Raw genomic sequence first — 72089 nt, 5'->3', positions numbered from 1 at the left:
CGGCATGCAGAATGGAATTTACTGCAGTAGATTTTCTAAATGTGCATGTAATGATATTGCCGGTATCACTGTCACCCCGCAATGTAAGATCCAAGAAATTAACCACGTTACTCCCCAGGCCGATTGTAAAATGGAGGTTGAGCTCATTGGAATTCATGAACTCTTCAAACCCCTGTATGGCCGCCACATCGGACCCCCAAATAAACAGGAGGTCATCGATGTAGCGGCCATACCACAACAAACCAGGAGAGAAGGGGTTAGTGGGGGCGAAGAGAATCCCCCTCTCCCACCAACACATATAAATGTTAGCGAGAGAGGGGTAGAACTTCGCCCCCATAGACGCTCCTGTCACCTGCAAGAAAAACTTAAAATCAAACATAAAAAAATTATGACCAAGGAGATATTCAACGGCCAAAATTATGAATTCACGTAGGTTAACTGGATATTGTGAATAAGTATTTAGAAACCATGTGAGTGCACTGATGGCTAATCTATGTGGAATGACCGAGTACAGGGAGGTCACATCAGCTGTGATCCATCTGCACTCAGGTCGCCACTGTATAGAATTCATCAAGCTTAAGAGATGTTTCGTATCCTTGATATGGCCAGGTATCATGGGTATAAGGGGCTGTAACAGAGAATCAACCCATTCACATAATCTTTCGTTCAATGACGAGATGCCTGCCACAATTGGCCTAAGCGGGGGAGGAAAAGTGTCCTTGTGCACCTTGGGGAGGGAGTGGAATATAGGTATGACCGGATCTTGAATAATAATATAATCTGCAATCTTTTCAGTCATACATCCACTCTCAACCCCAAGGCGCACCAGAGACATAAGGTGATTTTTGAACTGGGCTGTGGGATTACTGGACAGGGGTCTGTATGTATCAATATCTTCCAACATTTGCATGTTCAATTTATGATACAGACCGCTGTCCAAAATCACAACAGCCCTCCCCTTATCGGCCTGCCTAATCACAATCTGGTCTAATTTGTGCAGTTCGGTTAAAGCCAGGCGTTCTTGTGCGGTTAGGTTGTGGTGGATGTTTTTATTGTCAGATAGTACCAACAGTATATCACGCTCCACGGACTCCTGGAACAAGTCCAATGCCGGGGAGCGTGAGGCAATGGGGTAGAAGCCAGGGTTGGAGGTATGGAATTCAGGAACCCTATGTTCAGTATTATCATCACATAACTCCTGTAGCTGCGTCCTGACTACTAGATCCCTGAACTCCGACCCACATCACCTGTTGGAGTATAAGTATAATCAACACCCTCATGCAAAGCTTGTTGCTGCAAATCATTTATCATTGGTGTAGACACATCCAACACATTATCCGAAGTACAATTACTCTCTATGCATGAAAAGTGTTTACGTATAGTAATATTTCTAACAAAACGATTCACGTCCAGCATAGTTTGAAAAAAGTCCAATCTGTGGGTAGGTGAAAATGATAGTCCCCGAGAAAGCAAAGATAACTGAGTCTGAGTAATAACGGTAGCTGATAAATTGAATATAGGGATACAGGTTACCTCTTGTTCTGGCGTGTGAGTCTTTTTTCCGGTGCAGTGTTTCCTCCCCGCACGTCGTTTTTTGACTGCTGTTTGTTCTGCACTCTGGGGTTTCTGGGAGTCAGCAGGGGTGAAGATGCGGCATTCGGAATCGTGGAATGGAGGTTGGTATCACACTCGCCCGAATCTAATTCACTGGCTTCAGGAGAGGAAAAGCTGACCCTGAAGTCCTTTCTTTCAGGACGCTTGCCTTTCTTACCCCGGTTGTATCTCTTCTTCTTCAATATAGACTTGGGAGTTTGTGTGCCGGGTTTCTGATTGGGCCATAGAAAAACGGACTGGGTCTGGTAATCCTCCAAATCACGTAAGAATTTTTGTTGTTTAGTCTCCACAATTATAGTCTCTAACTTTGAGATGTTATCTGTTATTTGTTCTTCCAAATTTTTATAGTTTGGAGTGTCTTTATACTGTTCCAACGATGTGCGTATTGTGGAGATTTTTTCATTCACCTCGGTTAGGGCCTTTTCTTCATATTGAATGATTAAATTCACAAATCTCTGTGAAGAATCGGCCAGTAAAAACTCCCAGTCCGCCTTAAACTCTGGTGAGAAAATGGTCGTAGGAAATTTCCTGAGGCGTAAGCCTCGTGGGATCATGGATTGTCCAGTATACTTCTTTAACGTGGACATATCCCACCAAATCTTTGTTTCCTTGACCATGGCGTTCTCCAGTTCTCGCATCATAATCTTTAGATCCAAAGAGTCCTTAGTGGTGTTATCCTTGGCATTAAACATATATTGTATGCGCTCTTCAAGTGTGAGGCTCTTGCCTGTGTTAAGCATATCAGCACTACTCACAGTAGTCATTCATGTGGATCTAGAAAGTGTGTTTGCTGTAACTACATGAACAATCCAGTGTCATTTACATCTACAAGCAATAACAAAATATTTAACATCAGACAATACATCAATTGCAACACAGCTGGAGTTGTGTATCTATTTACGTGCCGTGCCTGCAATGTGCAATATGTGGGTTGCACTATCAACCCACCGGTAATGGCGGACATCCGCGATCGCGCGGATGTCTGCCTTTAACACCTCAGATTCTGCGATCAATACAGATCACGGCATCTGCAGCATTGCGGTCACTAAAATGGATGATCGGATCGCCCGCAGTGCTGCCGTGGTGATCCGCTCCCCTCACCTGCCTCCGCTGCCTTCCACGGGTCTTCTGCTCTGGTCGGCGATCGAGCAGACCAGAGCAGAAGATGAACGATAATACTGATCAGTGCTATGTCCTGTGCATAGCACTGAACAGTATTAGCAATGGAATGATTGCTATATATAGTGCCCTATAGGGACTATTAAAGTTTAAAAATAAAAGTAAAAAAAAGTTTTTAAAAAAGTAAAAAAAAATTGAAAAACTCCCTCCCCCAATAAAAACGTCAATTGTGCCATTTTCCCTATATACATATTTGGTATCGCCGTGTGTGTAAATATCCTAACTATTAAAATAAAATGTTAATGATACCGTCTTTTAACATTTTATTCCCCAAAAAATTATTAAAAAATGTATTAAAAGTTTTATATAAGCAAATATGGTATCAATAAAAAGTAAAGATCACTGTGCAAATAATGAGCCCTCATACCGCCGCTTATACGGAATATTGTAAGTGTTATAGGTCTTCAAAATAGGGGGATTTTAAACGTACTTATTTGGTTAAAAAGTTTGCGATTTTTTTTAGGTGCAACAGTAATAGAAAAGTATGTCATCATGGGTATCATTTTAATCGTATTGACCCAAAGAATAAAGAACACATGTCATTTGTACTGTAAATTGTATGACGTGAAAACAAAACCTTTAAAAATTTGCAAAATTGCGGTTTTCTTTTTAATTTCCCCACACAAATAGTATTTTTTTTGTTGGGCCATAGATTTTATGGTAAAGTGAGTGATGTCATTACAATGGACAACTGGTCACGCACAAAACAAGCACTCATACTAGTCTGTGGATGAAAATATAAAGAGTTGTGATTTTTTGAAGGAGAGGAGGAGAAAACGAAAACGTAAAAATAAAATTGTCTGAGTCCTTAAGGCCCAAATGGAATGAGTCCTTAAGGGATTAAACTCTCTGTGTTGCAATCACCAGTAAGTGAGAAGTGCTGTGGACTGATGATCAACATTGAGCTCCCTCTAATATGGCTATATAACTATTTGTGGACTGTGCGCCCTTATGCCACTCATTTACATGCACATCCTGCTAATTGCCACTGGAGGGTGCCAGAGTTCCACTTGTGATTGGAGTATTGCTCATCATTACTTTATTATTGGGACTCTAACTGCACACTTTGTCTCTTAAGGCAGAAAACCTGTCCCAGCGCCTGCATCAATTTCATAATTAATGCCTAATTGAAGATTAAACTTTTTTGCCACATTTCCTGCCCTGACACATAAGGGAAATTGTTGCCATTATTCAAACCCAAAAAAACTAACACACACTTCTCCTGCAGGACACATGATCCTACGCATATGTTTTTCCTGTATACGGCAAACTACTGCATTGTCAGGACTGCCTCCCTTAAAATAAATGTTTTGCTGCGCCTTTTGTATGCTTTTCAAACAATACCTATTGCTGTACCAGTCTCTGCTCTTAACTGCTTACAAAGGGACATTTAAAACTTTGGGGCAGGATGATTGGATTCTACTACTCTTTATGCATTACAACATCAAGAGGAATTTGGCATGTCATATATCAAAATATTATCAAGTGTCCCAATTTACTCAGCTAGAGCATGATACATCATACATACAGCTACATCAGGGCAAACAGGCTCCTCAATGGGTACATATTAAAGCTGAGTCCTCTCCCTCTTGCCCCATTGACTTGGCCCCATGAGTCATTCCACTGTTCTCTCCCCTTCTTTTTTGCATTCTCTGACATTAAAGGGAACCTATCATCAGTTTTATGCTGGCCGAACCGCGGGCAGCATAAAAATGGTGAAAGCATTGCAAGTCTGTGTCACCATATGCCTCTCTCCTTTGACGCATCTCATTGATGCATCTCTCCGTACTTCTTAGGGGGGCACTATAAATATATATATGTATAGTTTTCCCTATACATATGGGTATGGTGAAATATCTTTTTATAATAATATTCACTGCTGTTTAGGATATTTGCCTAAGAGGTTTTCCAGGCAATAAGTCCTGTTTTATCAAGGTTACAAAGTAGGCGGGCTGATACTGGTTCATATGCACTCCTGAACACAACCTCCAAGAGGATTTCAGGGGGCCACCAATGAGAATTGTCAACTGGACCAACGTTTAAAACAAACATTTATTGATAAAAAACGTACTACATGTTTTGAAGCCAGTCCGGCTTCTTTCTCAGGTACCTGAGGAAGAAGCTGTACCTGCTTCAAAACACGTAGTATGTTTTTTTAATTTTTTATCAATAAATGTTTTTTTTTGTTTTCGTTTTTTTTAAACATTGGTCCATTTGACCATTTTTATTGACAGCAGTCTGGAATCCTCTAGGAGGTTGTGTTCGGGAGTTCTATCTTTGCATTTAATGCCTTGGAGTATTTGAGGAGGGTACAGAAGCCTGGTGTTTCACGTTTTATTATAACTTGTTCCGGAATTGGCACAACTTGTATAGGTGAGTCGAGTGACTTTTGCCTGCATTTGGGCTCATTGGAAAGGATTCACACATTTTAGTTTTTTGTGTTTTTTGTATTTTGCACCTTGTATTTTGTTTTTGTCTTAAGATAGACAAAGGGGAACCTTAGTAAATATATTGTTGAATTCTATGCACTAAAAGTGACTTGTATATGGATCAGTGTTTATGCACTTTACTACTTTGTTTACAGTACATGGTATTAAATGCTTATAATCTGATCCACAGTACTCCATAGATATTGCACTTTATGTGGCTGGACATAGTCGTACTACCGTGTGATATACAGTACAGACCCAAAGTTTGGACACACCTTCTCATTCAGAGTTTTTATTTTCATATTCTAGGTTCTAGCCACCTTTTGCTTTGATTACTGCTTTGCACACTATTGGCATTCTCTTGATGAGCTTCAAGAGGTAGTCACCTGAAATGGTCTTCCAACAGTCTTGAAGGAGTTCCCAGAGATGCTTAGCACATGTTGGCCCTTTTTGCCTTCACTCTGCGGTCCAGCTCACCCCAAACCATCTCGATTGGGTTCAGGTCCGGTGACTGTGGAGGCCAGGTCATCTGGCGCAGCAACCCATCACTCTCCTTCTTGGTCAAATAGCCCTTACACAGCCTGGAGGTGTGTTTGGAGTCATTGTCCTGTTGAAAAATAAATGATGGTCCAACTAAACGCAAACCGGATGGAACAGCATGCCGCTGCAAGATGCTGTGGTAGCCATGCTGGTTCAGTATGCCTTCAATTTTGAATAAATCCCCAACAGTGTCACCAGCAAAGCACCCCCACACCATCACACCTCCTCCTCCACACCAGCACACATGTGAAGTGAAAACCATTTCAGGTGACTACCTATTGAAGCTCATCAAGAGAATGCCAAGAGTGTGCAAAGCAGTAATCAAAGCAAAAGGTGGCTAGAACCTAGAATATGACATATTTTCAGTTGTTTCACACTTTTTTGTTATGTCTATAATTCCACGTGTGGTCTGTACTGTATATATCTATTGGTTATTACATTCAATACATACATACATACATATGATGTTTTTTTCCAGAGACTTTTTGGTCTCTTTTTATGTATTAGTCTGGGTGTATTGTAATTTTAAAGAAATTAGCATTTGTTTTTATTTTTTTTAATTATTACTTTGAAGTGGATCAATAAATGATATAACTTTTAGATTGTGCTTTGGAAATTTTTGTGTGTGTACCCAAGGTAGTAAGGGTTTTATCTCAGCGATTTACAGCAAACTCATGGTTTCCCCTGGAAAGCTTCTGTATTTGAGCAACTGGAAGATGGACCTAGGAAAACCCTTTAAACATTCCATATGGGCTAAGATTACACATATGACAGCTAAGATTTCTATTAATGTTTCCCTATTGAATGCAAGCTAGAGGTGGTTCTCAGATGTTATCAGGATTTTTCTTCCTGTTTTGTTGTTTTTCTTCAAAGAACTGTAATAATAAACATGCGATGCTCCATTTCTGGTGGAAATGTTCACATGCCCACAGATTCTGCATCAGAATCTGTCATCTTAACTACATGCACTTTTGAATGCTCAGATCCTAGAGATCTGATGAGGAAACTAATCTTTTTTATGTTTCTGGTGGCCAAGTTGGCCATTGCTAGTAGCTGAAAGACCCAATCTGTACGGTTGTGGTTGGTAAAGAATAAGCTTAATTAGATTGTGGCCAATGATAGATTGACCAGTCTTCTAAAAGATGATCAGACACACATGTAAGAGTGGAATGAATTAAAGTAATCCATTCCTCTTTCACATGTGTGCCACTTTACACTTTGGGTAGTGTGTTTACAGTAACCTCAGTATAGTTCTCTGTCATTGTAAACTGAACATCATTTCTTAGTTACATATTTTTGTAATTCCTGCTCAGACACAATTTGACACAACTTGGTAACCATACATTTTCTACTTGGAGGACCCTTTTTGATATTTAATGTCCATGCACTTAACATGTATGTTCTCTGCTTTGTTTTTCTTTTCCCCTTATCTCTTTCTCCAAGTTTGTCTTGTCTGTCTTTACCTTTTGTCCCCGTTTTCCCCTGTGAGCTTGTGGCAAGGGTTGTTCTAGTGTACCATTTCCCTTTCTGACCTTTTAGGTGGGTCTGATCTGATCTTTGCAATGACATTTTGAGTTTTTGGCAATCATCAGCTTACACATTTCATGTTGTTTTACTGCTTATTGATCATTTTGTGTGACTGCAACAGCAGATGTTTTTGTAATTTCCCATTTTCTGGATTTAGAATTTGAATAAAAACTTAAAAAGATATAAGTACAAAGGGTAGGAAGTTGCATTTCTAAAAAGTAAAAAAAAAATGTACAGTCATGTTTAGCACATCATCCCCAAAGCATTTGTGAGTGGATCAGACAAAAAAAGTTAATTCGAGATCTTCAGCTGGAATTTCCGGCTGGATACTCAGTTTATATGAAACCGGCCTTGCAGGACAGATAAGCTTCAGTAAACATGTTTTACGTTGACATGTTTTCAGATATCCAGCAGGTGGCAGTCTAAATGTAATTTTTCTAATTGTAAAAGATTTCTACACTTTTTCCTTCAGTTAATGTATGTCTAAGGCTCTGAAGAAGAAAAAGTTTGATATTGTTTTTAAAAAAAAAAGTCCTATAATTACGATAACCAGTATAATAGGATTGCAGTTGTGGTACTTTTTAATGGTTACTTACTGTTTCTCCTTCTACTTGATGCATCTGGAGTATAATATCTCTGACAAAAGGCTGTGACCTAGGGGCATATTGACTCTCATAGTAAAAGAACATATTTTTTATGTATCTACAGGTACAAGTGCAGCAGGACACATTTTTCTTTACAGCTACAGAGTCCATGTTGTTTACCAAACTTCTGACAAGTCACAGAGATATGTCAAAAGTCTTGATCGACCAGGAGTTTTCAGACACCCACTTAGGCTCCTTTCACATTATGAGTATTCATCCGTTATTAAACATCCGTTTTTTTGTTTAAAAACGGATGTATAATAATGGATGAAATAACGGGTGCTAACGGCTGAATAACGGCTGTCAAAATAACAGGCATATTCATCCGTTAAGACCCGTTATAACATCTGTCATGTATGGCCGTTTTAACACCTCTGCTTACAGACTCCCACAGCCAGGACTCCTACACCCATCATAGAACAGACTTGTTTTCATGATGGGAGTAGTAATCCCCCGGCTGCGGGAGGCTACATTAGTGTCTGTACTACAACCCCCATCATGGAACAGACTCTCTTCCATGATGGGGGTTGTAGTACAGGGGCTGAGGGAATGATCACACCGGATCTCACTTCTAAGACCTGATGCGATTAGAAGTCATTAAACAGGGGCGCGGGCGGCAAGCTCCACTCCCCTGCAATGTACAATGTATTTTACTTTCAATTTTAAATTCCCCGCTGGCTGGTACGCTGGCTGGTACTGAGGAGCCATTCAGTGCTCCCGGAGGGGTCTTTAAACTTCAGCGCGTCCCTTTACTACTATATATCAGACCCCTGCAGCGCATCTATGTACAGATGCCGCCGCAGCACTATGAATGACAAGTATTTTTTCAGTAGCGCATCAGGCCAGCCGGCTTTCCGGCCTGATGCGCTGCTAATAGAATACTTTTCATTCATAGCGCTGCCGGGGGCTTATGATAGCGCTGTGGGGGGAATACATATATATATATGTATATATATATATATATAAACACACACGTGCTGCGGGGGTAATATATATATATATATATATATATACATGTTCTGCGGGGGACGATATATATATGCGCTGCGGGGGGAAATATATATGCGCTGCAGGGGGAGGAAATATATATGTGCTGCGTGGGGGGGGGGAATATATATATGCACTGTGGGGCACAATACCTATATAAATGCACTGCGGGGGGAAAGACTTATAGAGCGCTGCAGGGGCCAGACATATACCCCCCCAGCAATATATCTTTCCCCACCGCAGCGCTTCGATTTGAAAACCCCGGCAGGAGCCCTGAATGGCTACTCAGTACCGGCCATTCAGGGCTCATGGTGGGGTATTTAAAAATGAAAGTAAAATACATTGTACATCGCAGGAGAGCGGAGCATGCTGCCCGCTCCCCTGTTTAATAACTTCTAATCGCATTGGATCGCATTGAAGTGAGAAGTGGTGTGATCAATCCCTCAGCCCCTGTACTACAACCCCCATCATGGAACAGAATCTGTTCCATGATGGGGGTTGTAGTACAAACACTTGTGTAGCCTCCCCAGCCACCGGCAGACTCCCGCAGCTGGGGAATTACTACTCCCATCATGGAAGCAAGTCTGTTCCATAATGGGAGTAGTAGTAGTCCCTCAGCACTGCAGGAGTCTGCTGATGTCACCTCTTCTCAGCATGCTCAGAAGTAATAACAAATATTATTAACCAGGTGCAAACGGATGACATAAAGGCTGATCCGTTTTCCATAGACTTCAGTGTTAAAAATAACGTCTGTTAATTTACCCGTTTCTTGTGACGGAGGAAAAATTTGTGTATGTGCCGTTTTTTTCTTCCGTCGCAAATAACGTCCGTTATATAACGGGTCATAATGGATAATCAAAAAATCCCATAGACTTTAATGGGATTTTGTAACGGCCGTTTAACATCCATTTTTAAGGCTTTTCTAACGGAAGTTTATAACGGGTCTTTTAACGGAGCAACTTTATAGTGTGAAAGGGGCCTAACTGTTACAGTAACAATAATCTCTGTCTTGATCCACTTCTTCAAAAACATTTTGTTGTGTGGTGCATTTTATGTTTCTTGTAAATTGAAGGGTGGAGAAAAAAACATATTTAAAAAACTGCATTCGTTTTGTGGTGCAATGGTTTGGTTTTAGCCAGGTGAAACACATGTTATCCACTTGCAAAAACCATGCCGCCAATAGCCACCTCACAAAAGTGCAACAATTTACAGTGATAATGCTGGTGGTTTCTCAAATGAAGTTATCTTTCAGCCCTTTAAAATTCAACAAAAACGCACTGTGTAAATCCAACCTAATGGTTTATTGGTGGAATGCTACGGAAAACTATATGTGCCTAAATGCTAATTAGTGTTGCTCGCGAATATTCGCAATTCGAATTTTATTCGCGAATATCGCATATTCGTGAATTCGTGAATATTCGCGAATATAGCGCTATATATTCGTAATTACGAATATATATATATATTTTTTTTTTTACAGTACACATCACAGTGATCATCCCTCTCTGCTTCCAGCTTATGTGGTGTAAGAAGGCTCTAATACTACTGTGTGAGACTGGTGCGCGAATTTTCGCATATACGAAAATGTGCATATGCTCATTTTCGCATGTGCGAATTTTCGCTTATGCTAATTTTTGTATACGCTAATTTTCGCATATGTTAATTTTCGCACACGCGAATATTCGCATATGCGAAAATACAACGAGAATATTACGAATATGCGAATATTCGCGAATATGACGAATATTCGTCCATATATTCGCGAATATTCGCGTATTCGAATATGGCCTATGCCGCTCAACACTAATGCTAATAAACCAGTGCAGCCAAATATACTGCCCACATATGATAATGAGCAATAATTGCAATAAAATCAGGAGCTCCATAAACATCTTTTCTCCAAATGAAATACCCCAAACTTAATAACCTGTCTTTGTCTTGTAATCCTCCTATATCAATAATTACCTTAGTTGCCTTCCTCTGCTTATGCTCCAGTTTAGCCATATCCTATATATATATATATATATATATATATATATATATATATATATATATTTGTGTTTGGGGCTTCACACTCGTGCTCGTGGTTATAGTAATACATACATACCTTTATGGAAACATTACACTAAACCTAACGGTCAGATTTGTGCCCAATGACCGCGACGGGGGGCAGGCCTTTAGTGGGCAAAAATTAACCTGGTAGGAATAAAAAGGGGGCGATCTTGGGAGTGACGTCCCACTGTGATTTACCGATCCTTACATGGCCATCATGCCTGTAGACATGACGAGTCCCTGCGCAACCTACATGCCCATAGATGCTAGGGTTCTGTACATGAACCATCATGCCTGTGGACTAAACAGATCCCACGTACCATCGTGACTATGGACGTGTCAGATCCTACACAACCATTGTGGCTATGGACCTGAGGCTCTTTAATTTTATCTTATTTATTATATTTCCGTTCTTTGCAACCACCTGTGTGTCATGAAATTATTTCTGTGAGAACAAACGTGTTCGTGACTATACCTTTGCAGTGTATGCTCCTGCAGGCGTGGCAGGTATGAAGCGTGCACAAGCACCTACGTGTCGTGATGTAGTTGCTCGGAAGACATGTCAGTAATAACAATTGCACAGTGTCCTTCCCTGCAGTTGTGGCAGGTAGAACGGGTATACAACAGCCTGTGAAGCGTGATGTTGTTGCTCTGAAGATGTGTCAGTAGCAACCATTACGTGGTGCATCCTTCTGAAGATGTGGCAGGTATAATGGGTATACAACAGCCTATGACTCGAGATGTTATTGCTCTGAAGATGTGTCAGTAACAATAACCTGCGTGGTGCCTCTCCCTGCAGACGTGGCAGGCATAAAGAGTAAACAACCACCTGTGTGTCGTAATGTTATTGCTCTCAAGATGAGTCAGTAACAATAACCTACGTGGTGCCTCCCCCTGCAGATGTGGCAGGCATAACGGGTAAACAACCCCTATGTGTCGTATAGTTATTGCTCTGAATGCATGTCAGTAGCAATTATTTACGTCATAACGACCCCTGCAAACGTGGCAGGCATAACAGGTAACCAACCACCTATGTCGTATAGTTCTTGCTCTGAAGACGTGTCAGTAGCAACTAACTATGTGATACTGACCCCTGCAGACGTGGCAGGCATGACGGGTAAACAACCACCTATGTGTCGTATAGTTATTGCTCTGAAGACGTGTCAGTAGCAATTAACTGCGCCATACCGACCCCTGGAGACGTGGCAGGCATAACAGGTAAACAACCACCTGTGTGTCGTATACTTATTGCTCTGAAGACGTGTCAGTAGCAACTAACTGTGTGGTGCCACCCCCCACTGGACGTGGCAGGCATAATGGGTAAACAACCATCTGTCTGTCGAGATGATGTTGCTCTGAAGGTGTATCTTATGTTGAGAAACCGCTTATGTGTCATGATGTTATTTGCTTGAGACGTTTCTGCAACAACTTATTGAAGAGGCTGACTATCAGATGTCAACGTATAGTGCTAACATGTGATCGTGATACTGACTTGGTGACTACCAGGGTGCAACTACTCCAGTAACCTGTATGACCTATCAGCTGCGGGAAACCAGTATAACTGCGTCGTGGCGTATGCCCGTGATACTAACTGTGTGGTGGCAATGAGTGAGACTGACTTGGTGGCATACATCACACCATTAGAAAGTGGTTGTATTCGGAACTTCCGGTGAACTAACAGACGTGTGGAAGACACGTGTGTGGTTACAACGTCTAACACCCGCGCAGGGTGACGGCTATAGTAGTGAGAGTGTATTGTTGAATGTATCGATGTGACGGGACCGTCAGGAGTATGCCTGTAAATTCTAGCATTGACATCTGTGTGTAACCGAACTAAGCATTATGCGTGGTCGTGAACGTGCGACTGATGCAAGCCAATGACCTGTGTAACATGCTGCAATCGAACTTACATTATCGTATTATATCTAAAGTATGTATGCCCTGAGAGAATGCTGGGTGGTTACATAACATGAATACTACAAATGTATAACACAGCATGGTATGAGCGTATGTACCATGTAATGCTATGGACATGTGTACCGAGATGCGTGAAGTACCGTATAAGCTATGACCGTGTGTACCGTGTAAGTGCTTTAACGTGTGCATGGTATGACTATGAGTGTATGAGCCGTATTCAACGAGCACATTTACCTAATAATTATGTGAATGTATACAGAGCATAGATGCCGATCACTGTGCATAGTACTACTATGAGCGTGTATGAGCATCCGAACAGCACAGACGCCACAGGCACACAAACACAGGATGCCACAAGCACACATGCAGCACCACTGCCATGGGCATGAAACACAAAGCCAGGAGCGCACGAGTAGCACCAACCGCCAAGGATGCATATGCCACATAATGCTATGAACGTGTGAACAAAAGGGCGTATGAGCCGTGTGATGCCAAAAACGTGTGAACAGTGTACATGCTATGAGCGCGGGAATGGTATAATGTCAACGAATGCCCAGTATAAATGCCACGAGCGAATGGCAGTGTGAAGGCTATGAACGTACCACAGTATAAATACCATGGGCAAAGGACAGTATGAATGCCATGAGCGTGAAGACCGTAACGCCACAACGTATGAACCAGTATAAACTATGTGTGTGAACCGTCTGAAAGCCCCGAGCATGTGAAACCCGAACAGTATGAACACTATGAGCATGCGATCAGTATGAATGCCAGGAACTTATGAGCAGAATGAATGCCATGAGCCTATGCAGAGTATAACTGGCACGAGTGTAACAAAAGTATAACTACTATGTCTCACGACCAGTATGAATGCCACCATCATATCGACAGTATGTTCCTTGAGCGAATGAATACCATGAGCGCCTAACAACGTATAGCCATGACATACAGACTGTAAAAACCTTGAGCATACAAACAGCATGAATGCCATAAACGGAGCGAGCAATATCAGTGGCATAAGCGTAGAACAGCATGAATATTATGTGCGCCCGCCCAGTGGGTGTTCCACAGCCATGTATGAACAGCATGAATGCCATGTATGAACAGCATGAAACAGTGTAGTTGTCTTGAACATAAAACAGTATGGATGTCCGGTAAAACAGTATAGATGCGTGCGGTATAAATGACTTGATAGATAGAATGTCAAGAGCACGAAATGTTATGATTGTGTGTACAGTAAGCCAAGAGCGTATACACAGTATAAATGCCATAAACGTGAGGACGGTATAAGCAATGAGCGTGTGAATCGAGTGAAATGCTGTGAGCGTATGAACAGTATAGCGCCATGAGCGTATGGACACTATACAAGTCATGAGTGAAAAGAAAGCCATGAGCGTGTGAACAGTATAACTGCTGTGAGCGTACGGACAGTGTAAACGCTGTGAGTGCCTGTACAGTATGGAAAGCCATGAGCGTGTGAACAGTATGAATGCCATGAATGTATGAACAGTATGAATGCCATGAGCGTGTTAAACAATATGACACCATGCCACATGCTTGTAACGGTAATTCAATGAATTTGATTAGTTGTATCCTCTGTTTTTGGTATGAGTTTTTTTTTATGTGTGGTATAACTATATCGTGGTGTATGTATGTGGTATAACTATATCATGGTGCCTGTATGTGGTATAACTATATCATGGTGCATGTGTGCGATGATTTGTGTAATGTGTGCACAACAATTATGTTGAAGCACCCGCGTGGAACATCCGTATCTTGTCATATTTGTCACCGCTACATAAGATTTATGAAAGAACAACTATGTACTGGAGTATGGCGATACGTACGTCAGTTGCCCCCTACGCTCATCACGGAAATCAGTGAATGCACGGCAAATGCCAACAGTGAATAAATGGTGTAATACTGTGGAGGAACTAACAGAAAATGCTATGCATGAAGGCAGCACTGCCCAGAGCATGCAACAATGATGGAGAATACATAGCATAAATGCACGCACCAAGCTTGGAGAATACATAGTATAGATGTACACACAGAATGCATGATGACAGTCAGATGATATGATAAATGCATTCACCCCTGCGCAGAAAGCGATATATTGTAAATTAGCTTAAGCAGATGAAGCCTGAAAATGAACCGGGCGGACTGTATGAAATTACCTTGAAATGAAACTAATGTACTGAGCGTATTTAAACAAAATTAAAACGACATATCAGGGTAGGAGGGAGCCAACTATGTTTGAGAGGAGGGGGAATCCCTGAGTGCCATGACTTGTAGCGTGTCCCCACAAACAGTACCGGCACCAAAGACATCCACTGTGACCCCAAGGATTCCCCCCTCCCCATCAGCTATGAACAGGGGGGGGGGGGGGGCAGGCAGACTGAATCCAGCATGTGTATAGGTTAGCTGTGGAATTGCCTGCTGGCTGACAACCCTGCACTGCTCCGGCCCCTCTCCCCTGACAACTCTGGGCGTGGCTCGAGCTGGCATCCCCCTGTGTGAATGAACGGCCCGTGCTCAGTTTGCGCAGCGTGACACTAGCCGGCCATTTACAAAAGTGCGGCACATTATTAACCAGGACCGGGCTGATCGGGGGTCCCCTCGGTCTCCAGCTTACCTCCGGAGCCGAGGATAACGAAGCTACACAACCCCCGATCAGTCCCGGCCACTTACCCCTCTCTCGCTGCCGCTCACTCTGACTATCGGTTTCGGCTGATTGGCTGGCAGTGCAGAACTCGTGGCATCCGACGGACATCCCGAACACCCCTCCCGTAGGAGCAGGGGCGTTATATACCCCTGCCCCTACCTATCTCTACTAGACGCCCCACCTGGACGTGTGTGTGTGTGGGGGGGGGGGGGGGGGGGCAAAGATACTCACGCCCCTCACACAAATTCAGCCAATAGGCTTCCCACATATATATATATATATATATATATAGGGGTGAAAAGTTCGATACAATACTCTGTATGTTGTCAGACTAATGATTTATCCAGCGACAAAACTATGCCCCTCTTGATACAACCCATGACTTCGTTACCCTTCGCAGAAGCTGGCTGGCACTTGACACTATAGTTGAGCTCATTGTCCTCCAGTACCTCCAAGTCCTTTTTAGAAGTTTTTCCTAATGTTTTATTTTTAAGCACATAATTGTACATTTTGTTTTTACAGCGCAAGTACATACCTTGCATTTACCCACATTAAATGTAATTTGCCATGTCTATGCCCAAGTCTTCAGCTTACTCAGATCCCTCTGTAATATTATGTTATCCTCCTTTGTGGTGATCACAGGGTAATCTGCAAATATTGAGTAGGTTCCATTTCCCCTTGCTTCCTATCACTAAGCCAGTTGCTAACCTATTAATATAAAATATATCCTTCCCTAGTCCCAGCATCCTCATTTTATGTACTAACCTTTTGTGTGCACAGTGTCAAATGCCTTACAAAAGTCCAGATAAACAACATCCACAGCTTCACCCTGGGATTAGTCTGTCAGGACCGATCCTGCATAAAGTCATTATGACGCTGTGTTAGAAGCATACAATAAATGATAAAAAAATATATATATTATGAACCCCCCCCCCCCCCCAAAAAAAAAAAAAAAATTTGCTCCCCTTCTCCTGTTTTTTATTTTTATTTTATTAAACCCACATAAAATAAACTTATTTGGTATCCCCAAATTTATCTATAACCACCAATCACAGCTGAGCTTTCATTTTATCAGAGGTTTTTAGGATTTTAGGATAAAAAAAAAATAGTTTTTAGAAAGCTGAGCTCTTATTGGTTATTATGGTCATAACCACACAGTTTTTACACAGATTGATAAATCTTGGCCATTGTGTAAAACCACCCCTGTGCACTTAAATAAAATAAAATATTTTAATAACCTCTGTAAATGTATTCTAAAGCCTGTCCCTTATACTGTGACCTATATTTTATAAATGGTCTGGAATGTAGCCAAGCAAGATCTTATACCTACTTCAGTGAGTCATGCAATAGTGTAAACAAGTCAATCATGTTTTGAATAAGTATTAGACTGCATTCAAATCTCGTTTTTGCAATACGGTTGCCGTGTCCGGTTTCATTAATAAAACCGTATCGGACCGTATTGCAAACCGTATATATATATAGACATTTCATTGTAAACCGTATGCCAACCGTAGCATCCGTTGTGTACGTTTTGCATCATATACGGTTTATACGTTTTTTTTTATATTCAGAATGCTTTTATTGAATCCAAACAGGTTATAACATACCATATACATAACATAACCAATGCACTTAAGGAACTCTAAATCGGCAGACAAAATGCAGAATGGGAAGTGACTTGGGCATGAGTCCGGTACAGCAGACATACATGGAAATTGCAGGTTCAGAGCATCAAATCACTATTTGGCATTAAATTGTACACATTACCGAATAATATAGATAAAGAGAACTGCGGCATTGGTCAGGTCAAAAAAAGCAATACAAACAGAAACATCTAATCGTAATAGAGGGAAAAAGGAGAGGTAGAGCAACGTAAAATGAGGGAGGGAATAGACGGAGCAAGAGAGAGAAAGAGTAGGGAAGGTGGAGCTATCGCCCCTTGAAGTAACCTGTCCATCGGCGGTCGCCTCCAGGCCACCACGCCCACAGAAGGAACATCAGGGGACACTGCAAAGAAACACATCAGGTCAAAACCGGACAGGTTAAGGTGGAGGCCGGAGAAGAGGTGTCACACTCAAACACCTAAACTATTGCAAGAGGAAGGACGGGGAGGCTACATAGGATAGCCTCGGCAACCAGATCGCCGTATATTTAGCCTGTCGGCCATACGAGTCCGCCATCAATTCCTCCATTCTGCAGATGAACAGGACTTCTTTGTACCAGTCAGAGACAGTGGGTGGAAGCGTGTCCTTCCAACGCCTGGGAATTACTGTTCTCATTGCCACTAGAAGAAAGTGGGCCAGAATTTTAGAGGGAGTCTTCCTGGACATCGGCAGAACGGACAAAAAAGAGGACTTTAGCTTCATTAGGGTAAGCCACACCAGCAATCGATTGTATGTCAGAAATCACTCGGGTCCAGAAGGGGGCCAGTGACGGGCACGACCACCAGATATGCCGCATGGGGCCTTGAGCCCCCCCACATCGGCAGCAGGCCTCAGATACTGTGGGGTAGATTCTATGCAAAACAGAGGGCGCTGTACCACCAGGACAAGATTTAATAATTGGTCTCTTGGGCTTGGCAAGAGATAGACATCTTGTGGCACAATCTAAAGGCCGCCGACCAGTCTGATGAAGCAAACGTAGTGCATAGTTCAGACTCCCAAGCCCTCACAAACGCCGGGAGAGTCTGCTCTGCTTCTTCTAGGAGTAATCCATATATCTGAGAAACAGTTTGTGTGGGCGGGGAGATGGAAGCACACAATACCTCAAATGGGAGAAGGGGTCTATTCAGTTGAAGTTGCCGGCCCGTAGTGTCTATGAAATGTTTAAGCTGGAGGTACTGCATGTACAGTGTCGCCATGCAGAGGTGCTCGGGCACCAAAGCTTCGAACCCTCAAGGAATCCCCTGATCGGCAGAGTGGGAGGTTCCGAAACGCCCAAAAAAGAGGAGCAGGCAAGGCCAGGGGGAAAGCGAGGGTTACCCAGGAGGGGGGTAAGGGGTCCGTCTTGGGAAAAAATAGACCTATGAGACAGACTTCGTTGGAAAAGCGTGGTCAGTTCCCCTATGACCCATGGAAAAGTAGACCGCCTAACACCCGTCAGAGCATGTGGGGGCAACCATGGTAGGGCTCGGAGAGCCCTGGTCTCATCGGGGAGCTCTACCTCCGTCCATCTCCTGGTAGGGGAGCCATACAGGAAGTCCAGGAATCTGGTCAGAGAGGCAGCCATTTAGTAGGCTTTGCAGTCAGGGACTGCCAGCCCCCCCGACTGCTTCCGCCTGAGTAAAACCGCCCTAGAAATCCTGGAGGGCCTCCCCACCCAGATAAACGAGCGAAACAGTTTGTCTAGTCTGCGAAAGAAAGCGGGTAGGACGCATACCGGTACAGTCTATAAAAGGTAAATAAGTCTGGGTAACACATTCATTTTCAGTATTCCTAACCTGCCCATCAATGAAAACAACCCAGTCGACTATTTTGTTAAGTCCCCTCCTAAAATACGTAACAGAGGCAGGTAGTTCAGACTATACCCCTCTTGAGGATCCACTGGGACCTGTATGCCCAAATACTTGATCGAGCCCGTGGCCCAGCGAAATGAGTATTCCCTTTTCAGTCGTGACACTTCAGAGGCAGAGAGGGTGAGATTTAAAGCAACATTTTTGGACATGTTAATCCTATGGTTACTGAAGTGTGAGAAACGGCTCAATACACTCATGACCGTGGGCAAAGAGGTGTGGGGAGAGGAGATATAGAGGAGCAGGTCATCCGCAAAGGACGAACAGAGGTGCACACTACCATCCTGGGAGAACCCCTGGATATGGGGGTCAGATCGGAGAGCAATCAGTAAATGCTCCATACAAAGAACATATAAAAGCGGGGAGAGCGGACACCCCTGTCTCGTTCCGTTGCGCATGGTGATCGGGGAGGAAAGAGAACCATTTACTCTGATTCTAGCCTGCGGGTCCCTGTATAAGGCCAATATTCTGAATTCAAGTAGAAGAAACAGACATGGTCGCACATCTACAATCTTGTATAATGATCTAATTGCTTCTCAGCATAATTTCAAAAACTAACAGGTTGTTAGTATATGTTTTGATCAAAAAGTACAAAGCCCACTCGCCACGTCAAGGACACCTATTTAGAGTGGGTCCCTAACATCGCTAGCATAAAATGGCGTGGCATTGGGCGGCGACCACCACCACCGCGACACCAGTGCCCACAGGGGGAACGAACCACTGGCAGAGCGGCCCCAATGCCACTCAAACCAGTCTATGGGTCGCACCTCCCCAAAGACACGGCGCCACGGCAGTAACGGACGCCGCTCAGCACCACACCAGTGTGAACAGGGTGAAACAGATCACTTACCATGCTCTCCCAGTCAGACTGGGAGGCTGCTAGGAAAGAAATGGCCCTTGTGTAGCTAACTACTACTTATATAGGGTTGGGCTGAGAGGGTGGGGAAGAGTGCAGACACATGTTCAAACAAAAAAAAAAGGAGGGGATAGAAAACACAATGTGAATTCAGGTAGAAGAAACAGACATGGCCGCACATCTACAATCTTGTATAATGATCTAATTGCTTCTCAGCATAATTTCAAAAACTAACAGGTTGTTAGTATACGTTTTGATCAAATAGTACATCGCCACGTCAAGGCCACCTATTTAGAGTGGGTCCCTAATGTCCCCTTATACTAACAACCTGTTAGTTTTTGAAATTATGCTGAGAAGCAATTAGATCATTATACAAGATTGTAGATGTGCGACCATGACTGTCTTCTACCTGAATTCTCATAACGCCAATATTCTACCCAACATGTTCGGGCCCATTCCTATCTGTCTCAATGACGCCTCCATGAACCTCCAGTCCACACGATCAAAAGCCTTCTTGGCATCGAGGGACAAGAGCATCAGTGGTTGTTTGGTTGCCACAGCTCGATACACAGTAGAGTAGGCCCGCACAGTGTTATCTCGAGCCTCTCTAGTTCTGATGAAACCTGATTGATCGGGGTGGACCAGAGGGCCAAGGATGGACGCCATACGGTCCGCCAATATCTTTGTGTGTCTGCATTAAGGAGGGATATAGGCCTATAACTTGAGCATGAATTTTGGTCTCGCCCTTCCTTGGGGATAACAGTTATAATAGCGCCCAGAGACTCCACCGGGAAACCGACCTCGCGAGAGATGGAATTAAAGGTGCTACACAGGAAAGGGAGGAGGACATCTTTCAGGGACTTAAAGAATTTGGCCGTTTAGCCATCTGGGCCCGGACATCTGGGTACGTCCAAAAAGTCTACATCTCCATCTGGGAGTCGGGGGAGAGCGGTTTGCTGAATATAGTCAACAAGGGCACCATTCGGGGAGGGTTCAGAGGTATCTTGGGACTGGGTAGGGAGATTATATAACTCAGAGTAATATGTCTCAAATGCCGTCAGAATCTCATCAGTGAGATGAGTCTTTCTACCATCTCAGGCGGTGATAGACAGGACGTACAACGACGCCCTCCTCTCTCTGAGAGCTCGGGCCAGGTATTTCCCGGGCTTGTTGCCCATTCATAAAACGCCCTCGAACAGCACTGGCGAAACCGTTTATATGAATCCTTCAACAAGGCACAAATGTCATGTCACGTCCTAATGAGATCACTCAGCGTGGCTTCTTGTAATGAACGTTTATGTAAAGCCTCCAATCTAGAGAGCTGAGCATAAAGGCCCTGCAATTTGGCTGCCTTTTCACGTTTGAGCCCTCGTTTGAGTCCAGGACCCCTCGGAGCACACATTTGAGCGCCTCCCATTGTACAGGTAAGGACGTTTGGTCAGAAGCATGCACATCAAGGAAATCAGTTACAGCTTTCCTCAGATCTGCCAAACCCACAGTGTCAAGTAGAAGGGACTCATTAAGACGCCACATGAACTGCGGTCTACTCAGAGAAGTCATAGAGAGCGTGCAGTAAAATGGTGCATGGTCCGACAGAAACAAGTGACCAATTTGAGTGGAGGAAAGCCTGGATAAGTAAAAGTGAGGGAGGAAAATATAATCAAGACGGCTATACGTCCTATGAGGGCTAGAAAAATGTGTGTAGTCCCTGTTCCCCGGATGTTGAAGGCTTCACACATCGCACAGTTGTAGAGAATGCAGCAGCTTCCTGAGTTTACTCAGTTGTCGGTAAGAGATAGCAGTGCTTTGTGTCAACGTGTCTAGAGAGGGAGATTAAGGTCCCCACCCACCAACAGCATACCCTGGGCGAAAGTCTCCAAGTCCTCCAAGGCTTTTAGAAGGAATGGTACCTGGGAGGTGTTGGGCGCATAAATGCACGCCACTGTCACCACCTGGTCTGGAACAGCACCCTTAACAAATAAGTAGCGAGCCTCCGGGTTTACCTTCACAGCTTGCACATCAATAGGGAGCGATCGGTGAAAACCGATAGAGACTCCCTTGGAATGTGCATCGGGATTAGGGCTGTGAGCCCAGGTGGTAAAGTAACGCCCCAACCTGTCCGGGACATGTCCTTCTTTAAAATGGGTCTCTTGCAAACATAAGATCTTAACTTTCTGTTTATGCATGTGATAAAGAATCTGAGACCTCTTCTCCGGCACATTAAACCCCAGCATGTTTAAAGTGGCAATTTTTACCTCCGCCATCCTACAACAGCTGGTTGTCCAGACAAGGGGAGGCGGTGTGGGCGCGGCGGGACACTCAAGGCGACCACGGAGGAACAGACACCTAAAAGAAAGAAAGGAGAGAGAAAGATCAATAAATAAAACAATAAGGAGAGATAACGAGTCAGTAGAGCTATAAGGAGGGACAAAAGCAAGAAGCAAGAATCACTTGTGCTAGGACACTAGTGGCAGTATCTAACAGCTGCCCAAAGGGTGTGCAACACGCACACCGACCCTATATGGGGGTGATGTGACGAAGAACAGGACACTCAAATCAAGAGAGATTTAACCTGTTCAAGACCCAGGGCGTAATTTTACTTAAGGACCCAGGGCGTAAACTTACGCCCTGGCGGTTTCCGGTCCCTGCCGCACGCCGGGCAGGGATCGGAAGCGGATTCCAGCTGAAATGCTTCAGCAAGCATCGAGGGCAAACGCCGAGGGGGGCCATGTAGGCCCCCCATGTCGGCGATCGCCGCAAATCGCAGGGTAAATCGCCCTTGCGATCTGCGGCGATACCGGGCTGATCGGGTCTCTGGGACCCGACCGCCCGGTAATTTCGCATGATCCCGGCTGTCACAGACAGCCAGGACCATGCTGAAGCATAGGAGCGAGGTGGCAAACCTGCCACCTCCTCCGATCCCCTGCGATCCGTCGGTTAACTAACCGACCAATCGCAGGAGGGGGGGCGGTTACTTCCTCCCGCCCTGTCCGGCCCCTTGAAGTCCGGAGAGGACGGGAGGAAGACCGGAGAACGCGGCGGGGGACGGGGGATTGCTGGGGCCCAGCCCCAGTACTTACCTCGTCCCTGAAGACCCGGATCCCGGCGATGAAGACGGCGGCGGCGGCAACAGGTGAGTAGATCTTCAGCCGCGGTCGGGCCCTTTACAGCAATGCACGTCGCCGTAAAGCGACATGCATTGCTGTAATGGGACCCTGTAAACTACAACTCCCAGCATGCCCAGACAGCCCTTAGCGTCTGGGCATGCTGGGACTTGCAGTTTTGCAACATCTGGAGGTCCACAGTTTGGAGACCACTGTGCCCTTCCAGATGTTGCAAAACTACACATCCTCAGCATGCCCTTACTGTTCAGGCATGCTGGGAGTTGTAGTTTTGCAACATCTGGAAGGGCACAGATTGGGAACCACTGTATTAGTGGTCTGCAAACTGTAGTCCTCCAGATGTTGCAAAACTACAACTCCAAGCATGCTGGGAGTTGTAGTTCGGCAACATCTGGCTTTAAAGAAGTTACCGAACTACTACTTCCAGCATGCCTGAGAATGTTTGGGAGTAGTGGTTTTGCAACAACTGGAGGCACACTGGTTGGGAAACATTGTCTGTTTCCTAACTCAGTGTTTTCCAACCCGTGTGCCTCGAGCTGTTGCAAAACTATAACTACCAGCATGCACTGATAAACTGTGCATGCTGGGAGTTGTAGTTTTGCAACAGCTGGAGGTCCCCCCCCCCTGTGAATGTACAGGATACATTCACATGGGCAAGGGGCTTACAGTGAGTATCAGGCTGCAAGTTTGCGATGCAGCAAATTTTGCGCGGCAGCTCAAACTCGCAGCGGGAAACTCGCTGTAATCCCCCGCCCGTGTGACTGTACCCTAAAAACACTACACTACACTAACACAAAATAAAATAAAAAGTAAAAAAACACTACGTATACACATACCCCTACACAGCCCCCCTCCCCTCCCCAATAAAAATGAAAAACGTCTGGTATGCCACTGTTTCCAAAATGGAGCCTCCAGCTGTTGCAAAACATCAACTCCCAGTATTGCTGGACAGCCGTTGACTGTCCAAGCATGCTGGGAGTTTTGCAACAGCTGGAGGCACCCTGTTTGGGAATCACTGGCGTAGAATACCCCTATGTCTACCCCTATGCAAATCCCTAATTCAGGCCTCAAATGCGCATGGCGCTCTCACTTCGGAGCCCTGTCGTATTTCAAGGCAACAGTTTAGGGACACATATGGGGTATCGCCGTACTCAGGAGAAATTGCCTAACAAATTTTGGGGGACTTTTTCTCCTTTCACCCCTTATGAAAAGGTGAAGTTTTTTTACACTAACATGCTGGTGTTGCCCTATACTTTTCATTTTGACAAGAGGTAAAAGGGTAAAAACGCCCCCCAAAATTTGTAATGCAATTTCTCCCGAGTACGGCGATACCCCATATGTGGGCGCAAAGTGCTCTGGGGGCGCACAATAAGGCCCAGAAGGGAGAGTGCGCCATGTACATTTGAGGTGATTTGCACAGGGGTGGCTGATTGTTACAGCGGTTTTGACAAACGCAAAAAAAAAAAAAACACATGTGACCCCATTTCGGAAACTATACCCCTCACGGAATGTAATGAGGGGTGCAGTGAGAATTTACACCCCACTGGTGTCTGACAGAGCTTTGGAACAGTGGGCTGTGCAAATAAAAAATTTTGTACAGACCATTGTTTCAAAAATCTGACAGACATTAGTGGGTTGTAAATGCTCACTGTACCCCTTGTTACGTTCCTCAAGGGGTCTAGTTTCCAAAATGGTATGCCATGGGGGGGGGGGGTTATTTTGCTGTCCTGGCACCATAGGGGCTTCCTAAATGCGGCATGCCCCCGAGCAAAATTTGCTCTCAAAAAGCCAAATATGACTCCTTCTCTTCTGAGCATTGTAGTTCGCCCGTAGTGCACTTCAGGTCAACTTATGGGGTACCTCCATACTCAGAAGAGATGGGGTTACAAATTTTGGGGGGTATTTTCTGCTATTAACCCTTGCAAAAATGTGAAATTTGGGGGGAAACACACATTTTAGTGAAAAGAATTATATATTTTTTTACATGTGCAAAAGTCGTGAAACACCTGTGGGGTATTAAGGCTCACTTTATTCCTTGTTACGTTCCTCAAGGGGTCTAGTTTCCAAAATGATATGCCATGTGGGGGGGTTTTGCTGTTCTGGCACCAAAAGGGCTTCCTAAATGCTACATGCCCCCCAAAAACCATTTCAGAAAAACGTACTCTCCAAAATCCCCTTGTCGCTCCTTCCCTTCTGAGCCCTCTACTGCGCCCGCCGAATACTTTACATGGACATATGAGATATTTCCTTACTCGAGAGAAATTGGGCTACAAAAACAACAATCCATTTTCTCCTTTTACCCCTTGTAAAAATTCAAAAATTTGGTCTACAAGAACATGCAAGTGTAAAAAATGAAGATTGTGAATTTTCTCCTTCACTTTGCTGCTATTCCTGTGAAACACCTAAAGGGTTAAAATGCTGACGTAATGTAATTTTGAATACTTTGGGGGGTGCAGTTTTTATAATGGGGTCATTTGTGGGGTATTTCTAATATGAAGGCCCTCAAATCCACTTCAAACCTGAACTGGTCCCTGAAAAATTTGATTTTGGAAATGTTGTGAAAAATTGGAAAATTGCTGATGAACTTTGAAGCCCTCTGGTGACTTCCAAAAGTAAAAACTTATCAATTTTATGATGCAAACATAAAGTAGACATATTGTAAATGTGAATAAAAATATATATATATATTTGGAATATCCATTTTCCTTACAAGCAGAGAGCTTCAAAGTTAGAAAAATGCAAAATTTTCAAATTTTTCATCAAATTTTGGGATTTTTCACCAAGAAAGGATGCAAGTTACCACAAAATTTTACCACTGTGTTAAAGTAGAATATGTCACGAAAAAACAATCTCGGAATCAGAATGATAACTAAAAGCATTCCAGAGTTATTAATGTTTAAAGTGACAGTGGTCAGATGTGCAAAAAAATGGCCGGGTCCTAAGGTGTAAAATGGCTGGGTCCTTAAGGGGTTAAGCAAAAACTAAACTAACTAATAATCATAGGCGGGATGCATACGTCCGCCCACGGCCATGACTCGTTAGCAGTAAGACTCCCTATCAGAGTCAGTTTACAGTATGAAGGGGGGAGGAAAGGGTTAAGACCACACTGTCCAGTTAGCTAGAGGAAAACACCGGTTACACAGGCAGACAGGGATGGAAGAAAGAACAAACCATTTAAAAAAAAGGGGAGGGTGGAAATAGGAGGACGGATAGGGAAAGGGGGGGTGAAGAAAAAGGAGCGGCGAAGAGAACGGGAAAAGGGAGGAAGAGGCAGGGAAAAGGAGGGAGAGGGAGGGAAGAGGGGGAAAAGTGAGGGTAAAGGAGCAAGAGGGAGGGAAAAAGAAGAAGAGAAGGGGGAAGAAGAGGAAGAGGGGGGGAAGGAAGAAGGGGAGGGGAAAGGAGGAAGGGGGGGAGGGAGGGGGAAAGGAAGAAGGAAGCGGAAGAGGGAAAGAGGAAGGAGGGGAAGGGGGGAGAGGAAGGGGGGGGAGAGAGAGGGGAAGGGGGGGGGAGAGGAGGAAAGGGGGGGGAGGAGGGGGGAGAGGAGGAAGGGGGGAGGGAGACTGTTCCTATGAACCACCAATAGACAATGGATAGGCTCCAAGAAGCAGTGATGTATTGTAGTAAGGCACTCTAGGCAACGTCACTATATGTATCAGGGTTCCATTGAGGGTCCGGCTGAGCCGCGTCTCAGTCTCCTCTGGCGTTGCGGCATTGGCCATCCTGGGTTAGGGCGTCTGACTGGAGTGCGCTGTGAAGCCCTGTGCACAGATGAGGGCGCAAAAGGGTCCTTTAAGAAGTCAGACCATTCTGGCAGCTGCATAGGTGGGAGACCCAGTTTGCCAAGAAAATGCGGCAGTTCCTCTGGGACACGGAGTGATGCAGTCAGGTCTCCGTTGTTAACATGCAATGCGAAGGGAAAACCCCAGCGATATGGGATATTTCTCTCCTGAAGGACACGGAGCAGGACAGGTCTGGGTACAGGTGCAGGACAGCCCCATCAAAGTCTATTTCACCCCTCTGTCTCACTTTATGCATAATCTGCTCCTTCAGCACGTATCTATGGACCCTACAGATTACATCGCGTGGTCGGGTCGGGTCAGAACTGGGAGCCCTCAGGGCACGGTGTACTCTGTCCAATTCAATTGAGGACTCAGGTGGGCGACCAAGCAACATATTAAAGATGCCCGTGACAGTAGGCAGGAAGTCCTGAGAGCGGGTTGCTTCAGGTAAGCCGCGAATACGTATGTTGTTTCTACGGCTGCGGTTCTCGATATCATCAAGATGATCCGCAAGAGCGTGGTTAGTCATTGACTGGGCCGCTGCGGCCATCTGTCGGTCCAGGACAGTAGTTTGAAAGTTCTCCAGAGCCCTAACTTTACCCTGCAGCTCAGCGACATCGTTTTTAACAGGTTGAAGGTCCTGGCGCCAGGCATGCTTTAAATCAAGGGCCATCGCAGACATGTCCGACTTGGTTGGCAGAAGTGATAACAGGGCCTGCAATTCGGGATGACCCTTTAGCAGTGCCACCACCTGGGCTGGGGGCGGGAGAGATGAGGCGAGAGGGTCACCCTCCACCATCGCCAGGTGGGCTTGGCCAGAGACTGGGATGAGTGCTGCCTTATGCATTGCAGGAGAGGGACTCATAGCAACAACAGTATTCAGCAAGGCCTTGGCAGTAATGTCACCCTGTAGTCCCAGGGCTGGTCTAGGGCTGGAGTCCCAGGACCCATCAGACAGTTGGCTATGGGGCTCCAGGAGAGGAGGGGGAGCACCCAAAGGTCTGTCCACAGTGTCAAGGGGCCAGTCCTGTGATGTGGGAAGGGAGCCAGAGCCTGCAGGGCTATCCTGGCTTCCAAATATGGAGGGGACTCCTATGGATGGCGAGCGCGCCACATCCTCCACTATTCCAGGTGGGGGGGGGGCGGTATCATGTGGTATTCTTGCTCAGTCCCGTCCCCAACCACCCCTCCACCTACCGCAGGAAGCGTGGTCTCCTCGGCACTATTCTCTCCCCACTCCGCAAGCAGCGCTGGAGAAGAGGGCTGGTAGCGGTGATCTCCGTTGGTGCGGCCAGGTGCAGGCAAGGAACTGGACAGCGCGCCCTGAGTACGCACCTCTTCGCGGCCCACGGGCGGCCGTCCCTGTGAGAGAGTCGCCTCCTCCTCCCGCCTGGCAGCTGTTTGCGGCTGTTCTCTGGCCTCCGGAGTCTGGGTCGGGAGATCCAGGAGGGCCTGTAGCTGCAATCCATGGCCCGAGGTCCCGGACACAGCAGTGCTCCTGCGCGTCACCGGAGGTGAGTGGGCGGGCGCCTCCCGCTGCGAGGATTCCCGCGCCATTTTGGACTAAACCGGCATGGGGTCCTCGGCTTGTTGTGAGCCCAGAGAGGGCTAAGAAAGTTTGAAATGGGGATTGTAGGCTGCTGGAAGCTCCCCCTGATTCTCTTGTGTCTGCCTGTGCGTTTGGGTCGCATGAGATCAACGAAATCCCCGCTATTTAGGGCCGTGGGAGCGGAGCTCAGCAAACACGCGTCTGTCTTCCTCACATGTCAGGCCACACCCCGTTTATACGGTTTTTAAAGGTACATCAAACTGTAGTCTACTACGGTTTTGTGTCCCGATCAAAAAACGTATCCAACCTTTATACGGTTATTTTAAAATGGAGTTCTATGGTAACCGTATTGAACCGTATGTGCACGGTTACATCTGGTTTGCACAATACTGTTTTTCATTTATTTATTTTTTTTCAATAAAAAAAGAAGAACTTTATTTAAAATGTTGACAAACATAAAACCATATCCATTTTCAAACCGTATATGGTTTAAAAACGTAAGGAGGCATATACAGTTGCATACATTTCGTTCTGGTTTGGAGACATACGTTTTTTGTACAGAAAGAAATGGGATACGGGACCCGTATTGCAAAAACGAGATGTGAATGCAGCCTTACTATTATTTATTTATTTATTTATTTATGTATTGTTTGTTTTAAACAGCAGAAACAGAGTATTTTATGTGCCTTTCTGTACAACCAAAATGTTACAGTTCAGTAGGGGCTTCCAGTTTACTAAGTATATTTATAGTATGGATTTCTCTTACAAAGAAAAAATAGGAGTATGTGTAATTTGTAATGTAGTGGAGAGGAAAAAAATGAAACCGCACAGGTGTTGCCTCGTGTATTACCCCCTGCAAGTGAGAAAATGCTAGATGTTGGGGCTACTGACGCCTCTAGTAGGTGGCCGCTCACCTCAAGAAAGGATAATGCGCTTATCACCCTAGTAAATAGGGTACCATGCGATGGGATCCGCTGTTGGAGCCGGGAGGTCACAGGAAGCCGGAGGGTTCCAATCCTGGAGAAGTTACACGGAGGAAGGGAGGAAGAAGACCTATCACCCAGGCGCTGCGGATGCTTGTCCCAAGAATTCAATGGAAACAGGAATGTGCAATCAATCACAGATCCCTCGGCAGGGACCACTTTATTGAAAAAAATTTAATCATTGCAGGGTACAGATTACCCGTTTCGAGGGAAACACCCTCTTCATCAGATCTATGCAACATAGGTTCATTGCGGTTTAAATAATGAGAAAATGGTGCCAAATACTTTAAGTTGGCAGAGCCATAGGTGCAAAAATATGTAAACACGAATTACAGCAAGAATAAAAAAACTTTCATAAAAGATACTGAACAAAATCATTAGAAACTAATGCACATCCATTTATTAAGACATATATACAGTGACCCCCGACCTACGATGGCCCCGACATATGATCAAATCGACATACGATGGCCTCTCAGAGGCCATCGCATGTCGATGTCAGCATCGACATACGATGCTTTTTTATGTCGGGGCCATCGCATTAAGTGCTATCCGGCAGCGCAAAATGCTTAAGCTGCTGCCGGATAGCATCTTAATGTTCCCCGTGTGGTGCGGTAAGTATTACTTACCCCCCCACGATGCTCCAGGGTGCCCTCCGGGCCCAGCGCTGGTCTTCCGGTGTCTTCTCGGCCCTCTCTGATGACGTCAATACGCTGCTACGCACGTCATCCAATAGGAATGGCGTACGCTGCGGTGTAATGACGTCGCTACGCAGGCCCAGTAAGGCCTTGCGGAAGACAGCAGAGGACCGGAGAAGACAGTGGAGGACCGGAGATGACCAGGAGAGCCTAGCGGAGGCCCGGGGTCACCATCGGGAGAGGCGGGGACACCATCACGAGCGGCAGAGACAGGTACGCTTCCTATAATTTACATTGCACGAATCCCTCAACATACAATGGATTCGACAAACGATGGCTCGTATGGAACGAATTACCATCGTATGTTGAGGGACCACTGTATAGGTAAAAGTGCACATAGGTATGAAAATTCATAGGGTATTAACAGATAAAATATCGGGGTTCTCAGGTTCGGCAGCGCTGCGCTTTTATTATTAGTCTCCTACACATCTATTATCTAGTCTCCTACACATCTATTACATCTATGATGCTAATACAGTTCCACGAGACCTCTGTGGAGCAGCCGTGGCTGTCAATATCCACACTGGGACTGTGATCGCACATTCTGCTATGTGATTGGTCCCGGGCCCGGTCACGTGACCGGTCTCCTAGGGTACGCGTCTCTAACACACTCCCCGTTTGTTTACATTAGTAAGCCCTGCTTCCTGGTTTAGGCCAGTGACGCCGAACCCAGCACACGCGTAATTGGTTACCCTAGTCACATTGGCGCCGTGCCCCCCCCCCCTCCTGATGTACACCTAACCACAGGAACACCACTCGTGCATGCAGCGCTGCCGAACCTTAGACTTCCGATATTTTATCTGTTAACACCCTATGAATTTCCATACCTATGTGCACTTTTACCTATATAAATATGTCTTAATAAATGGATGTGCGTTAGTTTCTAATGATTTTGTTCTTTTTTGATTTGAAGTTTTTTTTAATTCTTGCTGTACTTCCTGTATACATTTTTTTGCACCTATGGCTCTGCCCACTTAAAGTATTTTGAACCATTTTCTCATTATTTAAACCGCAATGTATCTATGTTACATAGATCTGATGAAGAGGCTGTCTCCCTCAAATGCGTAATCTGTACCCTGCAATAATAAAAAAAATTTCAATAAAGTGGTCCCTGCCGAGGGATCTGTGATTGCACATTCCTGTTTCCATTGATTTCTTGGGCCAAGCATCCGCAGCGCCTGGGTGATAGGTCTTCTTCCTCCCTTCCTCCATGTAATTTGTAATATGTCTCAGTTAAACCACCTATAAGTCCCACTTCTTTTTTTATTTCATTTTGCTTGGCACAGTGATTTATTGTAGAATATAAAAGTTTGTGATGTATCATTACAACTTACATACCATGCTATAACTGCTAATAGTCATATAAAAGGGGTTTCCACATATTCTTGCCTTTAATATGAAAGGTATAATTATTATAATGACATATTATAAAGATTTAATTTTATTTGATAGTGCCATTAAAATGGGTATTCCCAACTGCACATTTGTAGCATAACCACAGGATATGCCATCAATCTCCACTTCAATCTCTACACATATGTCACACTGTGTAGACAAAGTAATTGTGCAGCCTGTGAGAGGAGTACTGAGTGTATTTATTTTGCTGTGCCATCTATAAAATCTCAAAAATACACCACTTCTGGTACCTGCCTCTCAAGATCTAAAGCCTCTAAACTCTGCCACAGCCAGAGGTGGTTTGGTAGCCGAAAACAGCTGTATGGTCTAATTTTACACAGTTTCTGTAACTCCTATAGAGGTTAATCGGAGTTACATAAACAACATAGTTTGTGGTGCTACATCATTTATGCAACTCCCATTAACAATGATAGGAGGTACAACAATTGCGTAAAACAGTCTCCTCCTCAACCACCTATGATGGCCACAATCAGGCTGGAGGGGACAGAGGGTGCCCTTGATTTTGGTGCAATTTCAAGATTTAATGACACAGCAAAATAAATACACATACCAAGACATTATCAGTACTCCTCTTACAGACTGCACAGTATCTATTCAGGGTTAGAAAAACATGGCTGCTTTCTTTCAAAAACAGCACCATCCCTGTCCTCAGGTTGTGTGTACCAACCCAGCTTCCTTCACCATAATGAAACTGAGCTATGTTTTTTAACATAGCGGATAACTCTTAAAGCCATACTGCATTGTTATAAACAACATCCATATATACATATATCTATGTATTTTTAAGGTGAATAGCTTTAAAGGGGACCTCTGACTTAAGGTAATAAAAGAACAAAATGCTGTAAAGTATATAGCACTGCTAACCTGCAGTGGCGTTGCTAGGGTTGGTGTCACCCGGTGCGGTAGAAAATGGTGTCACCCCCATACCTACCCCCTACCCCCAGTAAGTTTTTAGCCTGTTGTGACAGACACCACTGTTGTAGTGAATTGTGAGAAATTCCAGTATAATAATCAGATATACCAGTTGCCACAGAATAGGAAAGTGTTAAGGAAGTTTTCACCATTTAAATATACAGCTCCCAGAATTACTTAAAGGGGTACTCCACTGGAAAACATTTACTTTTATATCAACTGGTGCCAGAAAGTTAAACAGATTTTTAAATTACTTCTATTTAAAATATTAATCCTTACAGTACTTATCAGCTGCTGTATGCTCCACAGGAAGTTGTGTAGTTCTTTCCAGTCTGACCACAGTGCTATTTGCTGACACCTCTGTCCATGTCAGGAACTGTCCAGAGCAGGATAGGTTTGCTATGGGGATTTGCTCCTACTAGGACAGTTCTTGACATGGACAAAGGTGTCAGCACAGAGCACTGTGGTCAGACAGAAAATAAATTAAAAAAGAAAAGAACTTCCTGTGAATCACTTATACAGCAGCTAATAAGTACTGGAAGGATTAAGATTTTTAAATAGAAGTAATTTACAAATCTGTTTAACTTTGTAGCACCAATTGATAAAAAAAAAAAAATGTTTTCCAGTAGAGTACCCCTTTATGCAGTGGTGAGGTTATGCTGGGAGTTGTAGTTTCACTCACCATAACTGTAGAACTTACAAGTGACTACAGCTCTGATAGGACATAGAGAGGAGAATGTACAATGATATCAGTGACTACAGGTGACGTCTTCTCTATAGTGAGGAGAATGTACAATGATATCAGTGACTACAGGTGACGTCTTCTCTATAGTGAGGAGAATGTACAATGATATCAATGATTACAGGTGACGTCTTCTCTATAGTGAGGACAATACACAATGATATCAGTGACTACAGGTGACGTCTTCTCTATAGTGAGGAGAATACACAATGATATCAGTGACTACAGGTGACGTCTTCTCTATAGTGAGGAGAATATACAATGATATCAGTGACTACAGGTGACGTCTTCTCTATAGTCAGGAGAATACACAATGATATCATTGACTACAGGTGACGTCTTCTCTATAGTGAGAAGAATACACAATGATATCAGTGACTACAGGTGACGTCTTCTCTATAGTGAGGAGAATACACAATGATATCAGTGACTACAGGTGACGTCATCTCTATAGTGAGGAGAATACACAATGATATCAGTGACTACAGGCGACGTCTTCTCTATAGTCTTCCCTTATCTAATTCAGATGGTACATACCGCCAGGACTTGTTCCAGCTAAAACTTCTGTCTGCAGAATGTGACGCCCAGACGTCTCCTCTCTATGTCAGCGCATTCTCATCCTCTATATGAAAACAGTTATTATTATAAACCTGCCAGACACAGTATCCTCTAAATATAATACTACTATACACTATACTCTTTGATTATAAATCTTCCATACACCATACCCACTGAATATAATACTACCACACACTGTACATTCTGAATATAATACCAACATATACTGTACACTCTGAATATAAATCTGCCACATACTGTAACCCTGAATATAATACCGCCACACACTGTACCCTCTGAATATAATACTACCACCCACTGCGCCCTCTGAATATAATACTACCACCCACTGCGCCCTCTGAATATAATACTACCACCCACTGCGCCCTCTGAATATAATACTACCACACACTGTGCCCTCTGAATATAAATCTGCCACATACTGCACCCCTGAATATAAATCTGCCACATACTGTACCCCTGAATATAATACCGCCACACGCTGTACCCACTGAATATAATACTACCACATATTGTACCCTCTGAATATAATACTACCACCCACTGCGCCCTCTGAATATAATACTACCACAAACTGCGCCCCCTGAATATAAATCTGCCACATAGTGTACCCTCTGAATATAAATCTGCCACATACTGTACCCCTGAATATAAATCTGCCACATACTGTACCCCTGAATATAATACTACCACCCACTGCACCCTCTGAATATAATACTTAGAGATGAGCGAACTACAGTAAATTCGATTCGTCACGAACTTCTCGGCTCGGCAGTTGATGACTTTTCCTGCATAAATTAGTTCAGCTTTCAGGTGCTCCCGTGGGCTGGAAAAGGTGTATACAGTCCTAGGAGAACTAATTTACGCAGGATAAGTCATCAACTGCCGAGCCGAGAAGTTCGAGACAAATCGAATTTACTGTAAGTTCGCTCATCTCTAATAATACTACCACAAACTGCGCCCTCTGAATATAATACTACCACAAACTGCGCCCTATGAATATAATACTACCACAAACTGCGCCCTCTAAATATAATACTACCACAAACTGCGCCCTCTGAATATAATACTACCACAAACTGCGCCCTATGAATAACATTGCCATACAGTGCACCCTCTGAATATAATACCACAACCGCAGTAACACCCCTCAACATCCGTTAGCTGATGCTATTACCACGGGAGGGGGGGTATTGGTGGTGTTGCTAGTGGATGATGGGGGTGCTACTACTGGGGGGTGTTGCTGGAGGATGATGAGGGTGCTACTGGCCATCCCCCCTGGCAGTACCACCCCCATCATCCATCGGCAGGATCATCCTCCTGGCAGGAGCACCGCCATCATCCACCACCAGGATCTGCTGATGGAGGTGCTGCTGCTGGGGGGTGGGTGTTGCTGGTGGATGATGAGGGTGCTACTGCCAGGGGGGAGCATTAGGTAGGCAGCAGTTCCCCCACATTAGGTAGGTAGCAGTTTCCCCACATTAGGTAGCATCGATTCCCCACATGTGGTACCAGTTCCCCCACATTAGGTAGGTACCAGTTACCCCACATTAGGTAGCAATTTCCCCACATTAGGTAGCACAGATTCCCCACATTATGTAGCAGTTTCCCCACATTAGGTAGCATAGATTCCCCACATTTGGTAGCACAGATTACCCACATAAGGTAGCACAGATTACCCACATAAGGTAGCATAGACTCCCCACATAAGGTAGCACAGATTTCCCACATTAGATAGCATAGACTCCCCACATTAGGTAGCATAGACTCCGCACACTTGGTAGTAGTTTCCCCACATTAGGCCGCAGGTTCCCCACAATGGGTCAAAGTCTCCCCACATTAGATCGCTGGTTCAACCCCACCCCCACCCACCCCCCCCCCCCCCCACACACACACACACACACACACACACAAAAAAACACATACAACACAGAGAGACACACACACACAAACACACACAGTCAGATAGACACACACTCACAGACAGACACACAGAGTCACACACACACAGTCACATACACACACAGTCACACACACACAGAGTCACACTCACACACACAGAGTCACATACATGCACACACAGTCACACACACAGAGTCACATACACACACAGACAGAGAGACAGACACACACACTCACCCATCCAGCCGCGCTCCTTCTCACCTGGCGCCCTTCGAGTGACGTCACTGACGTCCTCCTGCGCGGCCATGCAGTGTGACGTCAGGCCGGCGCAGACGTGGGAGCGGAGGCCGGGCACAGTGCTTGTAACGGCGAGGGGATGTGATGACGGACGGGCGCACAGTGCAGGTGAAAGAGGGGGGGTTGCTGACGGACGGAAGGGCGCACCGCACACACAGCGCGGGGGGGGGGGGGTTGGTTTGCTGACGGATGGGTGGCCGGTCAGGCACAGATGGGGGGTGTCTGTGTAGCGGGGGGGTGCTGCTGCTGCGGAGCATCTTGGTGTCACCCCATTAGGTTGGTGTCACCCGGTGCGGGCCGCACCCCCCGCACCCGGGTCGCAACGCCACTGCTAACCTGTCTGTCCCAGTTCTGTGGCTAGAGCTCAGAGACAAAATACAGCCAAGTTTCTTGAGCCAGCAGAGGATGATGCATTGTCCCAGGAGAGAGTGAGGAGCTTGGGAGCTGGAGACAACACCACATTGAAAATCAAAGCACTACACTACTTCCTGTCAGGGGTGAATCACACAAAAGCACGCTAAAGCCAGTATAGTTTGTGATAGCACTATATTATTAAGTTTTATACAGTCATGGCTGTAAATGTTGGCACCCCTGAAATTTTTCAAGAAAATGAAGTATTTCTCACAGAAAAGGATTGCAGTAACACGTGTTTTGCTATACACGTTTTTTCCCTTTTGTGTGTATCGGAACTAAACCAAAAAACTAAGGAAAAAAAGCTAATAGGACATAATGTCACACCAAACTCCAAAAATGGTCCGGACAAAATTATTGGCACCCTTAACTTAATATTTGGTTGCACACCCTTTGGAAAAAATAACTGAAATCAGTCGCTTCCTATAACCATCATTAAGCTTCTTACACCCCTCAGCCGGAATGTTGGTCCACTCTTCCTTTGCAAACTGCTCCAGGTCTCTCTTATTAGAAGGGTGCCTTTTCCCAACAGCAATTTTAAGATCTCTCCATAGGTGATCAATGGGATTTAGATCTGGACTCATTGCTGGCCACTTCAGAACTCTCCAGAGCTTTGCTGCCATACATTTATGGGTGCTTTTTGACATATGTTTGGGGTCATTGTCCTGCCGGAAGACCCAAGATCTCAGACGCATACCCAGCTTTCTGACACTGGGCTGTACAGTGTGACCCAAAATCCATTGGTAATCCTCAGATTTCATGATGCCTTGCACCCATTCAAGGCACCCAGTGCCAGAGGCAGCAACACAACCCCAAAACATAATTTACCCTTCACCGTATTTCACTGTAGGTACTGTGTTCTTTTCTTTGTAGGCCCCATTCCATTTTCAGTAAACAGTAGAATGATGTGCTTTAACAAAAAGCTCTATTTTGGTCTCATCTGTCCACAAGAAGGATTTAGGCTTACTCAAGTTCATTTTGGCAAAATGTAGTCTTGCTTTTTCATGTCTCTGTGTCAGCAGTGGGGTCCTCCTTGGTCTCCTGCCATAGCGTTTAATTTCATTTAAATGTTTACGGAGCCTGCAAGACAGTTTGAATATCTTTGGAACTTGTTTGGGGCTGCTTATCCACCATCCGGACTATGCTGCATTTACACCTTTCATCAATTTTTCTCTTCCGTCTATGCCCAGGGAGATTAGCTACAGTGCCATGGGTTGCAAACTTTTTCATAATGTGGCGCACTGTGGACAAAGGTAAATCTAGATATCTGGAGATGGACTTGTAACCTTGAGATTGTTGATATTTTCCCACAATTTTGGTTCTCAGGTCCTTAGACAGTTCTCCTCTCCAGCAGGTACAACGTCACTGAAGCCTGCTGGGGGACCGCTTCAGCCCTCACTTGACGCTTTTTGGCGGAGTCTTGTAAGTGAAGGGGATCAAGGAGGAGCAGCAGAGGAAGAAGCTGCAGAGCGGCCGGGAGAAGGTGGAGAAGTGGAGGAAGAAGCTGCAGGCCAGGAGAAGTTTAGACCGCCGGAATATGAGGGAAATCCTCTGTGCTGCTGTGAGCGGGCTGTGGGCAAACTTCTTTCACAGCTGTCTGTCACCTGGCCCCAGCCGGCCATGTCAGGAGCTGCTGCGGGCTTAGCGCTCGCTGTCTGATTGACAGGCAGGGAGCTGCACTGTGCTCGTCATGTGTCTCGGCTTCAGTCTGAGATTTCGGACTCATGCAGCATGAGTTCGAAATCTATAAGGGACTTGCGGCCGGGACATGTAGGGAGATCCTTAGTGGTTTGTTTTTTAAACAGAAAATAAACCTGGAAATAAACATTTTTTTAATAATATGCATTTAGGAAGTTGTTAGGCATCCATTTCTGTACAATATATCAAAACTTTTTTTTTTTATGAAAACTTTTTAAAACTGGAATACCCCTTTAAGCTTCTGGGCCTTGGTGTAAAATCTGTTCTCTGGTTCATCCTGAACAGGTATATGACTTGGTGCACTGGTTACACACCACTGAACTACAATACATTTACTAACAATGGATAACTATTTTGGACATCATGATTTTTCTAAATTATTATACTGTATAATGCATGCAGAAGTGCACATTCATTTATAAACACAATGATGGTAGGGAGAACAATGATTTCTGTCCAAATAGATATCACCTGTCAATAGTTTGTATTGCCACAATAAGCAGGTTTTATTACCACAAAAAAAATTCTTATATGTTCAACACATAGCATACAGCTTACTTAAAGGGAAACTGACAGCCTGTTCACCCACACTAAACCCAATACACTGGGATATAGGGCAGGTGAGCAGAATTAAAACAAGGGTTTACTTACTTAATTTGTTCCTGTGGATTAAAAGTTATGCCTCCCGGTAGCTGCATTGCTGCAGCTCTTCTGTGCACAATGGAGGCAGGAAGCTGACTTGCCGAGCTTCCCTACCTATTCAATATGCAGCGCCATGCCAGCCCTGATATAAATATACAATTTTCCTGACTCTCACGTCGTAGTAACGTCAGGGGTGGACATAGCGCTGCATATTGAGGAGGCAAAACTGTGCGACAAAAGGGGTAGTGTACTATGCCAAGTGCCCATGCCACAAAATTTACGTGGGTCTAACGACACGCAAATTTCGTAGACGTGTCAGAGAACACGTACTTGACATCGTATCAGCCAAAATTTGTATTGATATTCCTCATCAAAAAACCCTGGCTAGGCATTTCAAGAAGTACCACAATTGTGATGGCAGTCTTTTACAGGTTACGAGGCATTGACCGCATCTACATCAGCAACCGGGGAGGTGATTGGAAAAGAATACTTGCACAAAAAGAAACTCGCTGGATAGAAGTGTTAGGCACAAGGACTCCGGATGGCCTCAATGAAGTGAACAGCTTTGTCCCTTTTTTGTAAGTATAATATTCTCATTTTATGTTCTTAAGTTCTTTATGTTCTACCTATGTATTCGATAATATACAATATATAATTAATTTCAGCTTTGTCCTCTATGGTAGCTCCATATTAGTTTTTAATTATATGTTTTTAGCTGTGCTTTTAGTCTTTGTGTTGGTTGAGCATAGCACATTATTTTGTCATTTTTTAATGTTGTCTAATTGTTTGTCCTTTTACACACATTTGTTTTTAGATATCAACATGCTTTTTGTAAATTCGCTGAGAAATTGATGTCAATTGGCTCTTTGGTCCATCTTTTGGGATGTGGTGATCCAATAATTTGACCACTGCTCACATCCTTTGTCCCTTCCCTTTTCTCCCCCTCCCCCCCCCCCCCCATTCCCCTCCCAGGGCCATTTTGTGGAAAATAAACTAATTTTCTCTATATATTACATAGCCGCGTCTGCGCAATGAGATGCGCTGGTCGGCCATTATTATGTAGCACACATTCACGGACACTATTGTTCAAGCAATATCTTCCTTTTTTTTTCCAACATGTCGCTGTGTTTAGACATAGCGCCGGTAGCGATCAGGTGATATGGAGATTAGGCAACACAATGTATCCCGGAAGCGTGGCGGATGTTACTAGCAGGTGTGTGTTAATGTTTGGATGTTTTTTATTGGCTTCTACTGGTATAAATACTGTGCTCACCCAGTCCCACACCACTCCTGAATAAAGCCCATCCCGGCGAAACGCGTCGGAGGTCTGGTGTGGAACTGGGGTGAGTCCTGTACCGCTGTATGCTTCTGTTTGCTGCTCAGTAAGTTCTTTTTTAGGCTGCTTTTTTGTATTGTAGCACTTGTGCACTTTATTAGGCCAGCCTTATTTCTCTTTCCTCCAGTCAGGGTGCATATTTCTCACCCGTCTGTATTTGGTTCTTTATACTCCTTGGTTCCCCCCTTTTTTTGTCACTTAGGGGACTCCAGTATCTTCTTTGACTTATCTGCTGCAGCATACCATCTTTTATTTACAGACATACAGCTATTTACCGGTACAGGACTTTTCTCACCCCAGTACCCCCCTCTTTTGTTCCCTACCATGTGTGTTATTTATACTATTATGTGTTTTTTGCAACCATTAATAAAGTAATCTACTTTTACAATTCACTTGCTTGGAGATATATTTTGTGTGCTATATGCACGTGTAGGTGACTATATTGAGGAGGCAGGGAGGCCGGGCAAGTGCACAGAAGAGCTGTAGCAATGCAGCTACTGGGAGGCATAACTTTTAATTGGCTGGACTGATTTATGTAAGTGACCCCTCGGTTCACCCGCAGAATGACCCAGTATATTGGGTTTAGTGTGGGTGAAAAGGCTGTCAGTTTCCCTTTAAAGGAATACTCAAAGCAACACCAGAACTTAGTGTTACGCAGAGTGTCAGACCTGAGGGGGCAATTCAGCCAAGCAGGACAAATGAAGAACTATAATTGCAGCGTCCTCTAAGCTGATCTAAACTACATTGTTTTATTGGCGTTCTTAGCTGGAACAAGAATACAGAAGTAAAGGACTGGGTGGAGTCCTGGAAAGTGCAAGTGATAGAAATGGCCTGCTGAACAATCATTATTATATTCAGAAATGTGAATATTATTGCTCAGCTGTCAGAAAGTGGTTATAGGTTATGGGACAATGCCAGTTGTTATCATTTGAACTATGGACCTAAATGTTGATAACAATCTGTTTGTGAGTTGTGTTATTCCGTTTTATCTGCCAAGATCAGGTTAGAGTGAATGTATTACCTAGGTTATTTTTTTACTGATTGGAGCCAGATACTGAAACATGTTCTCTTCTGTAGTCTGTTTTTTTTTTTTTTTAATTAACTCCTTAACGACCATGCACAAATATTTTCGCTCGTGGCCAGCTCCTGTTATGTGAAGCGCACTTCATACCCGGCAGGTTCCGGTTGCTATCAGCAACCAGGACCCGCGGCTAATGCCGGACATTGCCGATAGGGCTGATGTCCTATATTAACCCTTTCGACGCTGTGATCAAAGTTGATCCCGGCATCGAAAATAGGAGAAAAGCATTGCCGGTTAGCTCAGTGGGCTGTTCGGGATGCCGCAGTGAAATAGCGGTGTTCCAAAAGCTGAGAGGACAGCGGGAGGGTTCTTACCTTGTTTCCCGCAGTCCGATCGTCACTCTGCTGCTCCATGCCTGAGATCCAGGGTGGAGCAGCAGAGCACCGATAACACTGACCACTGACCAAGGATGTAATAGTCCCCTATGGGGACAAAAAAAAAAGTGTAAAAAAAAAAGTGTAAAAAAAAAGTTCATGAATGTGATTTAACCCTTCCCTAATAAAAGTTTTAATCACCCCCCCTTTTGACATAATAAAAATTTGTAAACAAAACTAAAAAAAACATATGTGGTATCACCGCATGCGTAAATGTCCAAACTATAAAAATATAATGTTAATTAAACCACATGGTCGATGGCGTACATGTAAAAAAAAAAATTCCAAAGTCCAAAATTGGGTATTTTTTGTCACTTTGTATACCCTAAAAAAAATTAGAAAAAGCAATCAAAAAGTCCAATGAAAACAAAAATGGTACCGATAAAAACATCAGATCACGGTGCAAAAAATTAGCCAACATAAATCCCTGCATATGGAAAAATAAAAAAAGTCATAGGGGTCAGAAGTTACTAATTACTTACTAATTACACATACTAATTTTGATGCATGTAGTTATATATTTTTTTAAAGTAGTAAAATAAAATAAAACCAATATAAATTAGATATCCTTGTAACTATATGGACCTACAGAAAAAGATGTTGGGCCTCATATACTAAGCTGAAACCGACCAGTTTTTGTCTGGTTATTTTGCCTGAGACATGTCTGAGACATGTATGCGCCAGTGTGCGACAGTGTGCGCCTGAAAAATCTGACAAACCCGAAAAGGGGGCGTGGTCGGACACAAAAGGGGCGTGGTTGGCCAGAAAGGGGTGTGGTTTCACAACCCGACCGATTTACTATGGAATTCACAGAAAATCCTGTGGGTAAATGGCTGGAAATATCGACCTAGAAAAAGCTGGTCAGAAAAATGTTCCCGACTTTTCCCAATAGTAAATAGAGAGGAATCCTGCATGTCTGAAACAACTTTTCCCACTAGTAAAAACCCGACAATCTTAGTAAATGAGGCCCGTTGTGTCATTTTTACCGAAAAATGCACTGCGTAGAATCGGAAGCCCCCAAAAGTTACAAAATTGCATTTTTTTCCAATTTTGCCCCACAAATATTTTTTGCCTGGGTTCGTCTGAAATTTTGTGGTGAAATGATTGATTTTATTACAAAGTAAAATTGGTGGCGCAAAAAATAAGCCCTCATATGAGTATGTAGGTGCAAAATTTAAAGCATTATGATTTTTGAAAGTGATGAGGAAAAAACAAAAGTGCAAAAACAGAAAAACCTGTGGTCCTTAAGGGGTTAAATATTTGCTTAATTTAATTTCGGTACATTATTGAGGAGACAGACATCCTGCCTAAGCTACTTTTAACCTCTTCAGGACACAGGGTGTATGGATACGCCCTGCATTCCGAGTCCTTAAGGACCGAGGGAGTATCCATACGCCCGTGGGAAATCCGGTCCCCACCGCTAGCCGGTTGGGGACCGGAGCCGGATGCCTGATGAAATCCCCCCCCCCCCCCCCCCCCCATGTCGGTGATCGGAGAAAATCGCATGTCAATTCAGACATGCGATTTTCTCCAATTCCGGGCTGATTGGGTCTCTGGTGACCCGATCACCCGGAAAATAGGGCTGATCGGAGTTGTCAGCAACAGCCCCGATCAGCCTAAAGGATAGGAGTGAGGTCGCAAAGCTGCGATCTACTCCTATCCCCTGTCATTACTCAGAACGGAGTTCTGACCAATGGCAGCGCAGGACAGGGAGTTGCCATGGCAACCCCCCGTTCTGCCCGCCCCTGGATGTCGAGGGGCTCTGGGAAGAAAATGGAGACCGTACCTGCAGGAGAAGATGCCTGGGGACCTGGGATCTTCGCTGGAGCCTGCTGGATCCTGATCAGGTAGGGAATCGACAGTGGGGGGGGGGGGGGGGGGGGGGAATTGAAAGTGAAAGTAAATTGATCTTTACTGTGGCAACCACTAGGGGGGCCAAACTGCAACTCCCAGCATGCCCAGACAGCCAAAGGCTGTCTGGGCATGCTGGGAGTTGTAGTTTTGCAACATCTGGAGGGTTACAGTTAGGAGACCACTGTTACAGTGGTGCCCAAACAGTAGTCCTCCAGATGTTGCCAAACTACAACTCTCAGCATGCCTCGACTGCCCAGGCATGCTAGGAGTTGTAGTTCTGTAACATCTGTCCCTTCAGATTTAGCAATTTTCATGACATTTTTGAAAATTGCTGCTCTACTTTGAAGCCCTCTAATTTTTTCAAAAAGCAAAAGTATGTCCATTTTATGATGCCAACATAAAGTAGACATATTGTATTTGTGAAGAAAAAAATAATATTTGGAATATTCATTTTCCTTACAATTTGAGAGCTTCAAAGTTAGAAAAATGCTAAATTTGCTAAATTTTCATGAAATTTTAGGATTTGTCACCAAAAAAGGATGCAAGTAATGCCAACAATTTACCACCAAAATAAAGTAGAATATGTCACGAAAAAACAATCTCAGAATCAGTATATTCGGTAAAAGCGTTTTCGCGTTATTAATTCGTAAAGTGACGGTGGTCATAATTGCGAAAAAGGGCTCAGTCCTTAAGGTGAAAAAGGGGTGCGTCCTTAAGGGGTTAACAGCATCTGCAGATATACTATACAGAAAGCCCAATTGTCATAGACACATAGACTGAAGATGACACTATTCAATTGTGTGGTACAGTTTTCAAGGCATGCTGTGTGACCTCTGCAGAGGGGGAAGGGGAGTGGGCAACACTGACTATCACACATTGTGAATGGCACTGTAATCCTATCTGTTATTGTAGAAAGAACACTGCTTAGTAGTTTTCTTTACGGAACAAAAAGTGTCTGCTTGTTATTAGGATTAAAACAAAAACTGCTAAATTTCAGGATTATTTAAAAACCCGGCGTTGCCCGGTTTTTCCTTCCTCATCCTTGTTGGGGAGGAAAATCAACAAAGGAGGAAGCTTTTGACTTCAAATCCCATCCCCATATATTGTTGTCATATCCCAACCCCATATCCCGTCCTCATATCCCGTCCTCATACCCCGACCTCCTATCCCGACCTCCTATCCCATCCTCCTATCTCGACCTCCTATCCCGTCCTTCTATCCCGTCCTCCTATCTCGACCTCCTATCCCGTCCTCCTATCTCGACCTCCTATCCCGTCCTCCTATCTCAAACCCCTATCCCGTCCTCCTATCTCCACCTCCTATGCTGACCTCCTATCTCAACCTCCTATCCCGTCCTCCTATCTCGACCTCCTATCCCGGCCTCCTATCATGACCTCATATCTCCACCTCCTATCTCAACCTCCTATCCCGTCCTCATATCCCGACCTCCTATCCCGACCATCCTGTCCTGCTATCTCGACCTCCTATCCCGAACTCTTATCCCGTCCTCCTATCTCGACCTCCTATCCCGTCCTCCTATATCGAACTCCTATCCCGACCTCCTATCCCGTCCTCCTATCTCGACCTCCTATCCCGTCCTTCTATCCCTTCCTCCTATCCCGTCCTCCTATCTCGACCTCCTATCCCGTCCTCCTATCTCGACTTCCTATCCCGTCCTCCTATCTCGACCTCCTATCCCGTCCTCCTATCTCAACCCCCTATCCCGTCCTCCTATCTCGACCTCCTATCCCGACCTCCTATCCCGTCCTCCTATCTCGACCTCCTATCTCGACCTCCTATCCCGTCTTCCTATCTCGACCTCCTATCCCGACCTCCTATACCGTCCTCCTATCTCGACCTCCTATCTCTTCCTCCTATCCCGTCCTCCTATCCCAGCCTCCTATCCCGACCTTCTATCTCGACCTCCTATCCCGACCTCCTATCCCGACCTCCTATCTCCACCTCCTATCCCCTCCTCATATCCCGTCCTCATATCCCGACCATCCCGTCCTCCTATCTTGACCTCCTATCTCGACCTCCCATCCCGTCCTCATATCCCGACCTGTAATATGTGTACCAGGTATTGAAATATCTCCAGCCGTACAGAAGTTATGTGGGAACATACATTTCCCATTGATTTGCATGGGACTTTAAACAAAAACCCTGACCCTCACAAATGTGGGTAGTTAAGGGTTAAATTAACTATCCTATATTTTAAGTGGACATATAAGTAACATGTAACCAAGTATTATGGAAATATCTCCAGCCATTTGGAAGTCATGTAGTAACATATATTTCCCATAGACTTGTATGGGACTTTAAATATAAGCCGCGCCCCTGGCAAATGGGGGTGAGTAAGGGTTAAATCACCTATCCTATGTTTGTTGTTGACATATGAGTAACATGTGTGCCAAGTTTCATTTTAATATCTTTCAAGAAAAAGCAAAGTTGGGCCGTTGATGGCGCTGGTCCTGATGGAAAGAAAGCTCTATAGACCCTTCTCAGTGTCTAAAACGGGGTTTATTAGCACAGAAAGCAACACGTTTCTGGCCCGAACTGGACCCTTCGTCTGGCAACGTGCATACAACATAGTGAACAGATGCGGTTAAAATACATTCCTTCCGCAACCATAAATGTTACGTTCATTTGGTAATTCACAAACATGGTTTACGCAAATAGTGTATGTAAGCAGAACATCTGCAGCTGGGAACCCGATGCCGTACAGGTGCATTACTGCATATGCATTAAACGGCCGGGAAGTCAGCAACCTGCAAGGGACTGTACGGTAAGTGGCAATATGATACAGGTATGTGCAGGAATTGCCTTACTAGGAAACTATATCGGCCAGAGAGAGATCTCCTTCTTTTTCTCTGCGGCCGAGAGAACAAGGCTGATTGGGTGAGCGGAGCTGAAAATTCAGCTCCGCTCACCCAATCAGCCTTGTTCTCTCGTCTTTCTGTACTAATAAACCACGTTTTAGACACTGAGAAGGATCTATAGAGCTTTCTTTCCATCAGGACCAGCGCCATCAATGGCCCAACTTTGCTTTTTCTTGTTACTTACACTGCAGGGACATCGCTTTTGCTCTAGAGGACCGTGGCTGCAGACCTGAGATCTCATCTAAGGCTATCATAGGTGTTGTGCTCTCAGCACAACGAAAATCGGTGTGTGCAACAATTTAACCTGTCTCCATCTCACCTTTAAAACATCCTTCACTAGGGGCGCATATGCCTGTTACCTTTTCTATTTTAATATCTTTAGCCCTTTGGAAGTTTTTGTGGAACATACATACATACACACACACACACACACACACACGTTGAGTTTTATATATATATATATATATATATATATATATATATATATATATAGATAGATAGATAGATAGATAGATAGATATAGATAGTAAAAATGAAAAATTTGAAAAATCACCAAAAATGTTTAAAAGGAATCTATTACCTAGTAGTTAGACCCTTTAATCCATACTTAGGAAATACGCCTTTGGCAGCATTTACAAATTCCAGTCTTCTTGGTTATGATGCCCCAAGGTTTGTGCACCTGTGTAAGATCCCAGGACAGGACTTCACAGTACTTCACTTAGGCCCTGTCATGTTGCACATGCATGGTTTTCCTATTTATCTTGTGTGTCCCTTCTCTCTCCCCTTCATTCTGTTCTCAGTTTTGACTCCTCCCCTCCCTTCTCACTTGTCTTTTTTCTTCATCATTCATCTCATCCACGTACCTCTTAGCTGCTCATCGGTGTATTATCTGCACAGTTTGGAATAAACTTCATCACAATCTACAAGGTGTCTTTTGGATTGAGTCTCTGTCAGCCAATTCAACTAAGATTGGAGGCTACTGCTATCTCATCACAAACTGTAAGTTTCATAGATCACACTTTCAATGCTTAGACTGGAGAGGCAGAACAGGCCCTGTCAGGTTGAGTCCCTCAGTGTCCTGGGGGCTCTCCTGCAGTGTCTTCCCCATAATGAAGTTAGTGTTACTATGTCTAGCCAGTACAAGGTTATGTATGTGTGTGTATATAAAGTATAAAGGACCTTTGGAGGACCAATTTAAATGTCTAAAGGACCTTTGGAGTTATCACATGTTATGTTATCACGTTACCCATAGAGCACCAGTTAAACACATGACCTGCAGCTTGACCTATGGGCTTCTTGCTCAGCCCCCTTTATAAAAGAGGGAGCCATTACAATCTGGCTCTTTGCTCTTAGCTCTTACACAATCACTCCTGCTGAGGAACAGCAAAGCACAGACATCACAGATCTTGTGTCCAGTACACGTGGAGGCCATTAAGCCTGCACACCGGCCACATTGTCAGTAAGTCAACTCATCTATATCTGCTGTCTCTACCAAAGTCAAGTCACTAGTCAAATCCATTATAGTCAGAGTGGCTGTATTGAAGTCTGAATCAAAAGTACTGCAAGGCCCTTTCCGTGTTACTGGTCAACTCTCTGGGATTCTGGCCTAGCTGTAAAGACTTTAACAACTGTCTAACCTCAGTAAAGCTACCGTTAACCCGTACCTGGTCCTGGATTATTATTGCCCTGCCTAACATTGAGATAGCGGTACTACCGTTCCGGTTACCGGGAAAACCACGCCCTGCCGTCACGAACATTAGGGGTTAATAACACCTTGCCTCTGGGCTATACCATCTGCCCCATCTACCTACACCCTTCACACCCCGTGGTCACACCACAACTTTGGCATCACCACACCTGGATTTGGGTATTTTCTGCCATTATTCTCTGTAGATCCTCTCAAGCTCTGTCAGGTTGGATGGGGACCATTGGTAGAAGCCATTATTAGATCTCTCCAGAGAAGTTTCAGCTGTGTTCAAGTCAGGGCTCTGGCTGGGACACTCAAGGATATTCACAAAGTTACCCCAAAGTCACTACTGTGTTGTCTTGTCTGTGTGCTTAGGATCAGGTTTATCTAAATCTGTAGAAACAAGCAATGTGTGCAGCTCACAGCCAGAGATCCAAGGTTTAAGTGATTAAAAAGCCGATCCCCACTGACCAATAGTAGAGGGTTATATAGTAAAAAATGTAAACCACACCTCTAAGATCTCACCATACCAGATGGTACACAATGATATAAATGAAGACAGATTAGTTCTACTGAGGAAGGGATCGGATTAAGTACCCTGAAACGCGTCTAGAGTCTCTCATATTGTCTGAATATTGCACTAAAAAGACATACTGCTACCCGGCTACAACCTGTACCCAAATACCGGCTCCATTCATTACAAGAGATCCTCCTATTACACCTGATCCTCTGTTCCGTGCTCGGGAACGCTGTCTGCTAAGCCACGAGTCTCCTGCCGGAGCCTCCTGCTGGGGAAACAACTCAAGCTGTCTCGTGAGAAATCGCTCCACATAGCCCACACGGAGCCAGCGACTGCCCGCACCAGAGAGAGCGACTCCAGCGCCCACACCATTACAACAGCCGCAGACCTTTCATTTGGTCTGTCGCAGCACGAGACCAGCAGCCGGAGGATCGATGAGATACAATTTAACAACCGTGTAGGTGGACATTTCCAGTTATTTGCAAGACTGTTTAATATTTAATATCTATCACAACAACCATTTTTCTCATTTAATATTCTATGCCGGACTATCAAAATTGCCAAATTAACAGATACAAACACAATCTGAAACAGCGCTTTGGCATCCAGTAGCAGTGTCTTACATACTCATAATACCATTAGGGCCCAAAGGTAGATATGTATAAAATGAGTGCATAATTCAATAAATTTTTCATCATACCATTTATTTTTATATGCTTTTGTATAACTGTTTTTCATGCATGTTTTATGTATGCATTTATTATTTAATACTTAATTATATAGCAATACATTTTCTGCACTTTTTCAAACAAATCTGTTTTCATTATATCATTGTGTACCATCTGGTATGGTGAGATCTTAGAGGTGTGGTTTAAATTTTTTTTACTATATACCCCTTATCTAAATCTGTGTAGAGGAAAAGTGGTGCAGTTGACCATAGCAACCAATCAAGTTGCTTTTTTATATTTCCAAAGGCCTGTCACACTGGGTTCGGTTTCTCTGCTCGGCAGATTTCTCACAGTGTCAAATGCGCTGCGTATCCGCCCAGTCTGACCCTACCCTAAAAGTGAAAGACACCTGATTGGTTGTTATGGTCAACTTTTCCTCTGCACAGGTTTTAATAAATATCCCCAACTGTCTTACCTTGCTTCCTCTAGACATGATGCTTGGAATGGAGTCCAAAAAATTCAATCTTAGTTTCATCAGAAAAGAGAATCATGTTTCTAACAGTCTGAGAGCCCTTTAAGTGATTTATTGCAAACTCCAGACAGGCTTTCGTGTGTATTTTACTGTGGAGAGGCTTCGTTCTTGCCACTCTGCTATAAAGCCCAAATTGGTGGAGTGCTGAAGTGATAAACTTTGACCTTCTGGAAGTTTCTCCCATCCCATCTGGAGTTCAGCCAGAGTGAGCATTGGGTTCTTGGTTACATCTATTAGCAAGGCCCTTCTCCCCCAGCACTCACTATACACCCTCATGGCCAGATTAATGTAGGGGTGGATGGAGTTGCCGCTCCAGGCCCCTACGTTAAAATAGGCCCAGCCAGGGCCGGCGTTAAGGTGGGGCAAACCAGGCAATTGCCTAGGGCCCACATCCCCCTGGGGGCCCCCTGCCGGCTGCTCAGCATAGGCATAGGCCTAATCAAGCCCGGGGGGATCCGCGGCCACCACTGAGCAGCCTACAGGGGGCCCCCGTCACATTCTGGACATCCCTGTGTCCCGAAAAATCTTTTTGGGACACAAGGATGTCCCGGTCACTTTTCTGCGGAGGCCCCCGCGTTAACTTTAAAAACACAGGGGCCGCCGGGAGTTAGCGCATGCGCCCATAGCAATGGAGGAGCGGAGCTGTGAGGAGGATGCGCGTCGGCCGGAATGGTAAGTCACCAGCACCAGCTGGCAGTACGTCCTCTTCGGTGCTCCGACCACCGGTGGTCGGAACACTGAAGTGGGGCAGTACACAGACATACAGCCTCCAGCCATACACTGTATATGGCTGAAGGCTGTATGTCTGTGGGGGAACTGTACTGCACCTAATGTGGAGAACTGTACTGCACCTAATGTGGGGGAACTGTACTGCACCTAATGTGGGGGAACTGTACTACACCTAATGTGGAGAGCTATACTGCACCTAATGTGGGGAACTATACCTCACCTAATGTGGGGAACTATACCAACATAATGAAGTGCTCCGTCTTCCAGGCAGCCTTAATCTGGCCCTGGTTATAATAGATCAACTATTGTAAACATACAGGATTGGTTGTTATGGGCAACTGCACCACTATTCCTCTACAGTCTTGCACTGGGCCCACCAATGTGTAAAAACATCTCTGATAGGGATTATAGCTAGCTAGCTACCTACCTGCCTATCTACGTACCTGGCTAGCTACCTACATGGCTACCTAGCTAGCTACTTACCTAGCTACTTACCCAGCAAGCTTACAACTGACCCAGCTACCTATCTAGCCAGCCAACAACCCAATTAAATATCTACCTACGTCACACTCTGTGTATCATGCTGTTTGCACATAATGTAAGTAAATGGCATTGCACAAATAGCGGCAACCCATTATTTTTTTCTCCAGGGCAAAGTATGGTGGGAGTTAATTATTTTTTAATTACTGAAGTGCTGCCCAACACTCTACTCAGTACTCAACACTACTGCACTACACACAGGCCCATGGGTGCCTAATGACAAATACAGCATAAGTCATGGGTTGTGCCAAAAAAAATAAAATAAAATAAAGTGTTTTGTGAATGTCTGATCAGTTTCTTTGTCATTCAGGAGTCAGAGGAAGCATTGGCTGTTCAAGCATGGGAGTTGTAGTTTTGCAATAGCTGGAGCTGCAGTGTTTGTAAAGCACTGTGTTAGAGCAGGGTTGCCTTTATTTGTTGCAAAACTACAACTCCCAGCATGCCCACACATCCTTTGTCTGTAGTTTTGCAAGAGCTGGGGGCACACAGCTGGAGACTACACAGCTCTAAAACAGAGTTTTACAAAGATTGTACCCCCAGCTGTTGTAAAACTATTACTCCCATCATGGGAGTTGTAGTTTAGGAACAGCTATAGGCTGTAGTGGTGCAATGGTGATCTCTTATACTGGATACCAACATGCTTTACGGCCAGTATCCAGTATGCTGCATAATACAGAGTAGTCTGTCTGCATAAAGACAGATGATCCCTTGTGGTGGCTATTTTCATTTTTGATTTTTTTAGTAAAATTGACATTTTTTTAAATAAATGTATATTTAAAAAAGTCATCTTATCAGTAGTGCTACAAAGTATAAAACGTTTTTCATAATGACAGTGCCTCTTTAAGGGAAGTAATTTTAAAAACTCACTTTAAAAAATAGGTCATTTTCTGATGACATCTCTGGCCATGTACTATGATACCTCTTTATTCCCTTTTCCATTATATGCATGAATGGGGTTTCACATGTTTTTTAAAGTTTGGCGCATCAAAAATACACCAAAAGTGCACCAAAATGTGCTAAAGTTTTTGACCTTTAGAGTTGAAAGGGAAAAATAACAGCCAAAAAAGATGCCAAAAACAGGGTAATAAAATTCACAAATGACTCGGATTGTTAAAAAAAACAATTAATAAATTCAGTGAAATATGTTTCCCTATGCTTTTTTACATCAAAATGTAAACTGAAAACCAATAGTAACTGGGGGCCTGTAAGAAAGAAAAAATAATAATTATGGACTTATGTTAGAGAGCATCATAATTATGCGTCAGTGAAAAATACCATATATGGGTGCGTTCACACTCTAGTAACTAGCAGCGGGTTTCTCGGTGTGGGAAACCCGCTGCGAGTTACGCTACCATTCATTTGAATGGGTCCGGGGACAGTCCGCAAATTTTACACTATTGCGGACTGTCTGTGGAACCATTTAAATCAATGGTGGCGTAACTCGCAGCAGGATTCCCGCAGCGGGAAACCCGATGCTAGTAATGGCGTGTGAACACACCCTTAGGGTCCATCTTTTTAGAACCGATATTAGGAAATTGCTACATCAGAAAGTCCCTAATATTCTCTCACTTGCACAACTCTTGAAATAGGGTATAGCAGATAAAGGGAATTTAATATCCAAAGAATGACACTATGTTGAAAGCAACAGAATACAAACGCTGTAAATAGAGCCTGTATTCTGACAATGCAGAAAGGAGAGGGGCCGTCAACCATCAAGGTGACCATCAGCACAGTCTTCTATCTTATTATTTAGATAAAGACTCTACAAACTGAACCTTATAGCTATGTTCAGACGGGGGAATTTCTGAGCGAAATTCTAGGGGAATATTCCACTCTAAAATTCCGTTGTAGCAGGGTCCTGCAGAGACATCTGTCCGGTTCAATGTTTCTGCAGATTCCGATCAAAAAGTGCATTGCCGTCTATGAGGACGGCGCCCTTCTAAATGGTCCAAATGCTGTACAAGTAAAAGTAGGGAATGTCCTCTTATGTTTTCAGGACGTATTCCGGACATATTCTTCTGTGTGAACATAGCCTAACTCTGTTGACATGCCAAGGAAAAACTGCCATAGAAAAACTTAATTCCGCACACCTGCTTTCTTTTCTTTCCAAATTTGTTACAAAGGTGCCGTCTATATTTTAAAGAATTACTGTAAATCTAAACCCCAATTCTAAATGCTTTGACTTCCTTGGGTTGTCAATAGTTTTTAATCTAACTAGAGCAATATACTATGCAAGGATAGTGTAATAGCTGAATTCACATCACATTTAGACTAAATGTTACTGGTATACATCTAGATACCAGCAGAAAGATATGTCATCTACATCTGGTATATTTTCCGAACGTATGCCACTTCTGGGGGTATCCTGATGCAATGTACAGCCCAAGTGTGATGCGAACCCAGTCTACATAAGCATAAAACTGAGTATTTGGGTATATACAACATATTGGTGTTGGGTTTTTACTAGTGTGAAATGTTGTTTCCGACTTGTAGTTTTGCGAAAAAGCCGAATTCCCAGCCACTGGCAGGGGATTCGTATCACAGGCACCAGCATCGCAATTACTAACCCTGGCCTAACATTCCCCTGCCCCCCACCTCCCAGCCCCTCATGCTATCCGAGCAACACCATAAAACACCCCCCCCCCCCCCTCCCTGGCCCCTCGTGCCATTATAGCGCACATCGCAGCACACCCAATCTGAAGACCTAATTCTGCAGTGTGCACAATGCAGCAGAATCCCATTGAATACAATGGGACTCTGCTGCTTTGGAATCTCTTGTGGAATTTCAATGCAGAAATCCGCACGGAAAACCTGGACTTGTGAACATGGCCTCAGCAAGATGTGTGTGTAGGATGTGTGTGTATGTATGATGTGTGTGTATGTATGTAATGTATGATGTGGAGGGACTACAGGGGGTGTATGATATGTGTATGTATGATGTATGTGTATGTATGTGTGTAGATGTATATGTGCATTTATTATGTGTGTATTTAAGTGTGTGTGATGTTTGTATGTATGTATCATATGTGTATGTATGATAGATGTGTGTATGTGTGTACCTAAAATGCGCTTTTGGTACTACTACTTCCTACCTACCTAAAGTGGGCTGCTACTATCACTACTACCTAAAGGGGGCTTCTACTACTACTACTATTACCTAGAGTTGCTGCTGCTACTAATGCCTAAATGGGGGTACTACTACTATATGGGGTGCTGCAATTATATACTGGGGACTGCAACTTTATAAGGGGAGCTACTATCTACAATGGGACCTACCTACAGGGAGTAACCCCTACTTAAAGGAGACTGCTACTGCCTACAAGGAGTAAATACCTACAGGTATCTACACAGGGACCTACCTACAGGTGGTACCTACCTACTCGGGTAAGCTCCATAATGAGTGAAACCATGTGAAGTGATCTAGGGGGGACCTACCTACTCTTCCCCCAATCCGCTTATCTACCCACTCTACTGTATGATACATCAAGGGGTTATTATTACTGTATAGAGCACTGTAGCTGCTTCAAAAATGTGGATCCTAAAATGTTTGTTTGGCAGGTTCTGTGGAGAGGAGTTGATGATGGAAGAATCAATATGATGGTCTGGGCCGAGGGTCACTACTATATGGTCACTGTATGGGGGGATTTTAGTCTGTCTTTTAGTGGTTTTATTTAGTATAAGTGTGGTAATATTATCCCGTCAATATAGGGTGGTAATGGTAGTGGTAATGATGTGGCAGTATTATTTGTCTCTTGTATAGTGGTGTTATTGGTGATACTGGTCTATGTATAGTGGTTTTATTCAGTATCAGTATAACAGTATTATCCTGTCATTATATTGTGGGAATAGTAGTGGTCATGATGCGGTGCAATTATTTGTCCCTTGTATAGTGGTGACAATGGTCTCTGTACAGTGGTTTTTATATAATAACAGTATAATGTTATTTGTCACTGCAGTAGTCGTCTTTGTGTGGAGGAATTATTTTATGTGAAAATCCTGCATGTGCCCCTGGTAAGTAGCGATGCATACACTATATGCAATACCTTTCTCTTACATTCACAGCCCAGGGATGAGATGCACAATATTCTGCATTTCCAGCCATGTTTACAGGAATTTCTGTGAATTCAATAGTAAATAAGTTGGGTTGCAGGAACATGCCCCTTTTCCACCTGGGCACACCCTTTAACAGAGGCCATGCCCCCTTTTTGGGTTTGAAGGTTTATTTTGGCGCATTGCACCACAAATCCTGGCACAGACAAAATTTGTGGCGCACTGCACCACATTTTGGTGCACAACCCAATAAAACAGGTCAAGTTTACAAAAGTAAATCATGGCCACTGTGATTATGTAAAGCTCAAAGGCAATGATTGATAGTTATGTTAGTAGTGGAAAAAAATGTTCCTAGATCGATACACCACTTTCATGCAGCTTATTTGCTGGACTATAGATTTGATAAGAAACACAGAACCAGAGACCAAGAAGACACAAAGAGACATAGAAATGGGATAAGGGTCCCAATATTTATTCAGTGTAACAGGAGTTGGGAATAAATATGAATCATCATCATATAAATTAGAACCCTATTAATTCATACTATCACTGAGCACAAACCAGCTCCTAAGTAGTCTTCCCAGATATTCTAGACAATAAAACCCCCTAAAAAAAAACATAGTGACTAAAATAAAAAAAATGCCTGACTTAAAAGATATTAACAATTTAGTAGCCAGGGCGAGGGGGGAAAAGGGGAAAAAGGAACTTTATTGAAGGAAACTTAACTGCTACATATCAAATTGGGACCCAGGTCCCATGTTTCCCACTTTCTGTCTAGTTATCACTATGGTGTTATACTCGGTATACTTGTTCTAGTTTTTTCACCATAAATACAAATGTTTACACAGAACATGTAATTGTTCTGTGTAACAATGAAATTGAAGGTCTTATCATGCTTTATTTAACAGCTGTCTCTCTGCACAGTTTGTTTTAAGGGAGGTGTTAACCTTTAATGCTTCAGTCTGTATAAAAATGCTGATGCCATTACCTGCCACCTGGATAGAGAGTGTACAACTTTTTAACTCAAGCAAGTACAGTAAACTAAATTAATCTGTGCATACCAAACAGCCACATTTATGTATTGATCTGAGAAACGTATATTCACTTATATACACGAATCAGCCATAAAATAAAAACCATTAAAGGGAAACTGACAGACTGTTCCCCGCACTAAACCCAATACACCAGGTTATAGTGTGGGTAAATAGGAATAAAATTATGTACTACTTACAGAAATTGGTGCAAAGGTTTAGAAGTTATGGCCATATGGTTATTGCTAAAGCTCTTCTGAGTGCAATGGTGGTGGGGAGCCGGCTTGCTGAGCTTCCCTGCCACGCAATGTCCGCCCATCATATGAATATTTAATTTTTCTACTCTCATTTCTAAGTGACGTAAGAGCCTTTTTAGTGGCGAGGAGGTAGTAGATCCGCTGAGCCTGTGTGAATGATGGCTTGGGCCGTATAAGGGAGCAGAGTCTAAGGTGCCGCTGGTTTTCACCAGAGCCCGCGCAAATTGGGATGGACTTGCTGCAGCAGGTGGCACCCAGGTCGCTACTCCTGACATGACTCGTCCACACTGGCTGCTGAGGAGAAAACGTTGTACAGAAGGAATATGGCAACTCGTAGTCAGGGCTGGCAGCACCGTAGGGAGAACAGGTACGTAGCAAGAGGTCAATAGGTAGGCGGAACAGGAGCAAGGTCAGGTAACGAAGCAGGAACACGGTAAGGCAAGACACAGTAAACGCTTTCATTAGGGCACTGGGCTCACAAATATCCGGCAAGAGGTAGAGGGAGGTGCACATACTTATAGAGAAGGGACAGGTGCAAACACTAATTAAGGGCGCACTGTACCTTTAAATCTCAGAGCTCCGGAACGCATGCGTGCCCTAGGAGGCAGGGACGCGCACGCTGGCGGTGTGAGAACACGGAGGAAACAGAAGAAGGAGGTGGGGAGTGACGGCCCGAGATTCGCATGCGGTCCCTCGGATAACAGAGGAAGAGAGCACTCACGGCCAGTGTGACCGTCCAGAGCGCTCTCCGTAATATGCCTGAGGTCATGTGAGCACTCTGCTATTGCACTCTTCCAGTTGTAGCGAGGGAGCAGTGTCTGCTCTTTGCTACAATAGCAAAGAGCTCATGTGGTCGCATTTTCATATGAAGGGTGGGCATATGGCAGCATAGAGAGGAGGCAAGGAAGCTTGGCAAGCCGACTTCCATCCTACACTGCGCACAGAAAACATTTACCAAATCAGCAACGGAGGGCCATAACTGTTACGTTATACGCTCCAGCCGCACACGCTGGCCGTGAGCCCATGGTCCCGGTACCTACTGCTGCCATCAGGGCTGGGATTCGCATCGCGGGAAGCATCCGCATGCGAATCCCAGCCCGTCTCTCACCTGGTGTTTCTCGTGCCCCGCCTCTGCCTCTCTGCTCCGTCGCACGTGTCCCCGTCTCCTAGGGCGCGCACGCCGGAGCTTTAAGATTTAAAGGGCCAGTGCGCCCATTAGTGAAGTAACACCTGTGGCTCATTGATAAATTCCTCCACCTCCCACACTTCCCTACCGGATCTTTGTTGCCCTAGAGCCTGAGAGAAAGCTTTCCTGTGATTGTCTTGCCGTGTATTATACCCTTTGCTCAGTGACCTGACCTTGCTCCTTTGCCCCCTGCCTACTGACCATTTGCTATGTTCCTGACTACGCTACTGTGCCGCCTGCCCTGACCTTCTGCTATCCTGACCACGAGCTGCCTTATTCCTCCGGTGCCTTGAATTCCTCAGCCACCTGTGTGGTCAAGCTGTGCCAGGGGTAGCGACCTGGGTGCCACCTGCCCCAGCAAGTCCATCCCGCTTTGCGGCAGGCTCTGGTGAAAACCAGCAGCACCTTAGATTTTGCTCCCTGGTACGGTCCGAGTCATCTATCACACAGGTCAAGCGGATCCACATCTACTGGTGTTCCTGTCTTCTGAAACGTGAGTGTTACAATAACGTCTAAACACCTGCACCAATTTCTGTAAGTCACAACTTGTTTCCTGTTCACCTGCACTATAGCCAAGTGTATTGGGTTTACATAGAGTGAACAGCCTGTCAGTTTCTCTTTAAAGAAGTGCTCTATATTTTTTTACTCATTGTATTGCTAGTCTCCCATAATATATATATATATATATATATATATGTGGGAAGCCTATCGGCTGAATTTGTGTGAGGGGCGGGAGCTCCGCCCCACACGTGTTCAGGCGGGGTGTCAAGTAGTTGTGGCTAGGGGCGGGGGTATATAACACCCCTGCTCCTACGGGAGGGGCGTACGTCACATTTTGCGGACGTGCTTGTGTTTGGCAGTGGTTCAGTTGCGGGGTACCGCCGCTAGCTCGGGCGCCCCCACCCCACACTCCTTGGGTCGTCAGTCTTTGGAGTTCGTTGGCGTCGGTGGCAAGTTTCGGACCTTTGCAGGTGTACCTATCGGGTATGGGCCGGTACCCCGGCCATTTGAATTGCTGTTTTATTTTTATTCGCTCCTATATTAAGTAACTTACTTAGCCGTACTGCGGGTCACTGTAACAAGTAGCTGGCAGACATGTGGGGCTGCAGCGCTGCCGAACACTGCTGTATGGTTCCCGGGGGGCCACGGAGGTTAAGTGTTCATACGGCACGTAGTTGTTAGTTATCATAAACCCTCTCGGGGACTCGCCTCCGCAACGCCGACACGGGTCCGGTGTTCTAGGAGGCAAGTTCCGGCAGTTCAGTTCCAGCTCCGGCTCGCTGCAGTACACGAACGCCACCGCCATGTGGCGCTGCGTGCGCACGTGTGCGGTCAGTTATTCTGGTTACAGATAAAGAGGTATATATAAAAAAATATATATATAAAAAAAAAAATAAGTGTATGGGTTCATATGTGTATATGTATAGGGGTGCATGCATGTATGTGTACATATATATACATGCTTATTTGGAAGGGTGTTGTAAGCTTAGTTCATCATAACATGAAGGTCGTTTTTAAGTCCAAGCACATGGTTAGGTAATAGTTTTCTGTCATTGTAGTTATAAGATTATATACTATATTATTACTGCATTAGGTTGAAATGAACACAGCGCAATAGTCTGCCAAGATCCCCAATATAAATTATCAATGGTCATATACCAACCTCGGTAAAATGGTATAAAAAAAAAATGTGTATATGTGTATATATACATATACGCGCATGACATTTATTCTGTTCATGCGTTCGTTGTCACGGCATTATACTGTCCATGCGCTCTCAGCATTTACACTGTTCATATGCTCATGGTTTTCCTTTACTCATGGCCTTGTATACTGTTCAGGTGCTCATAGCATTTCACTCGGTTCACATGCTCATTGTTTCTCTCCGTCCTCCCGCTCATGGCACTATTACTGTATGCACGCTCTTGGGTTACTGTATTCACACTCATAACATTCACACTATTCATACGCTTTTAGCACTAAGCTGTCCGTACGCTCAAGGAATCTATCCCATACGCATTTGTTCATACGCCAAGCGCGTTTGCACTGTGCATATGCCGTGGCATTGACACTAGGCGTTTGCTGCGGCATTGCGCCGTTCATGCGCCTTGGCAGTTATTGTTTTGTTATGCTCATGGCATTTATTCTGTTGATATGCTCAGGACGTCTATACTGTTAATATGGTCAGGACATCTATACGGTTGCATGCTGATCACGGGGCATTTACACTGTTCTTCCATTCATGACATTCCATGTACATGCTGGTGGGGCATACTCTGGGCGAGCGCACAGTGTTCATGCTGTTTAGAGCTCATGCCACTGGTATCGCTCACTTGTTCATGGCGTCATGCTGTGCGCACACTCGGGGCGTTTTGCGCATGGCATTGGCAGTCTACATGTTATGGCTATACGTTCTTAGGTGCTCATGGTATCCATTCGCTCATGGAACATACTGACGATATGTTTGTGGCATTCATGCTGGACAAGCCATAGTAGTTGTTCTGTCGGTTCGCTCGGGCCAGTCATACACTGCAGACACCCGTGGCATGTATACCGCTCATGATATTTACACTGACCGCTTGTTCACAATCTTATACTGTTCACACCCACGAGTTGCTGTTTTATGCACATGGTGTTTACCATTTACATGATCACAACATACATTCTGGTCATACTCTCACGGCACTGATACTGTTGCAGACACCCATGGCTGTTATACTGTTCATAAGCTCTTGGTTCTATAGTGGTCATATGCTCATGGTGTTTACATACGTCCATGGCATCATCACTGGGTTGTTAAAGCATACGGTTTCATACGTTATTGGCATTCTGGTCTTCCGCTTTTTGGCTTGCTCGTGGTTCATACACGCATAGTCATACTGTCCATATGCAATAGCTTTATTCGGATCACAAGCTAAGGATATTTATACCGATCATCCGCTCACAGCAGTTACACGGGCCAAATGGCCCGTGGCATTCACATTTCACCTATGACATTCATACGGTCCACGCGCTCATAGCATCCATACCATGCTGTTCATTCATCCTTAGCTCTTACTGTTTTCATGCACTCTCATTGTTCAGCCATCCATTGCTTTTGTGCCACACATGCACTCTACACACGGGACTGGTTGTGCGTGGGTGGGGATTGGTTCTTTGGGTTCCATGCGACCGGCATTCGGGTTGTTTGGACGTTCGTGGCATTGTTGCCATATGATGGGGTACGGCATCGGCGAGGTGGTGGTGTCGCTGTGCTGTATATGCTTATAGTATTCACGGTACGTAGTGAGTACTTCGATACAGTGCATGCAGTTCTAGGATGCACATACCATCGTACAGCTCATACGATATCAACTACACTGTGCTCACGCTTGGGGGCTTACGTTATAGTGTCCAGTTATTGCCAAAAGTTACTTCACACTGACAGGTTGTCAGTACCTGTCATGCCAGCCACTTCTGCAGGGGGGAGGCCCCACACAGGTCATTAATACTGACACGCCTTCAGAACAACAACATTATGATACGCAGGGGGTGGTTTACCTGTTGTGACTGCCACAACCACAGGGGGGAGGCACACACAGACTATTGTCCGACACTGCTTCAGAACAACGATAGTATTACACACAGGTGGTGGTTCACCCGTTATACCTGCCACATTGCAGGGGGAGGCATTATGCTGGTTCTTGTTACTGACATTCCTTCAGAGAAATAACGTCATGATACACATACGTGGTTGTTTACCTGTTATGCCTGCCACGTCTGCAGGGGGAGGCACCACGCAGGTTATTGTTACTGACACGTATTCAGAGCAATATCATCTCGATTCACAGGCTGTTGTACACCCGTCATACCTGCCACGTCTGCAGGGGATGCACCACGGAATTGTTGCACTGACACATCTTCAGCGCAATAACATCACGACACATAGGTGGTTGTTTACCTGTTATGCCTGCCACGTCTGCAGGGGGGAGGCACCATGCAGGTTATTGTTACTGACACGTATTCAGAGCAATAACATCTCGATTCACAGGCTGTTGTACACCCGTCATACCTGCCACGTCTGCAGGGGATGCACCACGGAATTGTTGCTACTGACACATCTTCAGCGCAATAACATCACGACACATAGGTGGTTGTTTACCTGTTATGCCTGCCACGTCTGCAGGGGGGGAGGCACCACGCAGTTTATTGTTACTGACACGTATTCAGAGCAATAACATCTCGATTCACAGGCTGTTGTACACCCGTCATACCTGCCACGTCTGCAGGGGATGCACCACGGAATTGTTGCTACTGACACATCTTCAGCGCAATAACATCACGATACATAGGTGGTTGTTTACCTGTTATGCCTGCCACGTCTGCAGGGGGGAGGCACCACGCAGGTTATTGTTACTGACTCGCATTCAGAGCAATAACATCTCGATCCACAGGCTATTGTATACCCGTTATACCTGCCACGTCTGCAGGTCTGCACCACGTAATTGTTGCTACTGACACATCTTCAGCGCAATAACATCACGTCACATAGGTGGTTGTTTACCTGTTATGCCTGCCACGTCTGCAGGGGGAGGCACCATGCAGGTTATTGTTACGGACACGTATTCAGAGCAATAACATCTCGATTCACAGGGTGTTGTATACCCATCATACCTGCCACATCTGCAGGGGATGAACCACGAAATTCTTGCTACTGACACATCTTCAGAGAAATAACATTATGGCACATAGGTGGTTAGTTTCCTGATAGGCCTGCCACGTCTGCAGGGGGAGGCACCATGCAGGTTATTGTTATCTGTCACGTGTTCAGAGCAATAACATCTCGATTCATAGGCTGTTGCACACCCATTATACCTGCACGTCTGCAAGGGGATGCACCATGTAATTATGGCTACGTACACATCTTCAGAGCAATAACATTACGACACATAGGTGGTGGTTTACCTGTTATGCCTGCCACTTTTGCAAAAAAAAAAAAAAAAAAAAAAGGGAAAAATACGCCACGCAGGTTATTGTACTGACACGGCTGTACAGCAATTATTATTATGACATATAGGTGGCTTGTTTACCAGTTACGCCTGCCATGTCTGCAGGGGGAGGCACCAAGCAGGTTATTGGTACTGACACTTCTTCAGAGCAATAACATCTCGATTCACAGGCCGTTGTATACCTGTGAAAACGGCTACGGGGATGCACCAAGCAATTGCTGCTAGGGACACAGCTTCAGAGCGATAATATCACACTTCACAGACTGTTGTATACCCATGCTACCTGCAACTTCTGCAGGGGAAGGCACTGCGTAATTGTTTTACTGGCACGTCTACTGAGCAATTACATCACGACAAGTAGGCGGTTGTAAACTTCTTACCTGCCACGTCTGCAGGAGCATTCACTGTGAAATTGTTGTCACAGACACATTTTCATGGAAATAATTTATGTCACTCAGGAAAGGTCTGTCAGCGTGCTGTGGGTCACTTGCTAACAGTTTATTTTTGCCAACTAATAGCGGGTACTTGATAGTTTCACAGGGTGCCTGACAGGTATCTATGGGTTTCCCTCTTACCACAATTTCACAGGCAAGCATGTTGAAGAGGCATTTATCTGCTTGTATGTCAGTTTGATCTGGTCGTTGATTACAGAATAGTGAATAGTAAGTCTCCATCAGCTCATTGGTTCCAGGCATCAATTACTAGGCTAAGTAATTTGCAGATTCTTTATTTTGATCTCAATCTAGAGGTTAAATTTGGAGTATGTGTTAAGGTTGTTGGGTTTGATCCATGTTTATTAACCCTTTTTCTATTCCTACCAGGTTCATTTTTGCCCACTATAGGCGTGCCCTCCGTCGCGGTCATTGGGCACAATTCTGACCGTTAGGTTTAGTATATTATTTTCCATACAGGTACGTATGTATTGCTGTAACCACGAGAATGAGCGTGAAGCCCCGAACACAAGTGGGAAGCCTATCGGCTGAATTTGTGTGAGGGGCGGGAGCTCCGCCCCACACGTGTTCAGGCGGGGTGTCAAGTAGTTGTGGCTAGGGGCGGGGGTATATAACACCCCTGCTCCTACGGGAGGGGCGTACGTCACATTTTGCGGAACCCTCCCAACCCTCCCTTTTTTCAATTATCCATTACAGGGCATGCCCACTATAGGCGTGCCCTCCGTCGCGGTCATTGGGCACAATTCTGACCGTTAGGTTTAGTATATTATTTTCCATACAGGTACGTATGTATTGCTGTAACCACGAGCATGAGCGTGAAGCCCCGAACACAAATATATATATATATATATATATATATATATATATATGCAAAGTCCAGGAATCACAGCACCAATAGGTCTAGGATCTTCATAAGCTGGTTTCTTTATTCACCCCAAAAATACAACGTTTCGGCAACAATAGCCTTTATCAAGCATGCTTGATAAAGGCTATTGTTGCCGAAACGTTGTATTTTTGGGGTGAATAAAGAAACCAGCTTATGAAGATCCTAGACCTATTGGTGCTGTGATTCCTGGACTTTGCACACATTAACACCAGGCTGGCTGCCTGGGTGTTTCACATGCACGAAGGTTGGTCCCCGGTGCTGTCTCACACCAACCCTTGTATATATATATATATATTTTGAGAGCTATATTGAGGGCTTGAGAATGGTGTTGTGAGAACACCGAAATGTCGCACTTGCCTGTGTGAATAAAAGTCACTTTTTATTTTTGATACTTTGGAGTGCTGTGGTCATCCTTTTGTGTGTATATATATATATATATATATATATATATATATATATATTCAGCTAGTATTACCTTATTTAGTTATTCCTTTCTATCTGATCTCAAGGAGACACCCTGGAAAATTACATGTGCTTTTGTGCTTTCAATGGGGTCACCATTTTCTGTATCCTTCTGTATGATGAAACTGCATGAACTCTTCCACACAAGTTCTCCAGAAGCTTTTGTCACCAGGGCCGTTTGAAGGAATTTGGGGACCGCAAGCAAAATGGACATGGAGGCCCCCCCCCCCCCCCCTTGATGTTCACGCACGTCACGCTCTAGGGCCAGCGTCAGGACGTAGTAACGCCGGCCCTTGAATGCTGGAAGCGCGATGTGAGCGAACGTCGATACGAGGCCTCCACATTAGGTGCAGCACAGTTCCCCCCCACATTAGGTGCGGCACAGTTCCTCCCCACGTTAGGCACGGCACAGTTCCCCCCACATTAGGTGCAGCAGGGTTCCCCCCACATTAGGCTAGCAGTGTTCCCCCACATTAGGTGCTGTATAGTTCCCCCACATTAGGCAGTATAGTTCCCCACATTAGGTGCAGTATAGTTCCCCATATTAGGTGCAGTATAGTTCCCCACATTAGGTGCAGTATAGTTCCCCACATTAGGTGCAGTATAGTTCCCCCCCCATTAGGCTGTAGTTCCCCCACATTAGGTGCAGTATAGTTCCCCCACATTAGGTGCAGTATAGTTCTCCCCACATTAGGTGCAGTATAGTTCTCCCCACATTAGGTGCAGTATAGTTCTCCCCACATTAGGTGCAGTATAGTTCTCCCCACATTAGGTGCAGTATAGTTCTCCCCACATTAGGTGCAGTACAGTTCCCCCACATTAGGTGCAGTATAGTTCCCCACATTAGGTGCAGTATAGTTCTCCACATTAGTATAGTCCCCCACATTAGGTGCAGTATAGTTCCCCACATTAGGTGCAGTATAGTTCCCCACATTAGTATAGTCCCCCATATTAGGTGCAGTATAGTTCTCCACATTAGGTGCAGTATAGTTCCCCCCACATTAGGTGCAGTATAGTCCCCACATTAGGTGCAGTATAGTTCTCCACATTAGGTGCAGTATAGTTCTCCACATTAGGTGCAGTATAGTTCCCCCCACATTAGGTGCAGTATAGTCCCCCCCCCCCACATTAGGTGCAGTATAGTCCCCCCCCACATTAAGTGCAGTATAGTTCTCCACATTAGGTGCAGTATAGTTCCCCACATTAGGTGCAGTATAGTTCTCCACATTAGTATAGTCCCCCACATTAGGTGCAGTATAGTTCCCACAATAGGTGCAGTATAGTTCTCCACATTAGTATAGTCCCCCACATTAGGTGCAGTATAGTTCTCCACACTAGTATAGTCCCCCACATTAGGTGCAGTATAGTTCTCCACATTAGGTGCAGTATAGTCCCCCCACATTAGGTGTAGTATGTCCCCCCACAGACATACAGCCTCCAGCCATACAGTGTATGGCTGGAGGCTTTATGTCTGTTTACTGCCCTACTTCAGTGTTCTGACCACTGCTCCTTTTGTCCGGCCACCATAGCAGTAGGTCCGAGGACTGGAGGAGCGGTGGCCAGAGCACTAAAGCTGATGTGTCGCTGGTCACTTACCATGCTGGCCAGCGCATGTCTGTTCGCTGCTCCGCTCATCCGCGTTGCTTTCCAATGGGCGCACGCACGGGACCCCCCCCCCCCCTTGGATCCGCCACTGCATGCATTATATACACACACAATACACTGTACACATTACATACTGTACAGGCATGCTTCATACACATTACATACTGTACATGCATGCTTCATACACACACAACACACTGTACACATTACATACTGTACATGCATCATACACACACACTGTACATGTATCTCACACACACACTGTACACATTACATACTGTACATGCATCACACACACTGTACACATTACATACTGTACATGCATCACACACTACACATTACATACTGTACATGCATCATACACACACACTGTACACATTACATACTATACATGCATAATACACACATACTGCACACATTACATACTATACATGCATAATACACACATACTGCACACATTACATACTATACATGCATAATACACACACATACTGCACACATTACATACTATACATGCATAATACACACACATACTGTACACATTACATACTATACATGCATCATACACACACATACTGTACACATTACATACTATACATGCATCATACACACACAACACACTGTACACATTACATACTGTACATGCATCATACACACACACAACACACTGTACACATTACATACTGTACATGCATCACACACACACTGTACACATTACATACTGTACATGCATCACACACACACTGTACACATTACATACTGTACATGCATCATACACACATACTGTACACATTACATACTGTACATCCATCATACACACACAACACACTGTACACATTACATACTGTACATCCATCATACACACACACTGTACACATTACATACTGTACATGCATCATACACACACACACTGTACACATTACATACTCTACATGCATCATATACACATACTGTACACATTACATACTGTACATGCATCATACACACACACTGTACACATTACATACTGTACATGCATCATACACACACACTGTACACATTACATACTGTACATGTATCATACACACACAACATACTGTACACATTACATACTGTACATGCATCATATACACATACTGTACACATTACATACTGTACATGCATCATACACACATACTGTACATGCATCATACACACTGTACACATTACATACTGTACATGCATCATACAGACACACACACTGTACACATTACATACTGTACATGCATCATACACACACACATACTGTACACATTACATATTGTACATGCATCATACACACACATACTGTACACATTACATACTGTACATGCATCATACACACACATACTGTACACATTACATACTGTACATGCATCATACACACACATACTGTACACATTACATACTGTACATACATCATACACATACTGTACACATTACATACTGTACATGCATCATATACACATACTGTACACATTACATACTGTACATGCATCATACACACACATACTGTACACATTACATACTGTACATGCATCATACACACACACTGTACACATTACATACTGTACATGTATCATACACACACAACATACTGTACACATTACATACTGTACATGCATCATACACACACAACATACTGTACACATTACATACTCTACATGCATCACACATAACACACTGTACACATTACATACTGTACATGCATCATACACACACGACACACTGTACACATTACATACTATACATGCATGATACACACATACTGTACACATTATAAACTGTACATGCATGATACACACATTCTGTACACATTACATACTGTACATGCATCATACACACACAACACACTGTACACATTACATACTGTACATGTATCATACACACATACTGTACACATTACATACTGTAAATGCATCATACACACATACTGTACACGTTACATACTGTACATGCATCATACACACACACACACACTGTACACATTACATGCTATACATGCATCATACACACACACACTGTACACATTACATGCTATACATGCATCATACACACACACACTGTACACATTACATGCTATACATGCATCATACACACACATACTGTACACTTTACATACTATACATGCTTCATACACACACATACTGTACACATTACATACTATACATGCATTATACACACATACTGTACACATTACATACTATACATGCATTATACACACATACTGTACACATTACATACTATACATGCACCATACACACACAGATAGAATAGATCAGTGTTTCCCAACCAGGATGCCTACAGAGGTTGCAAAACTATAACTCCCAGCATTCCCAGACAGCCTTTCGCTGTCTGGGCATGCTGGGAGTTGAAGTTTTGCAACAACTGGAGGCACCCTGGTTGGGAAACACTGGTATGGATACACACATGCACTTTACATATAGTCATCCACAGTAGTAACACAGGCACAATACATAGACATACACATATGTACACACATATATATATCTCCACACACACATGCTTATACACACACATATATATATATACATCCAGGGACACCTACTGTAGTCAGGCCCCATGTTGTACAGCCTCTGCGGTCTCCTTTCCTCACAGCTCTCTCCCCCTCCCCCTCCTCCAGCTCAGACGGCTGAAGGCAAGTCCGGGCTGAGGGAAGATACCAAGTGCAGCGGGGGTGGGGGGAGCTTGATTGTGGTGAGGTGAGAAGAACTCCAAAGCTGCAAATGAGTTTATTTAAAAAAAATGTCAGACATTCGGGGGCCCTCTTGTTTGACTGGGTGCCTGGGGCCCGGAGCACAAGCTCCAAGAGCAGGATTGTTAATCGCTACAGGACGGGCAAGCACTGGCTGTGCTCGGGGGCCCCCAGCCAGCTCGGGGCCCCAAGCAATTGCTTGGTTATCCTGTCCTGTAGCGACGGCCTGTTTGTCACACAATTATAATGGAAGCGGTCAGCCTCCCTTTCTGTATATTTATAGCTTATCTAATTATTTCTATAAAAACTGCAACCCCTCCCCCAAATTATAAGGTCTCATACAGCCAAAAGTTGTGACTGCTGGAACAATAACGTGCCCAACTTTAAATCTAAAATTCTGTCACTAAGGGATTAAAATAGACGTTAAGCACCAGAGTTATGAGGCAACAAGATTCTCTTGAGACATTTAAGATCAACAAAAAAATTCCAGTTTTAGGCTAGGTTTCCACTTGTGAAAAAACGCTGCGGCCAGATGTTAGCTGCAAGTCAATAGTAAACTGCAAAATGCCAAATCCACTTGTCGTTTTTCAGTTTGGCGTTTTTTTAATCCTTTTGGCGTTTTTGGGCTCCTTGGCAGTTTTTTAAAAAACGACCTCTTGTCGAGACTTTGGCGTTTTTTCGGGAAAATCTTGGCGTTTTTCTCCCATAGAAGTCTATGGGAGTGAAAAAACGCCAAGAAAAACGCCATGTGGGTTTTAAATTTGGCGTTTTTTCAGGCGTTTTTTATTCTCTTTTGGACTTTAGCGATCCAAAAAAGTGTTGGAGATACCTTTTTATTAAAATTTAGTAGGGTACCATTAAAAAATAATAATAAAAAAGATACAGCAGTGATGGAAAAAATTGTATTTAACGAAATATATCTTTTTTATAACAAAATTTTTATTCATTTTTAAACAGGGATCAATTTATGTGCGCGGGTAGGGCACTAAAAATGTAGCCGACAATAATAAAAATGTAGTGTGTGTGTGTGTTTCACTTTTTTTAAACATTTTTTAGGTAGTACTACTACTCCCAGCATGGAACACACTGTTCCATGATAGGAGTAGTAGTTACCTGTACTAATTGACAGATCGCTGGGGTCCCTTGCGATCCTCCTGTATAATGTATAGATGCGGCCGGCAGCTCTTCTATGGTCCCCTGCACTCACGTATATATACACATATTCATATTTCCCACAGAGCTGTGATTGGTCAGATGGTTCCAGCCAATCACAACTCTGTGGGAAATAGGAATATGTGTATATATACGGCAGTGCAGGGGACCATCGGCTGCTGCATCTGTACATTATACAGGAGGATCAGGAGAAGTGACACTCGCTGCGATCTGTCTGTTAATGCAGGTACTACAACTCCGAGCATGGAGCAGAGTGTTCTCCATGTTGGGAGTATTAGTACCTGCAGTAAGGGACAGATCCCAGCGGATATCATTTCTCCTGACACCCGCTGCGATCAAAGTGACTGTCGGGATCAGCTGTTCTCAAGGCTACAGAGCCCGGAGAACAGCTGACGCTGAGCCGTAGATATACATCGTATATCTACTGCCCAGCAAGAACTTACAGTGAGCCTGCAATGTGTATACAGTATTGCTGGCTCACTTAACCCCTTGCTGAGCTGTGCGCTATGCACCAGCCCAACAAGGAAAGAGTTAACTTACACTGCTAGACAGTGTAGGTTAACCCTTTGGGCGGTATACACTATATACAGCTATCTATAGATAGCTGTATATAGTGTATACAGAAGATGGAGAAGTCCCCTTACCTCCGTCCAGTCCGTGTAGCTCCGCCCCATGGTGATGATGTCATTAGGGGGCGGAGCTACATACGCAATCCAGGCTGGCAAGGGTATAAGGCTCTGTTAACATTGTCCGTATTGGATAATGTGAACAGACCCTTCTGGCAGTGTCTACCCAGACAGGGAGACTCCAGCTGTTGCTAAACTACAACTCCCAGCATGCCCAGACAGCCGAAGGCTGTCTGGGCATGCTGGGAGTTGTAGTTTTGCACCAATTGGAGGCTCACTGTTTAGGTAGACATTGCATTATGGGCGCTCTCACCTGCAGAGAGCACAAAAAATGTCCTAACCTATTTTTTTTGTGTTTTTTTTCTTCTCGTTTCAGATCCGTGTATGCAGAGGATTACGACTGATTCGATGGATTACGACGGATGAACAGGATTTTTTTATATTTTAATAAAATGGTTAACGAGGGCTGTGGGGGAGTGTTTTTTAAAATAAAAATTTTTTTCCAATGTGTTGTGTTTTCTTTTTTATTGAATATTCAGGCTTAGTTATGGAGGCTGTCTAATAGACGGAATCCATGACTAAGCCGGGGCTTAGCGTTAGCCCCAAAAACAGCTAACGCTAACCCCCAATTATTACCTCGGTGCCCACCGCCACAGGGGTGCCGGGAAGAGCCGGTACCAACAGGCCCGGAGCATCAAAAATGGTGCTCCTGGGCCTAGGCGGTAAAAGGCTGGCGTTATTTAGGCTGGGGAGGGCCAGTAACAATGGTCCTCGCCCACCCTGGTAACGTCAGGCTGTTGCTGCTTGGTTGGTATCTGGCTGATACTGAAAATAGGGGGAACCCTATGCGTTTTGTTTTTTTGTTTTATTTCTATTTATGAAAAAAGAAACGCATAGGGTTCCCTGTATATTCAGTATCAGCACGATACCAACAAAACAGCAACAGCCTGGCGTTACCAGGGTGGGCGAGGACCATTGTTACTGGCCCTCCCCAGCCTAAATAACGTCAGCCTGTTACCGCCTAGGCCCAGGAGCGCCATTTTTGACGCTCCGGGCCTGTTGGTACCGGCTCTTCCCGGCACCCCTGTGGCGGTGGGTACCGGGGTAATAATTGGGGGTTAGCGCTAGCTGTTTTTGGGGATAACGCTAAGCCCCGGCTTAGTCATGGATTCTGTCTATTAGACAGCCTCCATAACTAAGCCTGAATATTCAATAAAAAAGAAAATACAACACATTGGAAAAAAAATTTTATTTTAAAAAACACTCCCCCAAAGCCCTCGTTAACCATTTTATTAAAATATAAAAAAATCCTGTTCATCCGTCGTAATCCATCGAATCCGTCGTAATCCTCTGCATACACGGATCTGAAACGAGAAGAAAAAAAACACAAAAAAAAATAGGTTAGGACATTTTTTGTGCTCTCTGCAGGTGAGTGCGCCCATAATGCAATGTCTACCTAAACAGTGAGCCTCCAATTGGTGCAAAACTACCACTCCCAGCATGCCAAGACAGCCTTTGGCTGTCTGGGCATGCTGGGAGTTGTAGTTTAGCAACAGCTAGAGTCTCCCTGTCTGGGTAGACACTGGCAGAAGGGTCTGTTCCCATTATCCAAAACGGACAATGTGAACAGAGCTTCAGACTAGCCTGAATATGTCTGTAGCTCCGCCCCTAATGATGTCATCACTAGGGGGCGGAGCTACACTGACCGGCAGTGACAGAAACGAGGGAGGTAAGTGGACCTCCTGTTCTGTATACACTATATACAGCTATCTATAGATAGCTGTATATACTGTATACCGCCCAAAGGGG

The 72089-nt window shown here is 44.4% G+C and overlaps 1 long non-coding RNA gene across 2 annotated transcripts; it reads right to left on the bottom strand.

The window, feature by feature from the left end:
* Positions 1-17194: 17194 nt before the first annotated feature.
* Positions 17195-68384, bottom strand: LOC130276572 (uncharacterized). 2 transcript variants are annotated; one of them, XR_008845170.1, is made up of 3 exons: positions 68335-68384; positions 22177-22267; positions 17195-17561 (listed from the first exon to the last, which is right to left on the bottom strand). It is a non-coding gene; the product is annotated as an uncharacterized LOC130276572 (long non-coding RNA). The 2 variants fall into 2 exon arrangements; XR_008845172.1 differs by lacking the exon at positions 68335-68384 and adding an exon at positions 33660-34466.
* Between the last annotated feature and the right edge of the window lie 3705 nt (positions 68385-72089).

Source organism: Hyla sarda, chromosome 1 (assembly GCF_029499605.1).
Source record: "Hyla sarda isolate aHylSar1 chromosome 1, aHylSar1.hap1, whole genome shotgun sequence".
Classification (NCBI taxonomy): Eukaryota; Metazoa; Chordata; class Amphibia; order Anura; family Hylidae; genus Hyla; species Hyla sarda.
The sequence above is the reverse complement of the archived record's forward strand: the minus strand, read 5'-3'. Positions and strand labels throughout refer to the sequence as shown.